Raw genomic sequence first — 72,089 nt, 5'->3', positions numbered from 1 at the left:
AAGCTATCTCACGACCATGAGACGATGCAAAACAGACGTCAAGAAAATGCAGTTTTGAGTTGAAAGGCTCCATTGCGAGGCTGTAAACTGTAATGCGGCTGGGAAATTGGGTGCTTCAGAAAATCGAAGTAGCACACTGGAAGATGAGTTCTGTAAACGCACGGGATGTAAAAGCAAAGAGCAAGGAGTGGGGCAGAAAGCGAGCAGACCCAAGATGTGTGTGACACTGAGAGCCAGGGGTAGCGTTTGGGTTGGCTGCAGTGGCTTCAGAGTCTGACCTGAGGGATCATCCTACGAGTCAGGTCAGTCCTGCGCTGCTTGCATTCCAATAGGGGCTCACCACTGCACCTCAGGCCAACACAAGCCTACTGGCTGCAGGTCCCTGCCCACTCTCATAGGCAGCCTCCTCTCCATTTTCCAAACTTTCTTGTCTCACAGGCTGCTCTCTGTTCTTTTAGGCCAGGTTCTTCATCTCAAGGTGATTGGTAATGGCCCTACTAGCTTCAGGTCTCAGCATAAGTGCAACTCGAACCTCAGGAGTGCTCTGTTCTCCCTGTTCGCAAAGCTCATGCCGTTTTGAACACCTGTAATTCACTGCGCAGTTTTTACCACAAGGTAAACTTAGTGTGGACAGGACCATGCCAAGTTCATTCCACTGTTCTGGTCAATACAGAGCACCTACTGTGTGCCAGGGACACAGTAGGTGCTCAATAAGTTAGCCACTCTTGCAAATATTCTCTTACTTGTGTGTCTTCGTGGGTTTTTATTTAATTAAAATATTTATTTATTTTTATTTGCTCTTTATGAGTGGTTTGCCTGCGTGCGTGCCACACGGGTGCCTGGTGTCCATGGAAGCCTTCCCTTTTAATGAAGATTTATTGATTTATTTTGTGCACATGAATGTTTTGCCTGCCTGTGTGTCTGTGCACCAGTGTGTGCAGTGCCCACAGAGACCAGAGAAGGCTTCAAATCCCCTGTAACTGAAACTGGCTAGAGGGTCACCAGTAAGTGGAAGATGACCTTGAAGGGTCCTCTGAAGGAGCAGCCAGTGCTGCTAATCTCTGAGCCATCACTTCAGCCCTATTTAATTTTCATTATTATATGTGTGTATGGTGATTATGTGAGTGCAGGCATCTGTGCACCAGTTTGCCGAGAACACCGACAGGAGGTCAGGAGATGACTTGGCAGAGTCAGCCCCCCTTCTACCACTAGGAGACCCTTGGGCATCAATCTCAAGTCCCCAGGCTTGCGTGGCAAGTTCCTGAACCAGTTGAGCCACCCTGCTGGTTCTTCATGGATCTTTTAAAGGAAGGTGGGAGATGTAGTCCCCTACATCTCTGTTAGTACCCCTGCCCCCACCTTCCACAGGCCCTGCCAGATGTGAGTGTTTAATTGCAGTCCTCCTATTGCATAAATGGATTTCTGGAAGTAAGCTAACTGAATTCGAGAAGCCGTGTTGTCCATTTGGAGTTTCTGAGGGATTGATCCAGATGGTCTGAAGAACGAAACAACTTCCAACCTGCTTGGTGTCATCTCAGGGAACGCTCTCCTTCAACATGTGGCAGTGGCTAGCTTTTAATCATGCTGTTTCCACTCCATCATCTAAAACATTACTACTCAAATTGTAGGTGTCTTAGGGAGGCTTATCGATCAAATGACTAGTTAATAGATGTGTTTTCTTATGTAATCATAGGTCAGCACTTCCTAATCTTTATTGACCATCTCTCACAAGAATAAATAATTTAATTATTTAATGATTGAACATCTCTCATCACCAGATGGAGATTTCCTACAGAAGAAGTTCACTCCTGAGCTACGGGAGGGCTTAGCTAACTTGCCAGTGAAGGCGGTGACTGACCTGTGATATTTCAAAATATCTCTGAAATGCAGTTTGAAGTTATATTATCTGTAGCACTCATGTTTTGCGCTACAAATCGTTCCTCTGCCCCACACAGAGCTTATAACAATAAGTGTTTGTTCTGTCGTTGCTTTCATGGTGTTGGGATGTAGATCAATTGCACTGCTGCTGCTGGTGCCGGCCAGCTCAGCTGGGTCCTTTTGTTCAGGGTCTTTCAAAGACCATGGTAATTTCAAAACCAGGCTAATGTACATAAAACAAATATATTAAGCACAGGTATAGAAAAAAATGGGCAAACTGATCAGCTGGACAAAATAAGGACCTAAGATAGGACCCAGAGGCAGGTAGGAGGCTGCACATGGGCGTTTGATATGTGGGAGAGGTGTGTTTGAAACTTGTGGCGTGACGACTACTCACTGAAGTAGGATTATATTTATTATATTTCCTACTGCACACCATGTACAAAGACCATCACTAAACTTATGTGTGTGTGTGTGTGTGTGTGTGTGTGTGTATACAATAAGACCTTACAAAAAAACATCTAAGTTGAAATCTTTTTTTAAATCTCTAGTTAGGAAAAGTTTTTTTTAACATGAAGAAAAACATAGGACTTAAATGAATATGAAATTATTTCATTTGCTCACACCACACACACACACACACATATGCTTGTACACAGAAGTATTTGTCTGTGTAGGTACATGTAGGGGCTGGAGGTTGGCACTGGGGTACAATTCCTCAATTGCTTCTTCACTGTATTGTTTGAATCATGGCTTTGCTCACCCTAGAGTTTACTATTTCCGCTAACTAGCTGGCCTGTGAGATCCTGGAGTTTTCCTGTCTCTGTCCCTCAGCAGTGGGGTCGCGGGCATGAGCCACCACAGCTGGCTCTTGTGTGGGTGCTAGGAATCCAAACGCAGGTCCTCCGAGTACACAGCGCACACTTTATTCACCAAATCTCTCCCCAGCCCTCTACGTTCCTCACTACAACATGAGAAAACAAATTATAAAGTTAAAGGCATGTAGCAAAGTTACTTTAAAAAGTAGGGTGTGTGTGTGTGTGTGCGCACGCTCCGATAACTGACCCAAAATGGAAATATAGTTTAAAAATTTTATGACAACAGGGAAAATTATGACAAAGGGAGAAATGATGAGCAAGGACATGAAAAGATTCTTGGCTTTGTTAGTAACTGGGGAAATGAGCTTCAAAGTGAGACACCATCACTAGCTTGATTGAATCAATGAAGATGACGTGCCGAAAGACTCCAGTGTCCAAAAACATGAAGATCAGAGCCTTTTACATAATGGGCGCAGGAAAAAATAATTTGGACAGTTACTTCAGAGGTAAATTTGTTATGGTATTGAAATGCTGTGTTTCCTAGAAAAATCTTCTTTTGCACAAAGGCAACAAGAACACTCATCAGAAAAAGTGATGTAAATTAAAGCAGTCAATTTAAAGCAAAAGTTTTTTTCTTTTAATCCCAGAGATCTATTGTATCTGAGCATATCAACTGCTGCATGGTAATTATTAGAATATTACATTGTAGAGAAGAGAATATGTATTTTTTAAAACATCAATGATACATTTATGAACTATACCATACAGTGTGAGTAAAAACAAAACAAAACAAAACAAAACAAAACAAAAACCAAATTTTTCCATATTTTCAGATTCTGGCAGGAATGGTCCTCTTTGAGATTCCAGGATAATAATAGATTGATATTCTTAGATGTTTCAAAACTATGATTATTTAAACAATCTTCTAGCAATCTTCACATTCCATTATTTGGATAGCTAACCTTCAGGCTTAAAGAAAAAAAAATGCATTAAATTGAGCATTGCTTACAAAAAACGACCGCCTATAGAAATCAATATTCAACCAAGAAAAAAACCATAACTTAAATTTCAGGTCTCCCAGTAAGGTAGCAGTTTTTCATGTATCACATGTGGGCATTGCCCATTAAGGATTTACTTTGCATTGAAAATGTGTGATATCTTTAGAGAGCAGACTTACGGGAAGCACACTATGTCTGGGCTATGTGTGGGCTCATTAGTGTAGGGAGTGAATCCTCAGCGAATGTGTATTGCTTGACATGGTATGGCCATGTCAAGCCCTGAAATGTCTCAGATCCGTAGCAGTGGCAAAGTATTCCTCCCTGGGGTGAGACTCAGAGGGATGGCAAAGTCTTCCTCATGTGCAGAGGCTGACAGTGTGTGCAGAAAACGTCCACTGTAACTTTCTTCCCCTAGATGCTTAAGAAGGTTGCTCTCCTACACGGTCTGTGCCTTCTGTGATTAGGTAAACCTGCCTCCTGTTCAGCTGTGTGCAATATCCCTGCTTCCCGCTCCAATTATTGCATATAATATACAGAGCTTCTGGGGGTACCGTGGTTACTCCATCAGATACTCCAGGCCACCCAACCTCAGCTTTTCCGCTTGGTTGTCTTTTCTTCATTCTCTCAGTGCCCCAGCAATCCCCAGACCTGTGCAGAAAGCCCCGGGATGCCCTTTATCTTAGGGAACAACTACCTGGACTCTGCACTTCCCAGAGCAGACAGGAACGTGGACGCTGACGGAGGGGAGGTTTCTCTCTGGGAGGTTGCTGACCAGGTCCCTGAAGCTAATCCAGGTCCTCAGCTCTGATTCCCAGGTCTTCCTCTGTGGCCTTGCATGTACCTGATGTCAGGACTTTGCTCCAAGCTGGCACCAACTCTAATTTTGTTGTTGGGCTTTGTTCTTTAAGAACTAATTATAGGTACTAACATTAATATTTCTTCTCTTATTTTCTAATTCTCACACTGACTCTTCTTAGGATATAGGATTCAGAAATATGGTGTAAATTTTTCTGAGAAACACACACAGATGGAAATCCTGGCTGGAGACAGCATCGAAAGTGACGGGCAGTATGAAGGCACCTGTATAAATCTCTAAAGTGTGAAAAGAAGTCCATCCTGTCTTCAGCCTCAGTCTGTCCACCTCATTTTGTGTGGTTTTGTATATAGGGCAGTGGTCGTGGTCTCTGGGTCAGCATTGCCAGCAGCTGCCTAGGAGCTGGTTAGAATGACTGTCTCTGTTATCTCATCTCAAGCTTATCAATCACCATTGAGGAAGAGCTCAGCAGGGTCTGGCTTTACTAGCTCTCTGAGGCATCTGGTAGGAGCAGTTTGAAGACCATAGTTCTATAAATCGAAGTTAGAGACCTCAAGAGAACCAAATTTGGACTGTAACTATACCTGTACAAAGATTCAACCCAAAGCAAACGGCAGGGTTTCAGCCAGGGGACTGTCACTATGAGCCTGTTGTGATTCCAAGATTCCTTAAGATTTACAATTCTGTCAGAGGTTTAATGGGAATAGGGCGGAAGAGGGAGGGAGTGTGGGAATGGGAAGATACAAGCAAGGGGATAACAATCGGCATGTAATCTAAATAAATTATAATAAATTTAAAGAATTCAAAGCATTTAATTGGAGCTGGCTTACAATTTCAGAGGTTTGGTCTGTTGTTACCTTCGTGGGAAGCATGGCGTCTTCCACACTGATATGGTGCTGGAGAAGGAGCTGAGAGTTGCACATTTGATCGACAGGGAGCAAAAGGGGACTGTGTGCCAATCTGGGCACAGCTTGAGCATAGAAGACCTCAAAGCCTGCCCCTGCAGAGACACACTTCCTCCAACAAGGCCACAACTCCTAACAGTGCCACTCCCTATGGGCCAAGCATTCAAACACATGAGTTTATAGGGGGCCACACCTATTCAAACCACTACAGGCCTATATAGGCTCATGGGGAGTGGAATTATTGGAAAGGATTAAGATGTGAGTCCTTGCTGGAGAAAGTGTGTGAGTGGGGGGTGGGCTTTGAGGTTTCAGAAGTCCAAGCCAGACCCTGTGGCTCACTCTTTCTTCCCGATGGTTGCCTATCCAAATGTAGCTTCTTCTCAAGCACACTGTTTGCCTGTGTCCTGCCATGCTACCCACCATGAGCATGATGGACTTAGGCCTCTGAAACTTATGAAAACAAACAGAGTTCCAATTCTGCTCCCAAATGCCAGAGATTAAGTCATTCTGAACACATCTTCACGTCAAATGAGTCCCTGTGTCGTCACTGATAGAAATCAAATGGGAGCCCCGAAGATGGCTCACCGGAACCATCTTGTCCACCAGAGTGGACAAGAGGGCAAGAATCTATGATCCGCACTCTCCTATTAAAAGGAAGAAATCAAAAAAATTTTTCCTTTCCCCCCTTTACCTTTATGTAAGAGATACAGTTTAAGTATTTCTCAGGCTTCTCTTGTGTAGAGTGAAACACTTCATTTCATCATCTCAACGATTTCAGAAAATTGTAGACAAATTCCTTATTGTCCTGAATCCTATACTTAAATTTGTTCATGTTCCAGTGGATGCCACAACCCTTATGTATATATTGTTTGGGAATGTTTTTTTTTCCTGTGATAAGATCCATGGATCTGAGTCACCACATTAACTGCTGCCAGGCCTGGGATTAACAGTATCATAGCAGCATATTTATTAAATGGCCATCTATTACCACTTTACATTTCTAGAACTTTTTAATCATCTTAGAAACATCAAACAAACAGTAATAATGGCTCACTATTCTCTCCTAAGCCTGGAGACCTCTATTTTTCTTGTCCCCACAAATCTGTATACTCTTATGAAATGGAGACACATGGTGTCTGTCCTTTGTGTCTGATGCATCTCACTCTGCATGTTTTCAAAATCCATGCATGCTGTGGCAAGACTGAGTAATATTTCATTCTATGCATCACCACATTACTTATCTGTTGAGAGATGATCCGTCTCACTGCTCCTCTTCAGTTATTCAGAATAGTACTGCTGTGAACCTGTTCTAGGCATCTTCCTGGGCCTCTTTTCAATAATTTGGGCGAAGCTATATCTAATAGTGGAACTGGTGAGTTGAAGAGGAGTTTTACTTAACTATTTGAGGAACTGACAGGTAACATTTCTTAGAACCTTCTTCATTTCTACCAGTACCATACGGGCATCCAGCTGGGAATACATTTTATGTACTCATCTCACATGATTTTTCCCCCAAGATAACAAAATATGTAAAGATTGGTTTTTACTTACAGGTGAAGAGCAGTGGTTAAATGGAAAACAAAAGTAAAAGGCATTAAAAGGGAAGATTTCTTGCTTCTTCCTGTTTGGTGAACTTTCCAGGAATATGCAAGTGCTGCTGGCACAAACTCCTTTGTCAGTAGGTAACGTGAAAATTGAATTTGCTGTTGGTGATAAAGTTCGTGCCTGTTTTCTTTGGGGGGACATTGATTTGAGATTATAGTCTACCGTAACCTGGTAATTTCAGTAACGCAAATGCAACAAAATGTTACTTTAAAATAGAGCATAAATTCAATCAGGGGGCCAAGGCAATTACGGGAGCACACTCCATTCGAATGTCCTTCTGGGGCCCTGTGGCAGCTGCAGCCAGTATTGAACAGGGGGGAGCAGCAGCTGCTTACACATGCCCTAGCAAGGCGAGGCTTTGGAACTCCATCATAGAATCCCTCCTGGGCAAAAGAGGGGTCAAAATTGCTGGTGAGGGAGGAAAGCTAAGGGCTGCAAGTAAACTTAATCTTCAAGAACAACTCAAGGTACTAAGCCTGAGCCTTGCTGCTGACGCACATCTAACTCTGGGCTCTGCCTTATAGCAAGAAAGGTGATTTAGGCAGAGAAGAGTAGAAATAAGCCTGTGCTTCCCAGGCTCACACACAGCCCAGACAGGCACTATTTACTAACTCAGCATTCATTTAGAATACGCTTGACGCTTGGCCATGCTGAAGACATAGCCCTAACAATGTACCTCTGGGTTACAAGTCTGTCAGTTCTTAGAAGCATGCACCTGATCAGTTCAGAACTCTGGGTGGATACTAGACATAAAGTTTCCTGAGAGCTGATTACTTGTAGCTTATGGCTTTGTCAATTAAAAAAAAACCTTTCACTGCAAACTGTATAGTTCCTAACTAGGAATATGAGAATTGAAGGCCTTGGTGTGGTTTCAGGACTGGGCAGTTAGTAGGTGGGTCGCCATTGCCTGGAACTCTGGTGACCTCATGCCTTGCCAAGAGCACAGAGCAGGCAGAACAAGAGTCAACTCACTAATTCAACAAATTGTATCTATGGTCTCATCTGGCCATACCCAGTGGCCCAGGAGTGTGACTTTTGGTCATTACACTCAGCTGTATATGTGGTTGTCATGTGAAAAAGCCAAACAAAACAGACACAAAATCAGTTTGTTGTCTGGTAAGAAATGGGGGCTTCAAAGCAAGGAGGAAGACCCCAATCCCCATGGGGTAAAAAACAGAAAGGTCAATTTAGTTTATTAAAGAGCTGATCCTTTTAGGTTCAGGATATAATATACTTCCTTAAATGCCATCTAATAGGAAATCAGAAACAGCCCCAAAGCACACTATTCCCTCTGGAGAAATTGACACAAAATTAGCAGTAGCAGACCTGCCAGAGGCCTGCCAGGCAAATACCATTTCGTTTCTCAGAGTCAGATTTGGAGCCTGGTGCATGGAGGTGCTGGTAGGTATATCTTTACCTCTATCTACCGATATATATGTATGTGTGTATTTATACAGATGCAAGGGCAAATAAGTTGTAATTTGAAGTAATATAGTAGATTCATGGTGTTCTATAAAAAGCACAAAGAAATATATTTCCCCATAGACAACACATCAGTAAACATATATGAACCAGATACTGACTTTGTGGCTTATCGCCATGAGGCTAGATTAACTAAGAAGGTCCATGAAAGAACAGTGAATGAGCTGATGCAAAGATGAGGATCCCAGGGCTATGATGTGGTAAGAGAAGGCCCCCAGCCAAAAGTGTACTCAAAGAGAGCAGACACTCTCAGTTACGAGGTGTTCCTGAAGAGGGAGAATGGTAGCTCTTCAGCTTAGGGCCTGCTTCGCAGTGAAAAAGCAGGCAGCCGGGGTCATGTGCACCATTGGTGTGTGCCAATGAGGATGCACACATGCACACATGTGCACAATGCAGTCTTCATATGAAATGGACTCAATCCACGTGTATCTGGGTCATCACATGTGAAGTAACCTGAGTACGCACTGGCCAGGGAAACCATGGGACCACACAGTAGGCTCGCAACAAGGCTCGCTGAGAGGATCAGCATGGCCACTGAGGGATCTCCACACAGAATGGAGCTTGCTTATCCTTCATACCATTAGCAAAAAGGTGAAGGGTTTAAGACGCTGAAGCTAAACGGGCAGTGTGCTTAGAAGTCCTGGAGCTGAAATGATGTTAACTGTGTCTGCACGGGTCACGGAGGACTAACTTTGGGCAAGCTCAGCCCTGTGCAAACCTTAGGATTGAGCCCGTGGATTCTCTGCTACCAAAAGAACCTAAGGAGAGTCGAGTGTAGTCAGCTATGAACTGAGTTAAGAAAGCCCTGGAAAACCAAAAAAAAAAAAAAAAAAAAAAAAAGCCGGGCGTGGTGGCACACGCCTTTAATCCCAGCACTCGGGAGGCAGAGGCAGGCGGATCGCTGTGAGTTCGAGGCCAGCCTGGTCTACAAAGTGAGTCCAGGACAACCAAGGCTACACAGAGAAACCCTGTCTCAAAAAAAAAAAAAAAAAAAAAAAAAAAAAAAAAAGAAAGCCCTGGAAACAGTGTCAAGGCAGATGCTAAGTGGGGGAATTGTGGACACAGGAGACAAGACCTGAGGAGCCACACAGTCCAGTGAGGTGGTCTAGCATCATGCCAGTGTGAGACCCAGAAATGGTATTGGTTTGGGAGAGGTTTACGGATTATACATTTGTCTAAATATGAAGTAAAAAAAAAAAAAAAAACAAAGGAGCTAAGAAGCAAGGATGAGTTGAGAACTGCTGGTGAGCGGTGGGCCAGAGAAGGGACACTTTCCATGTGAGCACTGGACATAAGAGCTGAGAGTGACATACTGTACACTACAACGTTGAAAGACCATGTACACACCCACGTGGGAAGGTCTGTGGGAGCGTTAGTGAGATGCTCATGAGTTATACGGACATAGGTTAGGACCCCTGCAGCGATTCTTTTGGTTGTTATTCCATGTGGAAAGTGAGTTTGTGTCCTCAAGCTGGTCGAGTCCCGTTTTCCCTGCATCTGAAGGCAGAAGGCTAAAGCAGTGCCCTTGGCATGAGAACGGAGAGCAGAAGAGTCAGATCCCCTGCGACCTATGACTCACTCCTCGGGATTCGGATCAGGTTCCTCGTGAGTACTGAGGGTTCATGCTGGGTATTTGGAGGCGACAGAGAAAGGAACCAGAGTGCTTACCACTCTTTAAAGACATGGTTAGCAAATTCACAAAATGAAGCTGACTGTTCGCCCTCCCTGGAAACTGGCCTCTCAGGCTAAGCCCCACTTCTCCTAGTGAAGGAACGTCTGACTGTCTTTAACGTAAACAGGTTGTTTGCTTCCTTGGTGAGGTGTTCTTCCCAGAGAAATCTGTTGTTTGGTGTATACAGGTTGATTTGGTGGAATGATATTTGTGTGCGGTGTTATGTAAATAGACTTATAGCCCGTCTTTCTGATACTAGCATAGGTTATAATTAGGATTATGTGCCCGCAACGAGGAGTGTGTGTGTGTGTGTGTGTGTGTGTGTGTGTGTGTGTGTGTGTGTGTTCGCACACATGTGCATGTGGAGGGGCCAGGGGGTGGGAAGAAGCATAAATGAACCCATGCTAAAGTTCTTGATGTAAAGAAAGTCGCCAATTCACAAAGGAATTTGATTATCCATTATACACACACAGTGAGCGAGCGTGCTCCTCGCCATCTGTCATCGGTTTCATTTACATCACCAGCACCTGGCCTGTTTATCTGCTACATTCGTTTCTTCACCCAATTCTTACGCTGCTTTAATAAAATACAGAAATGTTATTGTTAAAAACCAATTAATTTACAATCCTCCACAGAGATAGTATTACTTATAATTCAATTTGCCTTCTAATGATCTGCTTTCTTGCAAAATGACTTAATTCTTGTGTCAAAGATTAGTTATCAGATATTACCCCGCTGTACCAGCCGTGCACTGCTGAGGTGGCAGAGCAGCTTGGGACGTCTCTGGCCATTAATCAGAAGTCGGAGTCTTTGCTTGTTTAACTCTTCAAGAACTTGGTCACAGGTTTACTGCCCTTACCTTCCTTCGTTGAATATTCCCTTAATTCTGTTAGGTTTCTTTTGTCTTTAATTAAAAATGTATATGTACATATATAAATTGCCATTGTCCCTGGTTCTGTGGATCTGTATACATTTTTATTTGGCTGTTTCATACACATCTGACTTTCCTGCCCGGCTAGTTTGTGAATGAAGTGTGCAAAGATCCCTACTTTGTAAACTCTGCTCTTTAGCTGAAAACTTGGTTGGATTTCCCATGCAACAGAGCGGGGAGGGCGGCTGTTGGTTCCTTTATTCTTGCAGATCCTCTGCACCCATCACGGAGGCAGGCGTGCTTAAGAGAGGCCGTCTGGCAGCCCTCAGCCACTTGTCCACACATTTCACAAATGCAATTGCTAAACATATGGCTATAGCCAGCATATTCTAGAAACATCAGCTTGGGCTAGAGGTATCTGGGAGTAAATTTATTCTTACAGATTGAAAATCCTTAAATGCCTTTAAAATACTTTTTTTTCCAGCAAAACATTCTTAAGCTGCTCATGTCTTTACTTTTTCGTACCTTCTGATATAAGCCAGAATGGAGTATGAGAACTCCTATTTCCTTTGTCAATTAAATTTTTCTTATACATAATACAGGCTACACATTAATGCAGCATTGGGAAACATATATTTAAAACGTCATACTCCACAGACAGAGAGTATAAACTATAAGCATTTATGTTTATAAAATATTTTCAATCTTGGCTATAAAGACACAAACATGTCCTAGATATAGAAGATAGTTGCCATGAAAAAAAAAAAAGGAAACTGAGGATAAAGACAGAGGATCAGTTTTTACCTTGGTAGGATATTTCCTTCAACTTGCAATGTCTCAATTAGCTGAGCCTGAAGAGGCCAGAGAACTCAATAGAATGGGCAGAAAGCAGAGCTGCGTTTGCCTGTGGTGGGGGATTCTTTTTGCTAATGAGCTAAGACTCCACTCTTCTGTGTTTAGAGAACCTGGTTTTTAAGCTGTTCATTTGCTCGCTGGGCTCCTACTTGGCTTTAGTTTGATGAAGTACGCTGGCTGCTGCCAGCTCTGAGCCACTGCTGGGTTAAAGCTACAGGGGGTGACTGAGGTGGTGGCAGGTTCATTCCGACTTGTCTGGATTGCACCACATTCAAAACACGAAATGCTCATTATTTATACAAAGCCGGAGGACCCAGCTCTGTAACAGGGAGAGCCGGCAACCTGTTTTTTTTTTTTTTGTTTGTTTGTTTGTTTTTTGTTTTTTTGTTTTTTTTTTGGTACATGATACCAAGGGAAATTGGCCTAGCACCTCACAGTCCACTTATGTACCATGTTTTCTACAAGTGTTCAGACCCACTGGTGAATTCTAGGAGATGATCTTATCTCTCATTGGAATCTTGCTCTCAAAACCTCAGCAAACTACAGGGATTATTCTCAGCCTCTCGTCCTGTCCTGCTCATGTACACTCCATGCCTTTCTGCTAGTGAAACCAAACCCAAAAGATCAATCTGAATTACACTGGGTTGTCTTAAAACTTGGGAGGATTCAATATTAGGTCCAATGAAGCAAAAAAGTTAAATTATTACGGAACAACTGGTCTTGGAAATCAGTTTCCGGCTTTCAATAGCTCAGCTCAATATGACTTAAAGTTCTTTTGGGATAATAAATAGTAATTCACATTTCTGAATGATTGCTCTATATGCAAACCAGGTATGGGATCTAAGTAAAAATTATGTCTCCCTCCAACGAATAATCTCCCAGTAAGTCCTGGTTTCCAAAGTTGATTCCTCAGATTCAGACAATGCATCATCAACTGCAGAAGCAGGAGTAGGGCTAAACGAGCTGCAATCTAATATGGAAATGTGGTCCTGGCCCTAGTCCTGTGTCATTCTTCTCAATGGGCTCACCTGCACCCATCCCTCCTAGGAGAAAATTTCAAACAGAGTTAGCTCCTTAAACCTTCTAATTAAAATGAGAACTCCCCAGGCTTCCATGACTCAGCCTCAGAAAAAGATTATTAGGAATTTAATGGGGGAAAATATAGCATCCCAGACCATCTGTGACCCAGGGCTCTGTGCGAATTTAAAGAAAACTGGAGGGAGGCAGCACACACTCCAACGCACGCTCGAGGAGTGCTTTGTAGGGGCTGCAATAAATCAACATAGTTAGAGTACAGCCTTTTTCAGATTTAATTACTGTTACATAATTATTAGCAAAGCATTCTCCTCTGAAACTGTAAAACTCATTACATCAAAAATCCCCAAGCTCCTGATGGAATTTATGAACTAGCTCCTTCCTTCCTAGCTCTGGGAAAACCCGTGGAATGGAGTCCAGATTTGTCTCCAGCTTTTTAAAAGCAGAGGGGGGATTCCTCCCCCCCCACCCCGCCTGCCTGGTTTGTGCCATTTAAATGGGTTTCTGAATTGAGTTTTTTATAGATTACTCTCTTAGACATTTATGTACATTCTCACCTAAGTAGCTGTTCAAGCGATTGCGTTCCACTGCCAGGTAGAAGGCACTGAGCAAGGGAACTTCCAAGCATGCTGACAAGAAGTTGGCAAATTTTCAAGTGAATCTGGGATAAATGGTTTTTAGGTGTCTATGTTTCCTTTTTGAGTGTTCAGAGCAGGTAGCAGACAGGGCCTGCCTTGGAAAGACAGATGCCAACACGGCAGGGATGTGTGGCTGTTTGTTCACGGGACCTTCAGATTACTATGTGTCATGATGGCATTCCATGGAACTGGCCATGGTGGGTTTTGTAATAATCGAGGCTTTTCCTGCCTCTAAATAGCCAGCTGTTAAACACTTTCCAGGGCAGTCATGGTACTGTGTTCACCGATGCCATAGTGCAAGTGTCACTCGTGTTGACTATGCAGCTCTAGCAGGCATGCCAGAATAAATCTCCTTCAAGAATGCATATAAGCATTAAACGTCAACAAAACAAAACAAACAAAACACAACACTCAGGCTTCTTTAAAGTCTGTCTTTGGCTGTGGTGCTTGTTCTTGGAAGTGGGCTCCTATGGAGTTGGGACTGCTTGAGAAGGCAGGTGACAGCACCCAGCTTGAGCCGCTCACTCCTGTGCGCAGGGGCCCGGCAGCTCTCTGGGATCCTTGCCCCTTACCTGCAGAGAAAAGGCAGCTGCTGGAAAAAGCTTTGCTCCCACACTTAGAATATCCAGCCAGATGTTTGCTGTTGTATTTGGATGTTCTCCTGGGATTAGCTCATCAGAGTGAGAGGAAGATAAAGGCAGCTGAGGCTTGACAGTCAGCTGCCTTGTACCTGCTCCCCGCTGTATCTGCATGCCTACTTAGCGACTTCTTGCCAGTCCCAGACAGCCTCGCTTCCTCTCTGGGGATCCCCTAGTCCATGCTCCTGCAGGGTCCTTCCACCAGCCTTCCTGCTTGTAACTACCAGCACTGCCAAACTAAATGACCCCTTACTCAGAGCACATGCTGCATTCTCCGCACCTCTGTTCTTGATAAGTGAAGGTGTCTGGTGGCATTGACGGTCTCTGAGGGTCTGGCTTGCTGTTTAGTATGAGCCTTGTGAACTCCAGATTGCCCATTGGTCTTTCTGTCTCCTCTTCTAGGAATCTGTCTTTGCCAACACTCTCACCACTTGTTTTGTTTTTAAGGTTGCCTGCTCCTTCTTTTTATATTCACGAAATGTCATAGCTGCTGAGACGGCTTAGTGAATAATGTATGGAAAGTCATCTTTTGTCTCCACTGTTAACTCTATGATTTCTGGATATTGTGTCTCTTTCATGCAGAGGTTTTTCTGGCATAATTGGTAGCTCTTTCTAGGGGGCCTCTAGAGTTGAGTATTGTATGTAAGTAATACTGTGAAAAAGAATGAAATTTCCTGGCTTCCAAGGAACTCTTAATCTGTCTTGCGCCTAGCGGCTGAGGAAAAGTGGGGGGTGAGACTGGAGGCCACAATTTCTTTTCAAGACTAAGGTGACTTTCTCCTGCCTACAAAGACCAATTTCTTGGTGACCAGAGGTGAATGTGTGCTTCTACTGCTCCTTTCTGTTTGTTAAGCCTCTCTCTGAGGTTAGAGCTGTAAAATTGCTTTACTCTATGTATGTCAGCTCCTGGGGCACAGGGGTGATAGAACTGCCATAACTTATTTTTTGCTTATTTAGTTCATTACCTAACTGGCCTTTGTTGCTGGCCCTGGATGGACCTCTGCTTTGGGGTTGGAAGCCAGTGCCATTTGGATAGGTCCTCACGGGAGATGGCGGCCCCTCCCTTCCTTGGGAAAGCTGCAGTTTAACACTGTGGGTTTTTTTTTTTTCTTTCTGTCACAGATGTAGGAACTTTCCCTGTTCTCATTTGCTACAGTTCCCACATTTCTTCTGTGGTTATGAGTTTCATCTTCTGTCCTCTCCACGAATGTTCATGGGATCTAGGAAGAGAGCGCTGACAACACAGTTTCAGCAACTTCAACCCAGAAGTGTCTCTGTAGCCTTTATTTATAGCACGTATATGAATGTAACTTAGCAAAAAGAGAGTTGAACTATGTAGCACAGAAAACATTTTCAGTTCAGTGGTCTGAGAGTATACAGTTGATGAGACAGTATTAGTCATTTGAAATACTAGGAGTTTGTGATCAGAAAACTAACACTGACCTGCTTGTCATTCCACACTTTCTAACTTGAAACCAAAGAAAATTCTAGTTTATGTAAGCTTATTATAGGGTTTGAGACACATCAGAAAGACCTAATTCTTACTTCTCTCTTAAATTTTTAAAAACTTCTAGACAGTCACTTTTATTCTTTTATTTCTTGTATTTTACTAATCTATGATGCCTTATGGTGCTAATAGTCTTCTTCCTACTTTCCTTTCTTTTCTTCCTTCATTTTTATTTATTATTATTTTTTTAGAAACCTTAGTGTCATAAGCATATTTTTATCTACATGGTAGTTGACTGTAAGGCTGAAATCAGCTTAGCATCTTGAGCAGCTTGCAGCAATCCAGTGTCCCTTTCTAAAACGTGGTCATTGCAGGTCCAAGTTAGGGGCTCATCCCTACAAGAGGTTAATTCTCCTTTAGTCAATGCTGCCCGTGGTTCTGGGAGACCCTATAATGACTTTCCACTTCCACATTAGCATGTCTACTGATTGCTATTGTTCTGGGAGATGGTCTCTCCAGGCTAGTTTTTAAGTGAAACACTGTATAGTAAAGACGAAGAGAAAAGATTCTAATCTTCAACAGAATTCTGTTAGGACAGGAAATTCTAAACTATTACTGTAAATAATCAGCTATGGAACTGAGAGTCTCTGCTGTGATCAGTCTATTTCAGTTTGATTGCCATGACAATTAACCACTTGGAGAGTTACTCTGGTTTTGTAGTTCGTTTTTGATGTTTTGTCAGATGAATGGAAGAAGTTCAGTTTAACTCTCCAATTCTAAGATCTGACTGAGAGAATAAACACATGCTTTAAATTGGTCAGTGTGGCAACACAGAGAGATCCTAGAGGCTTGCAGATGAGGCCAGTCTTTGCTACACTCATCGCTAATTTGATATCCTGCTTGCCACGATCTCCCATCAGTGTAACACTGTGTGAATTGTCAGTGTCTCAGCCACAGTGTGACCAGGCTAGAGACAAAGTAATTTGTTCAGCCAAATCTATTTGGTTCCCATCTGACTCAGGGTTTATAGGAACTCATCTTGGCTTGATCCAACTTCGTTTTATCACAGTCTGCAGAGAAGGTGTTTGATTAACGGTGACAAGTAACATGACTCCAGCCCTGATTCTGGCCCAGGTGTTACTGTCAGTATTTTAGGTTATTAGCTCATTTCATCCCTCATATGACTCTAATGAGACAGAGGCAGCTACTTCGAGTTACATAAATGTGAGGAAACTGAGGACCAGCGAGAATAGAGCTGCTGTGTCAAGGGGGCGAGGTTTCATCCACTTAGCGTGCATCTCAGCCTATGTTTTTATCATCCTTGCTTCAAAGATACAGCCATGTCAGGCATAGCAGTGCACCCCTTTACTCTCAGTAGTCATTAGGCAGAGACTGGCAGAGCTCTATGATTTCCAGGTCAGCCTGGTCCACATAGTGAGTACCAAGTCACCCAGAGCTCCATAGTGAGTTCTTGTCTCTAAAAATATTTTTAAGTAAATAAAAATGTAACTCTATTGAGAATTTTAGGAATTAACTGTTGCCATGCAAAAATGCAGAGTTAGTCAAAATAGCAAATAAATTTCATCTTTATCATGAGTTGAAGGATATGTATACCCAAATATGCATTGAACTTATTCAACTTGGGAAGAAACTCCACAAGTCTTTTAGAGATATGTTGCTCATTTACTTTTAGTCTGTGATGCCTGTTGCCTGCTGACTTTTCTTAGTTTGAATACATTGGCTTTTATTCAATGTTTCTGTTCCAGCTTTAACATTATCTTCCTCTATCCTTTTCAAGTCTGGTGTGTCTATACCTGCTTGGACCTTAACTCACCCCCAAGGCTTGGGATCCCATGACTTTGTTTTTTTTATTTTTTTAATTTTTATTTTTTTATTTCTTATTTTTTTCTCCTTTATTAATTTATTCTTGTTACATCTCAATGGTTATCCTATCCCTTGTATCCTCCCATTCTTCCTCCCTCCCATTTTCCCCTTATTCCCCTCCCCTATGACTGTTCCTGAGGGGGATTACCTCCCCCTGTATATGTTCATAGGGTATCAAGTCTCTTCTTGGTAACCTGCTGTCCTTCCTCTGAGTGCCACCAGGTCTCCCCCTCCAGAGGACATGGTCAAAGGTGAGGCACCAGAGTATGTGAGGAAGTCATATCCCACTCTCCACTCTACTGTGGAGAGTGTTCTGTCCATTGGCTAGATCTGGGTAGGGGTTTAAGGTTTACTGCCTGTATTGTCCTTGGCTGGTGCCTTAGTTTGAGCGGGACCCCTGAGCCCAAATCTGCCTATCATAATGTTCTACTTGTAGGCTTCTAGGACCCTCTGGATCCTTCTACTTTGCCATTCTCCCATGCTTCTCTCATCTAGAGTCCCACTAGAATGTGGGACCCCATGCCTTTGAGCCGAGCAACTATTTCAACCTGTATCTAGATGCAGCCCTGGGTTTGTGGACTCTGAAGCCTGTGCTATTATTCCAAGAAAAAAAATGAAAACTGTACAATCATACCCCAAGTGAGCATATACTTAAGGCAGAAAAGGAAACCCAGTGCATTACAGATGCTTTAAGAGCTAGAAAATACTACACATTTTATGAAGTCAGAAATGTGTATATATAATATTTAATAAATGGTGGATGATGTTAAGATATCCCTTCTTTAAGTCTGTTTTGATGAATCATGCATCATTCGCTTTAACAGAAAAAGAAGTAGGTTTTTCTTCTACCTTAGTTGATCAAAATGTTGCTTTTATTTAATGGCTCATAATTTTTATCTGCATTTTCTGTGTGTGTACAAATAAATTTAATGATTAACAAAGAAGATATTGTTCACATATGTTCAAATCAAGATTTGACAATTTTACATTTGTTATTGCCAATTTGAAAATATCTTTGCAAATGGCAATTGAAATAAATTTTTCCTTTTAGCTTTATTGACTGTGATATATCATCACAGGGTGAAAATGGATGCTGCATTGAGGCACGGATGGGACAAAAGTGTCACTTACAATGACACAAGGGATCTTTGGAAGGATTTTCCACTGGCAAGCTTGTGGCTTCTTGGCTTTCTTCCAGCACCACACATATCAGATGCTGTAGGACACATTCCTGGTGTGACCTGACCTCTGGTGCTGTGGCTTTACATCGTTACTCAACAGAATGTGCGGAAGATTTCCAGGGATGCCAAATTGAAAATCTAAACACCATTATCTGTATTGTATAACATGCAGAGAGCATGGGCTGTAAAGCAACCATAGCGACGAGTGGCAGCCACCCACATGAACACATCAGAGTTAATGCAAACTAAATGTATACCCTAGCTACGTTTTCTTAGTCAGGCTCTTAAAAGATCAAAAATGTTCAGCGAAGAGAGCTGAAGGGACATTGGCCATAGTAGCCAGGATCCCCAGGTCCTCGTGCCCATTGGTCAGAAAGTACGTGGGCATGTTATAACCGCTTTAGTAGGATGAGTCAGTAGGACAGACAGGAAGAGGCTTGGGCAGGTAACTACATGGACTGCTCGCAATGGTCAGTGCACAGTGGGCGGAAAAAAAAAACACCAGAATTCACCACTTGCTTCAGTCTTGCTGCTCAGTAAAGATCTCAGAGCAAAGTTGCCACCAGACAATCAGGGCGAGCACCCAAAATGCTCATGAGTGCAGAGCCAAATGTTAGAATGTTAGACTCCAGTGAACAGAGACCATTCCTGGGAGAGGAAACTAATGTACCTGGGAGGAGAGGAGCAGTAGGATGGAGCAAAGGGTGTTGCCACCACCTGTGTCCTATTTCACTCAAAGAGAAGTGAGTGGGGCACATACAGCATATGACACCTTCTTAGTATCCATCGCTGTTGTCCAGTGACTGCTGCCAATCATCCTCTTAATTTAGTACAAGTACTGTGACCTGCAGAATCCTGGGCCAAAAGATCTGAAAGCCCCACATTTTAAAATATATTTTATTAATTTATTCATATTACATCTCAATTGTTATCCCATCCCTTGTATCCTCCCATTCCTCCCTCCCTCCCATTTTCCCCTTACTTCCCTCCCCTATGGCTGTGACTGAGGGGGATTACCTCCCCCTGTATATGCTCATAGGGTATCAAGTCTCTTCTTGGTAGCCTGCTGTCTTCCCTCTGAGTGTCACCAGGTCTCCCCATCATGGACAAATGGATTGAACTAGAAATGATCATAATGAGTGAGTTAACCCAGAAGCAGAAAGAGTCAAATGGTATATGTTCACTTATATCTGGACACTAGCCCAAGGGGCATGTCCCATGAAAGTCTTCACTTACTAGGAAGGTGGGACAGAGGGGAAGACTTTCTATTGGGACTCTAGGTGAGAGAAGCAAGGGAGAGTGGGGAAATAGAAGGATCCAGAGGGTCCTAGAAACTTACAAGTAGAACATTATGATGGGCAGATCTGGGCTCAGGGGTCCTGCTCAAACTATGGCACCAGCCAAGGACAATACTTGCAGTAAACTTCGAACCCCTACCCAGATCTAGCCAATGGACAGAAAGTCCACATTTTTAAATTCCAAGAATTCGACCGAGCCGCCAGGCGGTGGTGGAGCATGCCTTTAATCCCAGCACTCGGGAGGCAGAGGCAGGCAGATCGCTATGCGTTTGAGGTCAGTCTGGTCTACAGAATGAGTCCAGGACAGTCAAGGATACACAGAGAAACCCTGTCTCCGAAAAAAAAAAAACAACACAAAAACCTCAACCGAATATCAGGGTTTTAGGAAAACTCAGAGCAGCCATCCTTGCAGATGACGAATGGAGCTGTCTTGGGGGTCTTGTTGCCTGTGCGCATTGTTCAGTTCTCTATAGCCAGCCGTGCAGCCCCTTGTTTCAGCGTGAGAAGGCCAGGGCTTGACACTCTGCTCAGCTCTGATTCATGTGGCTTTCTGGCTTCAGGTTGCCTAGGATGACTGGGAAGGGGAGACGGGAGCTTCACCAGGACTTTGGAGTGTGGTTCCCTGGTAACTATGGTTGCCCCTCCCTCCTTAATCCCCTGTACAGTCATCTGCCTTTCCAAGCTCAGTTTTCCTTCCATCCATAAGTAGCTGGGGAGTCCTCACTAGTCATGTCAACAGTCACTGAGTTTACCACCTGGCCTCTGGTCGAGCTTTACCTTCAGTGATTTCTTAAATAGAGGATTTTATAAATTTATTAAATATATCTTTAATTTAATAAAATACACGAAAAGTGACCTCATTTCCTTCTGAAGTCTCCTGGAGAAAATGATATATTTGAAATACAGCTACATTATTCATGCCACGTAGTGCTCTCCCACACTGCATGTTAGGTTCCACATGGTGCCTCAAGTGCTCGGCGTTTAGGAAACAAATAAGACACTGGTATTTGAAACTGATACAGAACCCAAAGAAAACTCACCCTTATCTTCTGTGACAGGAAGATTGGTAAAGACATGGCACATTCTGGGCATACAAATAGATTTGGCTCAGCACTCACTGTGCACCCGCTACGCTGAGAATATTCTAGTGGCTACTACAAGGACTAATAGAAAACATGTGCCTTCACATGGATCATTCCAGGACTTGAAAGAGTTGTAGGAGTAAGTAAACACAGAGTAAGCACCCAGCAAATCAAGATGTGGGGCATTTGTTCACACTAGAGACATATTTGTAGAGGCGGGTCCAGATATTTGCTCCTCTTTCATCTCTTATACAGTTTATTCCCAGCTCCTATAATATACCACACAAACATGATAGTGATTCAGGCCTGTTACCGGGCAAGACTTTAATCCATAGCCTGGCTCTGTCTCCAAAGGGATATTTACAACACTGACAAACATCGATGTACTCAGGTTTGTAGTAAAATGTTCAGTGAAATCGAGCTGATACTTAAAATTAGAAAGAAACTGTAACGGTGTGCTCTTTGTAGGAAAGGCAGCACTTCATTAAAATAACCAAACTAGACATGAACCTGTGATATTTTTAATAGTGAAAATCAGAAAAGGGATATTTGTTGGATGTGGAGACCTCGGGATGAGATCCATAGAGATCTAGTGGACCTCACAAGTCTGTCTTGCAGCCTGATATAAAAGTAAGGTTTAAATAAAAGATAAGAGATGTGCCTAACCAAAGAGCGCAGCAGAGGTGTGGTCCCTGCCCACCACTGTCCCAGCTCCAAGTCTGTCTTGCAAGGTCAATGACAAGCTGTCAATGTTTCACCAGGGACAAGCTCGATCTCTGGCTGTCTGTTCTCCTCTGGTGTCCGCAGGGCTCTGGCTTCATTTTCTTCCATCAGGAGGTTCCTGGAAGAATGATAATTTCTTCTAATAGAGAGCTGGGGGTCAGGAAGTGGGTGGCACATGTGACTTTTCAGGACATCTCCTGCCTGCTTAGGTAGGCCGGTTATGTCTCCCAGTCTTTGTTTTAACTGCACAATCTTGAGGTATAATAAGCATGTGTGTGAAATAAAGATAAACAGACTACAAATAAAAGTCAAGGATAGAATATACTCAGTGTCAGGTAGCTGTGCTTTTATCTTTATAAACTCTCAGCATTTAGGTTACTTTTAGAAGGGCTGGCACAAGAGAGTCTGTATTGCTAATGGTTTGAGACAGGGTCTTGTCCTGAAAGCTAAACTTACAATCCTCCTGCTTCAGCTCTCCAAGTCGCAGGATGACAGGAAAGTGTCACCATGTGAGGTGCGATTTCATCTCATGTCTTACAATCTGCCCCCGTCTATGAACAGTATTCGCTGAAGACACTGTTTTTTAAAGCATCAGGTGGTTTGTTTTCTACTGTCCCCTGTTGCTGAGATCAGATCTGTCCTGGCTCATCTTATTTGATCCCATGTTGCAAAGGGAAGGAGGCGTAGTTAATGCCAGTAAACCCTTGAGGCCCCAGTTGAAGCAACTAAGAGAGAGAGAGGGAATGGCTCATAGATCAGACACACCTGAAGTTCATTTTGCTTGCCCTGTGGGTAATGTCCCACATCTGAAAACCATTGCTCAGGTTCTGTTGTCGGAGCAGTACTTCTGCTAAGAGACAGCGAATAGTCACACGGCTTTATACAAACACAACTATCAGGAACACTTCTGCAGAACGCTAACAGATAAGAAGCAAGTATTTGGCTCTGAGTTAGTTCCACTTTTGTTAGTGGTGGTTTCATTAAGCTGTACAACAACTATTACCTGTTAATCTAGACATTCTGAGTAATTCTTGGGAAGGTCTGTGAGACGACCTGGTGAAGGGCTTGGCTGTACATGACATGTAGAAAGGAGGCCAAGAAGGTTGATGAGGGAGGACAGAACACAGGCTAAAGGACACACGAGTTATGAAAAAGGATACAAGCCTGTTTTTTTTTTCTAGTTTCAACTGTGCCATGTTCTTCTTTCTTTCTTTCTTTCTTTCTTTTTTTTGTGGTGTATAAGGGTATAGAAGTAGAATTGTAGACGAGATTGAGAGTGTAAAACCCTAAGTGAAGCCCCTGAGCTTCAGAATGAACATTTCAACTGTCACTGGGATTCAGAGTCTGGGGCTGGACAGTGCCTGTGTGAGTGACAACCTTAATCTAGTGGTGTGATGTTTTTATCTGTGAGTCCATTACAACAAAGTGGTTATATTTAATAATAAAAAGTCTGGCTATAATTTCAAACCTGCCACTTGCTAACAGTGCATGCTTGTAAGCCACCTAATTTCTCTGTGTCCCCACATCTGAGCAGACAATTACACTTATTACCACAATATGTCAAAAAGTTACTGAGATGGTTTACATAAAATGACACTTGAAGGTATTGCTCCAGCTTGGGGCCTACAGCGCAGTGAAGAGTACTTGCCTAGCGTGGCCAGGGTGCCATGCCCAGCACTGAGAAAAACCTCGTTGTGACTTTAAGCATGTGTACCTTTCTGGCCCATTGAGACCACTTCCTCATGTCCTTCTCTGGTAAAAACCATGGTTTGAATCAATAACTTGGACCTTATGAGGCTGAGAAGCTTCTGTAAGGCAGAAGACACTGTCAATAGAAGAAAGCAACAGTCCATAGACTGGGAAAAGAACTTCACCAACCCTACATCTGACAAAGGTCTAATACCCAAGTTGTGTGGAGAGCAGAGACTGACTCTGATATGGACTCTGGTGCCCCATATTTGACCACCTGCCCTTGGTGGGGAGGCCTGGTGGCACTCAGAGAAAGAATAAGCAGGCTACCAAGGTGAGACTTGATAGCCTATGACCATTTATTGGGGGAGGAGGTCCCCCTCGGGCACAGACTTGGGGCAGGGGAATAGGGGGAAAACGGGAGGGAGGGAGGAATGGGAAGATACAAGGGATGGGATACAAGGGATTGAGATGTAATCTGAATACATTAATTAAATAAAAAATTTCATCAGAAGAAAAAAATCATGGTTGGCTGCAAACCAGGGCAAAAGTTGACATCCCTGAAATCTCAGTTCCTTATGCATATGGTATATGTGTATGGCATCTCTGTGCTCTCATGTGATGTATGTACATGTTCTGTATGTGTATGTAGGTGTGTGTACATATCATGTATGTGTATGTAAGTGTGTGTGTATATGTGGTGTGAGCGTGTGTGTATTTGTGTGTGTGTGTGTGTGTCTATGTCTGTGTGTCTGTGTGCATGTGTTCTCTTTCTTCTTCACTCAATCAAGGGAAAACAGTGAGAAAAGGAAGGGGACAGAAAACCAGGACACACAGCGGAGTCTTGGTACATGTTGGAGGCTGGGTGCTTGTGGGTTTCCTGATCAGTTAATCTCTAAGCCTGAAGATTTACAGCATGTGCTTGCTCATTACAGTAAAAATATGTCAAACAAACCTTTATCTGCAGAGTTCAGAAAATTCTCCCTATTCTGCTTGGATCAAACTCTGACTTGATGTGCTGGCTATTCTGTAAATGAGCCGAAGGAGTGACCGGAAACCAGAAAATGAAGCCATATGGAACTTACTGTGCACATTAAATTGTGTATAGCAGTGTTAACAGCATCTTGATTTGTGGCTGCAAGTAATAAATAAATTACATTAATTTTGTAGCTGTGAGCTAATTTCACAGAATTACTTTTTAATAACCAGCATCATGTTCACTGGTAAGATTTAAATACATTTAGGAACAAATTTGTAGACTTTTAGGTAATTCGAGATTATCATTTTGAAAGCTTAAGGGTTCATTTCTTAGTTCCCCCAATACCATGTTTTTAGGGAGGAAATTCTTTGGATTAGACAGTTGAAAACAATGGATGTGCCTTCTCAGAGGCGGTCCCCACCCTACAACGGCCAGGTGGGAATAGACCTGCTTAAAGAAATGTTTTTGCCTTTATTTTATAGGTGATTTGTCTTTATTATGTAACTTGCCATTTCCTCTCCCCTGGTAGGTGGAAGCTAATTGTGCTTTAATGCCAGTGGAAGCCTAGAATATTGTGATTGGCCCTGTTAAGTGAGGCACTTCAGCCTGGAGTGATGCGTGAGGTCTGCAGGCAGCACTTGGAAACAGCTTTCACTCTACTACTGTGGCCTCTGACCTACTTTCTGTGTCCCAGTTTCCTCCTGGTGGAGACAATGACTGTATGCCCCTAAATGAGGACACACATGCAAAGTGCTAACACGTGCTGTCAACTATGGATATGGCCTGTCTCTCCAGGCTTCCTGTGCTGGGAGCGTGGTCCTCACCCATGTGTGGGGTGAGAAGTGGGAACGTAAGAGGTGGAGCCTAATGAGAGCCCGTTTGGTCTGCTGGAAGCATTTAACTAACGTCATTACAGACTGTGCTCTCCTAGTCTTCCCGGGTTCCTCTTTTGCCATGTGATTGTCCCTTATTGTCAACGTCCTCCCTCCAAAAATGCTGTCTGACACTGCTGAGGCTGAATAAAACTGGCTTTCAGTCTCCAAGATGGCGATCTGAAGAACTTCTTTTCTTTGTAAGAAGGCTGCCTCCTATATTCTATTGTGGAATTAGAGACAGAAGAACAGTGCATCCAGCCTTCCCCGGGGAAGCCTCGCTATGAACCTCTGAGGTCAATATCTGAGTGTGGAGCACAGCTTGGCCTTCCATGGACACAGAGTTTGGGCAAATTACTTCTCTTCTCTGAGACTCAGTCTTTGACTGCAAAATGAACATTTTACATCAAGCTTGTTTTCTCCGCATTGTTGAGGGCAGGTCAAGGTTACAAGAGATGCCATGTGACAGTGCTGAGGGTCCTCAGTAGTTTCAGCAACTACTCAGTGTTCACGTGTCTTTCTGAGAAGCGGCCTCCCTACTGCCATTTAGGGTGGAAAGGGTGGCCGTAAGTCAAGTGGCCTATCTTCCATCTTGTTAGTCTGAGTGCCAAAAGAGATCTCTGAAAACAGAGTAAAGTGGTAAAAAAAAATTGGATTTAAGAAATAATATAGTGTTTACATATGACTTTGAAATATACTAATTATTTTCAGTATACAGAAATCAAAGGCTTCCCAGAAGATTAAAGTATTTCACACTTAATAAGAGTTTTTGAGGGAGGCTCTATGTACTACTCTGCTTTATATTAAATATAATAAAACACCCGATGCAGTCTGCGTATATAGAAAAGAAGCTAGCAAGGTGTAGTGGCACTTGCCTGCAATCCTGGCACTTGGAAAGTAGAGACAGAAGAACCAGCAGTCTAAAGCCAGACTCATCTATAATACTGAATTCCAGCCTGGGTTATGTAAGACCTTGTCTACACACACACACACACACACACACACACACACACACACACACACACACACACACCAAAACTAATAAACGAGTCCTTGGCTCACAGTTTAAAAGGCTGAACGCTTGAGATTAGGTGGCTTCATTGGTGCTGTCCCTTGTCTTAATCCATATTATAGATTTCGTACAGGATATTCAAGACTGGGTAATTTATGAAGAAGAGAAATATTTTTAGCTCATAGATTTGGCCATTGGAAGCCCAAGACTTGGCGACTGCAGCTGGAAAGGGCCTCTTATGCTGTATGGCAACATGATAGAAAGGGCGAGGGGGCAGATCGGAAAGGAGCAACACGAGTCACAGGCCCGGCTTCACAGCACTCCTGTCAGAGCCTCATTACTCCCTTTTAAAGGCACCACCTCCCATCACCTCCCCCATTTTCAGTGTAAGCTCTGTGGAGGACATGACATATTTAAATTCTAACGTCACTTAAGGTACCTCTATCTCCAAAAATATTTACACTAAGATTTTTAATAGTAGCAAAATTACAGTTATGAAGTAGCAACAAAAACAATTTTATGGTTAGGGGGTCACCGTAACATGAGGAATTGCTTTAGGAAGGTTGAGAACCACTGTGCTAGATTTTTTTTTTTTGATATGACATTAGGACACAAGGACTGGAGCTGTATATACTTAATGAGTTTTACAGTTACACAAGAGATTAGAATTATAAAAGTTCAATGGTGTAAATCCTGTTTTCTAAGGCTAAGAGAGTATGGTGACACTCCCAAAGGCAAGTTATTTTCACAGTGACAAGTGCGCAGCCCTTATTGCTAGCCTGTGGTCTTGCCTGTAAAGCATTTCCAAGAAGGGGGCGGCATTGAATGCACCCAAGCGCATAATGCCCACATTTCTCCTTCTCAGATGAGGAGCTATGGTGCCAGCTCATGATCTACCACGAACTTCCTGGCTTCTCAGGTTGTGAGATAAACATAAAACATGACTGTAAAAGAGCCTCATGACTAATTTACTTCCTCAGATGTTAAAGAAGTCATAGGTGTTTTTTTTTTCAGAAGTTGAATTTTATAATGTACATATTTCAAAATTGAACCGAAAAAAGGGCAACGTGGCTGAGGACCATAGCTCTGTGGTGACAGATCTGGAGCCTGCAGCATGTGCCTCTGTGCCTTGTCTATATCACCAACTACTCAAAGGCTAGAAAGAGCACCCGTGGGGTATCACTGTCCCACACTCTGTATACTCCTTGAGCACTGATGATCTACAAAGGCTGGGGTGTCATGTGGGGACTTCCTTCTCATCACAGATGTCAGTAGGTAACTGGATCTCCTCTTTTTCATGTCAGATTCCTTATAAATTGGGATAGGGTGTTGCAGATCTTCTTCCACTGTGCTGGACTTCACCTCCGGTCACCCCATGACTGTGTCCATTGCTTAGTACTGTAGCTGCATCTAGAATGTTCCCCATAAACCTGCATGTAAAAGACATGATCCCTAATTCATGATACTTAGAAAGTGGTGAGAACTTTAAAAGATTGATTAATACTGGGGCATTTTAGGTCATAAGGGGGTGATTTGCCCTTGAATAGGATTGTGGGTCCCAGTCTCTTCCTCTTTCTCTTTTTAATTTCTAAGTATAAAATGAACAGGGATGTACTTCTATCACCACAGGCCAAAGAAGCAGGACCAATTGGAAATTGGCTAAAAGCTCCAAAGCTGTGAGCCAAAATAACATTTCTTTTTATCTCATGCGTTTAGTGCAGTAAAGGAAGCTGGTTAAGACCTTTGGTAGTGAAATGTCTGTGGTACTGGCCCTCCATGCAAATGCATGGGCTGTGTAATTAAGACAATGATTCTTTGTGTGAGGTGGACCCTGAGAACTGGTATTCTCGGAACAGATCTCCAAGTGAACGTGCTGCTCAGAAATCTTGGGCAACCTGGTGAATCCAATTTTGGATCAGTTTCCCACAAGCATCAGTAAAAGTCTTCAAACTAAACTAGTTTTCCCTATTCCTTGTACTTCGGGGTAAGGGTGTTGGACTTTCTCAAACACAGCCCTGACTGATCAAAACTCTAGAAAGAAAACAGAAATGAAGTCCCTGGACACAGCATGTGACAGGTTCTTACTGCACAGCATTAGGAGACAATTCAAGTCATCCTACCTTTCTGAAGTGATGGAGTCTAATTGAAGGCACAGCTTGGAAGAAGGCTACAGGCTCTACAGAGCATCAGCTCTCTGCTCTCTTGTTGTCTGTCAGTCTTCCCTCACACACGGCTTTCAGATGAGGTGTCATTATTTCCATATATATATCTGTGCTATTAAAATATACCATTAATGTCCACTGGACTACATTTGTTTCACATCCTGCTACCCCAGGACAAACCTGCATTTTGAACAATTTATTTACAGAGTTCACATCTATCTAACAGAAACATCTTGTTCTAGCTCAATGAAAGCTGTAACTACTTTTCTCAATGGCTTGCATTATTGAACCAGGACACCAGCTGATGAATGTTCATCAATGATATCATTTAATCTTTACAAAATCCTGGAGGCATGTGTGTCAATATTCTTATTTCAAAGATGGAGAATCTGGGCCTTATTGTGGTTGTTCCGTGTGAGGTTTTACTGAAGGTGAAAGGTCAGCAATTATTTGCATTATCCCACAATAGAACAAGAGTTTGCATCCTCAATCACAGTCAGTCAGGATTTTATAGTGCTCGGTAGAGATACAGAGGGGAGAAAGCATTGACCTTGCTCCTTAGGACTGAACAATGCAGCCAGATTTGATTTGTATGTTCAAAAGCAGCGCATGATCCAGATAAGATTTGAAATGTCATATGATTTGGGCAGTTGAGCCTACACTGATAGGGCTGTGTGTCACGAAAAACAAGATGCCATTTCAGCCAGAAGTTGTGAGGTTCTTTGTGGAAGATGCCCTGGGAAGCACATGTGACTTTTGAGAGCTTGGAGAAGAAAAGGCAGAGCTTCCCCCAACAGCTGGAGTTAGACAGACAGATGTGACAAGGAGGCTCAAACCAGAGCCTCGTTCTTTACAAAGGCAGAGGCAAGGGTTGGGCATCTTGGCTCCTGGAGGTCTGCAGCACTTTCGTCATGATTAGGAAGAGTTGGTGCGTATACCAGGCTCCTAAGATACTGTCTGAATAAAGTGCCTTGTTGCTTTAACAAAGAGTATGCTAGACATGCTGTCACATGCCTGTGATGCATCAAGTAGCCTGAGGCAGGGGCAGTGCTTTTCTGAGGGGACCTGTCAGCTCTGTGCTCTTTCCCGTCTTCAGTCTTCACCTGTGTCTTTTGCAATATGTCATAGTGAACCAGTGAACACAGGCATTTCCCTAACTCCTATAAACTTTTGCTCTCCCAGGTTATCTGAGATGGAGGATGGGTTCTTGCTCTAGAGATGACTGGTCAGAAACACTAGTGGAATAATCTCGGACTGTGACTGGCATCAGGGAAGGCAAGCAGCCCTGGGAACTGTGCCTGCAGTTGCAGAGTCTACAGATATCTTAGTGTGAGAACCAAATGTGGTTAAGGGACACTCAGCTGGTGCCTGCAGCAGAACTGCCTGCTTGCTTGCTCCCGAGGATAAATCCTTACACCTTCTGTTCTGATGGCTATGTGAGGGAGGGTGAAAAATAAACCCAGACCTTTTGCTCTGCTCTGTACCTGTGGGAAAGTGGCACAAAATTTCTGGTCCTCGGTTTCTAATAATATGGAAGTCATCATCACCTCATCATGATGCTTCTAGAACAAAATGAGTCTATGAAAATTCTTTATTAACTCTAAACTGTGGATGCTCAGATGTTTTCAGTTTTTAATGTGGAAGATATAGACTGAATGAAAGAACTAAAATGAATTTGAGGCCATGAGAGGTGTTGCTGCAAGAGTTTGGTGTATTGGGGAATTTTAGGAAAGTTAATTGGGCACCAAATTTCCTCTTGGGAAACAGAGGAGGAAAAAAGAATGGAGCAGGGTAACTAACTTGGAGACCAGTATATTGGTCCAGGTGAGATAAGCCTGGATCCTGAGATCAAGGGAAGACCAGAAAGAGAAGGAAATAAGAAAAAAATATTCACTATTATTTCTCTCATATGTAGTTCACTGTTCATAGGGAAAAACTGAACTTTGCTGTTAATTGGGTTTCTCTGTCGGGGGAGAGGATACCCTGTGCACAGGGAAAGTGTAAGGCACAGTGAGGCCAACTGAGAGTGGGCCTGTGAAGAATCAAGCTGTGGTACTGAGCAGTGGAGTAGGCAATAGCTTTGAACCTTTTCTATCCCAGCCTCCTTTGGAGGCTGAGTGTCTTAGATTTAGAAGGGTGATGGTTAAAACAAAACTAGTCAGCCAACCAACTAACTAACTAACTAAATAAATGTAAAAAAAAAAAACAACTAGTTGCTAGAGCCTGAACACTACTTGTTCTCCAAAGTAAGAATATTTACTTCCTTAAATAAAGTACAGGGACAGGCAATAAAAGAGACAGAGAAAGCAGGTTCATGGGAAGGCATCAATGCCCAGAAGGTGGTGTCAGTTCCACGTAGGTTGATACACACCAAATCAACCTCACGATGTTTTACTAGAGGAAATGTCAACATGCTCAATGTGAGTGCAAGATGAATGGCAGTTGGCACATTTTTCCCTTCATGCCTTGAAAAATGCATAAGAGGCTCTGGGTCATGTATTTAAAGATGACACTTACCTAGGACCCACAGGCTGGGAGATCCTGGGAGCCCATGTGGTAACAGAAATATATGCGGTCCAAAAGGGTCAAAAGAGAAAGGTGATTTTGAAGGTGGGTGGCAGTATGAGGTCCCAGAGAGGGGAGCATGGAATTGACTAGGTTCATATCAGAGGTAAAGGCATGGCTAGGTGCCTCTCCAGCCTTACGTTCTTCCATCTTACTGACAGGACCTGATTTTCTTTCAGGTCGAAATATACACTGCAAAAAAGAATAAATAGCTCCTATTTTATGTTAAGTCTAACAGACAAGATCCAAATAGACTTTTTGTTGTTGTTGTTTTGTTTTTTATTTTAACCTGAGACTTTCATAAATATTTACAAATGGGAGTGTGTGACCATTTGGATGTGTATCCTTTAGCCATTTTCTTTCCTTCGTAATTGTAACGAGGAAGCACTGGCTAGATCCAGCCACGAAGAAAAGATGTCTAGTCTGTTTGGAAGACAGCAGCTACGAAGAGATCAGAGGGAAGGGGTTATCTTTTCTGTTGGGTGGTGGCAGGACACAGCACCTCAGGCAAAGAGCAAGGATGCCATTCAAACCTAGCTTACGCCAGGCTTCTTGATTCCTGAACTGTACACCCTTTAGAGCCCACTGTCCTCTCCTTTTCACTGAAGCGGGGCCCCTTTCAAAGCTGTTTTGCTGTGCATACCATCCCTGGCAATCAACTTGCAGGATTTCTCAGCACTGTGAACTGATGAAGAAAACTGACTTAGGGCCCAGGGCAACGCATAATGACAGAGGCTGGGTCTAGTGCCGGGTTCAGAAGAGGCATCTAAGTATTTACTAAGCATGGGATCCTTTTAACCCATCCTGGCCATACATGGCACAACAGCATGGTTACGTTTATCAGGGACGCAGGGAGCATGCACCCACAGGACAGGCGTGTCCCAGGTTCTAGAAGATGCCTCCCGTTCTCTGGGGTCTGTTTATGAAATCCCGGCTTACTAGCTGGAGTTACTTGTGAGACAGTTACTTGTGAGTTAGCTCTGAGATAAGCTTGCCCAGAGCACCGGATTCTTCCTCATTCCGCCAGCTGCTTCTCCTCTTCCCTCTCACACTTGCCAGAAGGAAGACGGAAGACCTATCTCCTGTTGCAGTCTCTGCTTCCAACAAGAATCTGTGACCTTGGAAAGAGTGCGGGGTTTACATGCTTGTCTGAGCCAACAAGACTCTGAGCAAGCGCAGTGTTCTTCCGGTCAGGCCACTGGGTACCCTCTAGCAAAGGATACAAGACCAGAAACCACACCTAATGTGTCAGAGAAGAAATGATATTGGAGGGTGAGGCAGATATTCCATTTCCAGACGCCGTCTCACTTTTTTGTTGTTTACTTAGATGCGGTGAGCAGAGACCGGGTTCCTAACGTCTGAGGCCCCCCTCGCCCCGGGGGAAAAAAAAAGAGTCCAGTACAGCTAGACCCAGTCCCAGGGAGAGCAGGTTTTGTATGCATATGGGAGGAAGTGGGCACAAGTCTTCCCCGTGCCCAGGCAGCCAGAGCAGACAGAAGGCTCTCTACCTTGGGCAAACTTCTCTCCACTCCAGCAGGGCACTATCCCTCTTTTACCTCGCCTTTCTTTCCCCCTGCCCCGTGGGAATGGAGTGAACAGGTGCTCACACACCGGCTTGGAGGGGCCGTTCATCACCCGCGAGTCCCTGCGCCAGCAGCTGCTCAGCCTCTTTCCTCCTTGCATGCTGCAGCGGCTGCACTCACCAAAGGATCCCTGCTTCTAGCAGGGGGAGGGGGTGCCAGGGACAGGGCTAGGAGGCCTTCTGGAGATTGGGGTGTGAACCTATAGTCTGCACACTTTGAATCCTGCCAGCTGCGGGGCAGGAGGAGGACAAGGTCAGCTCTGGGCAGCACCTGGCAGCTCATGTCCCTCTTGCAGCAGACTGACAGGTGGAGATGCACTCCCTTCCCACCTCGTCAAGTGGATGGGGTACAGGAGGAGTCCACTGGCCAGCCTGCGGTGCCCACTAGATGGGTGCGGGCCCCAGGCTGCAGGGCGCCCACTGCGGGCAGAACTCAGGCAACGCAGCCTGAGCCCTGGAGGCCACCTAGGCAGCAGGAGGTCACCTGCATTAGCTGGGCCTGAGCTGGCTCTTGTGGTGTCCGCGGGGTTTCTGTGCTGCAGCAGTTTTGTCCTCCCCAGGTCCCGCAGATGTTTATTTCCCGCTTCCTGGGAAGCAGACCTGTCCCAGAAGGCATCTAAGACGAGGTTACCACCTCCTTGTTTTTTTACTTCAGGAGCGGCTCAGCCCTGTTTTAAGAAGCTAGCTCTCCAGGCATATTAAACTAAGTTCTTCTGCTTGCGGTTTTGTTAGGAAACTTTTAATCACACAAAATTTAGATTCTAATCGTCCAGGCGTTTAACAGGACCAGAAAAAAAGCTTCCGTTCTTAACACGGGCTCTGGGGTCTGCTGGAAAACTGCCACCGAATTTAGGCTGGAGTTGAAGGTTAGCAGGATTTACCATTGTTTCCCCGGGGTGTTTAACCTTGACAGGGTGCCTTTTTATTTCTCTCTCATTTAAGATACATTTCAAAAGAAAATTCTGGAAAACGCTTTGGAGATCTGTTTTGTGTTTTAAAGAAATTTGTTTGAGCCCTTACCATTTAGACCAGAAATATTTCTGATATGGGGAGGAGGGAGCATTGGAGATTGAAAATAGCTGTGTGCCAGGAAATAATAAGTATCATGCAAAAATACCATGCTAATAGATATCCTTTGTAAGTGGAAATATCTATGTTTAATTGCTTTTAAACTGCAGGATGGAAAACACAATTATACACTGTAACAAACCTGTACAGAAAAATCCTGAACAATACAAAACAAGTGCTAATATTTTTTTCTTCACTGAATTAATTGTCCCCAAATTATAATACTGATAGCCTCCCCCAAATACTGTGTTTCCTCCTCTGTAAATGCTTCAAGAGGAATAGTTGCTACCAACTGAGTACATTTAGTTTTGTCTTTAATAAACAGAAAATTGCATAGCTTTTAATATTGTTGTACATCCTCAAATGCATTTTTTAAAAATCTCATGGTTAGCTCTTGATATTTTAAAAACTAAATTTTCAGAGATACATATATGAGTCCTAGTAATTATAAACACATTTTTACTCATCTGATTTTTATAACATGCATCTTCATAATTACTGTACAACTTAAATAGACATTGAGATACGCTGTGTGCATGTCTTTATTCAGCAATACTTAGACACCTTGTTCAAACAAATTAAGTGAATTTAAAAGAAACTAAAGCAAGAAAGAGAAATCCTGCCAATAGAGAGAGAGAGAGAGAGAGAGAGAGAGTCACAGTGTGATACAGACAAAAGGGAAGGAAAAGGAGTTCTCGTATGAAAAGAGATTTATTATGACATAGAAAAATTTCACAATCATCGAAACACACTTCAGAAACTAGTAAACACCTTAGATAGAGTTGTGCCAATTACTCAGCCCGCAAGCATCTGCTTTGTCTTAATTAGGGTTGGAGGTGAATGACCACTGTTTATTTTCATTTTCCTCATTAATTATGAAAAACTGCATTTAATTCATCTTGCATAGTGAGAGATTGGCTGCGCAGATGTAAGTCGTAAGGGAAGTGGCTGTCGGTGGGCAACCTGAACATGGCACCCTGCCCAAGGGGACCCCTGGGTGGCACTGCACAGTAATGCATGCCATAATTGTAATTTTTGCCATAGTCCAAGGTTTCTTCTTGCTTCAGGGAAAATATCCCATTATAGTTAATTGGGGGAGGACTTAAGGGACCTTCAAACTGAGGGCTGGCACACTCAGGGGAAGTACTTTCATAGAAGGATTCATATGCACTGCAGTAATTGTAGGGTTTCATGGACTTGGAATTATCAAGAGTCCCATGCCCTGGGGGAGTGGCCAGCTCAGGGCTGTGATAGGGTGGGAAGAATGTGGAGTAGGGTGACCTTGTGTGGTGTGCAGCCTCCCCACCCTGACCCATCAGGAAACTCCTGGCGTTGAGCTGTAAGCAGCCTGCCACCAAGTTTGTAGTTGGCTGGGAAAGACCTTTGCATAAGTTTTGGACGAACGTGAGCAGATCTGGTCTCTTGCCAATCCTCAGAATTTCAGAAAGTGCCCAGATGTAATTTTTGGCCAGCCGTAAAGTTTCTATTTTGGACAGTTTTTGGGTTTTAGAGTAACAGGGGACCACTTTTCTCAAATTGTCCAGAGCGTCATTGAGGCCGTGCATCCGGTTCCTCTCACGCGCGTTGGCTTCCTGTCTCCTGAACTTGACCCTTTCCAGTCGTAGTTTGGTGGTCTTTTTTTTCCTGAGACCCCTCCTTCTGGGCAAGCCATTTTCATCTTCTTCTTCTCTGTCTTCCTCCTCCTCCTCTTTCTCTGTTTCTTCTCCAGGGGCCCTTTTGATGCTCTTTCCTCGAAGGACAACTTGTTTTGGAAAGCTCTCTGGTTTCTTAATTTGTTTCTGGTCCTCACATTGTCTAGCAAACTTTCTGCACATCTGGGATTCAGGCATTACAACAGACTCGTCAAACGGTAGTGTTAACATGGTTCTTTAACCTTAAATTACCTGGAAAAAATGCCAGTACAATATTTAAAGTGTTTTCATTTTTAGAGCTAATATACCTCAAATATATTTGATGACTCAATCATAGACTCTGAGAGCACATGAAAAAGACTGAGTCCAGGATTCATATTTACATTAAATTTAAAAAAATTGAGCTTGTGCAGATTAACAGTCATAAAGACATTACAGCAGCGTCTATTTATACAGGCAATTTATAATTATCAAAAGAAAATATAAAAGGCAATACTTATTAGAGACCATCACATTTCCTATTTCTCTTGGATTTTAAACTGGATTTTTTAGCACACATGGAGTGGAGTTAAAGCAAATAAAAGCATGATATAATAATGCAGACTTTCATTAATTCTAATTCCCCTGAGAACAAAATAGAAGAGAAACCTTTTTTATTTTTTATTTTTTTATTTTTTGTAACGAAAAGTACTCTCTCTCCTTAAGCTGACAAATTTGGAGTTTTTTTTTTTTCTTTTAGAAAAAAAAATTAATCCCCAACTTTATTATTTGTTAACCTCAAACTGGGAATTTGATAGGTGGCTGCAGAACACACAAATTTAAAGAAAAGATGAATCAGATCAAATTTAAAATTGATTTTTCCTTATGAGTAAAGAACTATGTTAAAGAGTGTTGTTTTCCCAGCTTCAAGGAAAAGGGGATTAGTCTAATTTGAAAATAAAACTATAAACAGATGAAAAAAACCCCACAAACATTACTGGCATTTTTTTAATCAAAGCAAATGTTGCCACCGCTTTAACACGTAGGAATTCCCCCAATGTAATTGTCTGTTTACTGCTGTTCCGCTCCTAGTGTTTTTGTTCTAAGAGCCACGGAAGTCTCCCTCTAGCTAATATCGGACAGGAACGGTCCAAGAATTCTGCCTGCAATTGTGCACGTGTGTTCAGAATCCCAAATGAAAGAGGAAAATAATTTGTGTTTAAAATGCATTTTTGGGTTTTGTTGGGTGAAACAACAAATATTTTCATCTAGTCTTCAACCAAATAGGCATATTAAAACAGAGATTTTTAATTTAACAATCTCCAGTCCCTCACTACACACACACACACACACACACACACACACACACACACACTATCCACACATTTACAGTGTTACATAATAGCAGTGAAAGTATGTGATAATTATATCATAAGAATGAAATATGATAAGAACTTATAGATGGCAAAGAACATAGAAATACTCTAAGACAGTGATACTGTATCTTTAAATACTTGCATGCAAAACCCAGCATCAATTGAGTATATCTTTATTTATATTACCTTAGGTTTTAATTTCATTCAATAATCAGTTTTCATTTTGGATCTTCCAAATCTTTTCAGGCTGAGTGTCGCATCGTCTCCTGGAGCCTCTAGATCTGTGTGTATCTGCACTATCTCATTGATCTCTAAAAAGTGACATTGATGCCAACTGCCAGAGCTGGTACCCATGCCATCTGCTAGTGACGTCACAGGGCAGAGAGAGCCATGTGATCCTCTCTTGGGACCTTCATTCTGCACTGATCATCTGGCATCCCTGTAAGTGGGTACCAGCATTCATGCATCAACACAGGAGGTTAGACTGATAGGGAGGAAAAAAAAATCTGCACCAGCCTTTCACATACAGTAGGTGCGTTTCTCTTGTAGCTGCTCGGGGTCTCACTGGCAAGCTGTAGAAAGAGCTGTGTTAGTGATGGGTTTCCGCCCTGCCGGTGGGATAACTGTGAGGCAGTTGTTAATATTCCATTCGTTTGCAAGGTGGGCTTTTGTGTTTGTGTGAGAGGTCTCTGTTGTTTGTGGGGGTTGTTGTTTTGTAAAGATCACCAGCTCCTCCTCAGTGCATCTGGGTACCAGGGAAGGAGAGCCTTGTAAGGGAGCTAGAAGCCGGGCTTGGGTGCTGAGTGAAACCAAGATTAAGGTCGACAAATGGGTCAGCAAAGGCCTCCTCGTTTCCCTGTTCTGCTTTAAGGCGTGTCACTTACGGGTGTGTATCTGTGTGGTTCTTCTACTCCAGATTTCTTTGCTTCTCAGGATGTCAGAATAAAAGATCAGTTTCTCCATCTGGGGTCTGTGAAAGACGTCTTCAAATGCTCCCTTACACTTGCTGCTGTCTTTTCCGCAACTTTTCAGGGAGAATATACGCAGGCAGAACCCGACCCAGACCAATTGCTGAGCTACAGTAAGTCTTTGGTTAGACTGGAAGCTACATGTTTGTGCCTACCGCTGCGCCACAAGCTCCATTCAGTCAACTCCCCGACCTCCCTGTGTTAGCCTGCTTTTGCCTTCTCGCTTCAGACACAATAAACAGAAAAACCATCACTTGCGTTTGCAGCTTTTTCTCTCCTTGACATGCTGTGGAACGTTTCCTTTTTAATTAAAGGCTTAGCTTTCTTACTTTTTGGAGCTTTCAATATTTTTTCCCCCTCTGTCCTACCAATTTCATCCTTGCAACTTTGTTTCCTCTAGACCCGCATTCACTTAAATTTCTTAGCGTTTTAACATCAGTGTCCTGTTTTTGTTTTTTGTTTTTGTTTTTGTTTCCTTATCAGGTATATTTCTCCTCCTCCATTCCCCTTTCCTGATGCCTTTTTAACGAAGCAGGACAAGAGGCAGCTAAGCAGGTCTGGCAAAGCTCTACCTCTAACAAAACAGGATGCAAAGCTGGAGGCCAGTCCTGCTGTCCTCCTTCCTTCTCTCCTCCTCTGAGATGCCTCCTTCCTGAATGACAGATGATTTTTGGAAGGTCTGTGAAAGGCAAGAAAGAGAACGAACTTTTGAAAAATAAATAAATAAATAAACAAATAAACACAAGCCTTATTGTTTGACAGCTGCATAATCTCCGGCTCTAAAGTGAAAGAGCATGCTTTTGGTCTTAGTGTAATCCCTGGCAGTCTGGCACCGTTGAGTCTGTTAGCACTTCCCTTTTAAATCCCACCTTTGAACGGTTTAGAATTCTGCCGCTTTCATACACTTTGCATCCAAATTGGCACCGAGGGCCTTACCCAGGTTCGATTGTGCTCCTGTTGCCCCCTGACTCATTTCTACCTCCTTTAAAAAGTTTGACTGACATTTCCTGAATGGTTTTTAGAAAAGATGGAGGGTTGACAAAAAAAAGAAAGAGGCTAGGTTAAAAGTGCATAGTTTGTCTCTCTTACAGAGTGAGTAAAAAAAAAAGTGTAAGTTTAAAACAATAGTAAACTATTAATTTATAGGTTAAAGCAGGTGGGGCTGGTAAAACTTGTCACATTAGTCATTTTAGAATTTGCACCTGAATATATCTTTACCAGTGTTAAATATATTTCATGTAGCTTTTGGTTCAAAATCTAAACGTAATTTTGTATCAACACAAAGAACTTCAATAGAAAGGCCAGATGAAGAAGTTAGTTGTCCTCCTGTGTCATTTAATTTCTAACTGTGAAGGAGGGAAAACATCAGAGTCCTGAGCTACAAAGTAGGCAGAGCTGCCTTGAATCTCCCATGTTGTACCTGATCTAAGTCCCCAGGAGCTACACTGTATTATATGCGTCACAGACACAGAAGTCGAAAGCCAGGAACAGGATGATTTGATGTGTCTCTAGCAAGTGATCACCAATGGAGCACATGGGGAAGTCTCATCTTATATTTTATCTTTACGTGGGCATTTAAAAAAGAGAAAAGATTAATGTAACTTTGGCGGCTGTTCTATTCCTGCTGGTAACATGAAAGAAAAGAAACCCTTTGGTGGTGGTGAGGCCGGAGGACAAAGAGGATTCAAGTATTGTGATTGCCTACTATTATTTTAAACATGCAGGTTTTCTTTATTCTTAAAATGAAAAAAAAAAAGGTGGGGCGAGGATTAGTAATTGTCAGGGGAAGATTTAACAAGAATTCAGTGTGTTTATACAATAACTTTTCAAGAAATGTCCTCATGCATTTCCTAGAGTAGTTCCAGGTACGCAAATGTCTGCGGTGTCTGTATCTCTCTCCAGAGTGGCTCTTCTGATCTCTGCTAAGAAAGCATCTTAGCACCAAGGCTCCAGCCAGAGTTCCTCACAGATGCTCAGGGCCTTGGCCAGGACATTGTACCTTTCTAGCATGTTTCCTCTCACTCCACGGTTTTCCCTTCAAACCGAACTTTCCCTGTCTAAGCTGACTCCATTCTAATTTAGCTGCTATGATTCTGTTGTTGGCAGTTCTGCTGTTGTTTCTGTGGTCATGAAATTGTACAGTGTTTTTTGAAGTGCCAGAGCCTGTCAGTTTAGCATTTCTTGCTTTCAGTGATTAGGTGCTTACATATCGATTACAGAAATTAGCTGCAGACTTAGCTTGCACGAGGATGAGGGCCCCAAGTTCAAAAATGCAAAAATGAAGGCTCAGGTGCTGCTGTTTTCTATGCTTCCATGGCAAAGAGCAACAGGGCGGAATCTGTAGCAGCAAAACCTCAGAACACAGTGCTCCTTTTGTGGATGTGGGGGATTCCTAGGAGCTGTATTTTTTTTCTTTTTTCTTTTTCTTTTTGGATTGTTTTGTTTTGTTTTTCTTTCTGGCTATTAGGCAAGCACACCAGGAAGTCAGTCTTGGGGGGTCCTGTGAGCAAGCTCAGTGTAGGCTCACTGAGTTTTAACTCTTTGACTCCCATGGGCCTGACATAGTTTTGGAAAACAGCCCTGAGATTAAGGAAAGTCGTTTCAACGATGAAGCAAGTCAGAAAGCATCCTCGCTCCTCCTGATCCTTTTAAGGGTTTAAAATAAACTGAACATAGGTGTGGCAATGTGTTGTTCACACCCTCATAAAGATTACTTCATGATCAGGCCTTTACCCTCCCCGCGGTGAAGGCTGAACTGCAGGGCACGCAGCCTACTAGTCTCACACGAGCCTACACCTGTCAGTCTTCTGCTCCCAGCTCTGTGCACAGCAGTGCTGTGCTCTTCCTTCCGGAAGTGCACTTAATCATTTCCCCTACGGAATGTGTTCTTCATTTATTCATCAAATAGATGCATTAGGGTCCTTTCCTATCTATGGACCAGAAGCTTCTATGAATATAAGAAAATCGGCATGAGTTGGCTTATTGGTTTTAATCCAGCCTGAAGGAAAGAACCAATGCTTTGTTAATATTTTGATGTTACGACAAGAAAACGTGTAATTTCCTTTGACTTTAAAAATAAACTGCTTTGTTAAGCTTGATTTGTGCTTTTCAGTGATACTGTACTAGGTATTTTTGTTATATTTCAGCATATGTAATGTAATGGTTATTTAATGTATCTCTCTCTCTCTCTCTGTGTGTGTGTGTACATTGCAGGCTAACATACATATACAAGCAAGAACATGTGTTTTTTTAAAAATCTGTCTGAGTTTGGGTTACTTCCGTTTATTTTAAGCTTTTAAAACTACTGATATTCCTGGAGATTCCGCTGAATAAAAGTTCCATTGTGTGCATTATCACATTTTTATTTTTTATTTTTTATTGGCTTTTCGAGACAGGGTTTCTCTGTGTAGCCTTGGCTGTACTGAACTTGCTTTATAGACCAGGCTGTCCTCGAACTCACAGCAATCTGCCTGCCTCTGCCTCCCGAGTGCTGGGATTAAAGGTATGTGCCACCACTGCCCGGCTGCATCATGACATTTTTATATGTATTCATCTGCTGATGGGCAACTAGTTGATGCCATGTCCTTTCTAACCATACTTCTGATCATCACATCTTCTGTCAAGATTGACTGACACAGTGGAGAGAGTACAGGGCTGCCTCGAATAAGGATGCCTGGATGATGTTCAAGAGGCCCTCCCTGATACTTCCTGCAGTGGAGTGTGACTGTGCATACATGAGGACAGATGCAGTTCTCCCACATCTCCTCCTAGGAGGGCAATTCCTGCAACTCACAAACCTTGTAGCCACTCTCAGCCCTGCTCTCTAGTAGTTAGGCACCATACATTTGTTTATTCAATGCCTTACCTCCTCTATAAATGCTTAGAAAATAACTATTTTGGAGTAATTCTTGCTTCTTTCCCAAGGCATCTTCCCTGAACTGTCTCTCTGACTGCCCATAGTCGGTGTTCAACCCAGTCCCAGAGGTACCCAGTGTACACAGACACCAAACTGTGTCTGTACTCTAACCCTCCAGTGACTCCCCTGTGTTGACTAGTTTCTACTCAACTTGGCACAAGCTCAAGCTCATCTTGGAAGACAGAACCTTAACTGAGAAAATGTCCCCATCAGATTGGTCTGTATGAAACTCCGTGGGGGCATTTTCATCATCGGTGACTGATGGGGGAATGAGTCCCATAGGGATTAAGACATGGTAAGTGAAGTCTCTGTTTAGTTCTGAGCCCCATTTCTCAATTGGGTTATTTGGTTTGGTGGTGTTTAATTTCTTGTGTTCTTTATATATTCTGGATATTAGACCTTTCTTAGATGTAGGGTTGGTGAAGATCTTTTCCCAACTTGTAGGCTGTCGCTTCGTTCTGTTGACAGTGTCTCCTGCCTTACAGAAGATTCTCAGCCTCATGAGGTTGCATTTATTAATTGTTGACCTTAAGGCCTAGGCTGTTGGTGTTCTTTTCAGGAAGTTGTCTCCTGTGCCAATGTGTTCCAGGCTTTTCCCCACTTTTTCTTCTAACTGATTTAGTGTCTCTGGTTTTATGTTGAGGTCTTTAATCCCTTGGCCTTGAGTTTTGTGCATGGTGACAAATATGGGTCTAATTGCATTTTTCTACATGTAGATATCCAGTTAGACAAACAGAGGAATATCAAATGGCTGATAAACACTTAAAGAAATGCTCAACGTCTTTAGTCATCAGAGAAATGCAAATCAAAATGGCTCTGAGATTCCATCTTACACCCATCAGAATGGCTAAGATCAAAAATTCAAGTGACACCACATGCTGGCGAGAATGTGGAGAAAGAGGGACACTCTTCATTGCTGGTGGGAATGCAAACTAGTACAACCACTTTGGAAATCTATGGCACTATCTCAGAAAACTGGGAATAGGGCTTCCTCAAGACCCAGCTATTCCACTCCTTGGAATATACCCAGAAGAAGCCCCAGCACACAGCAGGGACATATGCTCTACCATGTTCATAGCGGCCTTATTCATAATAGCCAGAACATGGAAATAGCCTAAGTGTCCCTCAGTAGAAGAATGGATAAGGAAATTGTAGTACATTTACACTATGGAATACTACTCAGCTATTAAAAACAAAGAATTCTCGAAATTTGTGGGCAAATGGATTGAACTAGAAATGATCATAATGAGTGAGTTAACCCAGAAGCAGAGTCAAATAGTATATACTCACTTATATCTGGACACTAGCCCAAGGTGCATGTCCCATGAAAGTCTTCACTTATCAGGAAAATGGAAGAGCGGGGAGGACATCCTATTGGGACTCTAGGTGAGTGAAGCATGGGAGAATGGGGGAATAAAAAGATCCAGGGGGTCCTAGAAACCTACAAGAAGAACATTATGATGGGCAGATTTGGGCCCAGGGGTCGGGTCCTGCTCAAACTATGGCACCAGCCAAGGACAATACGTGCAATAAACATTGAACCCTGACCCAGATCTAGCAAATGGATAGGACATTATCCACAGTTGAGTGGAGAGTGGGGACTGACTTTCACATGAACTCTGGTGCCCCATATTTGACCACATCCCCTGGATGGGGAGGCCTGGTGATACTCAGAGGAAAGATAGCAGGCTACCAAGAAGAGACTTGATACCCTATGAGCATACACAGGGGAAGGAGGTCCCCCTCAGTCACAATCATAGGGGAGAGGAGTAAGGGGAAAATGAGAGGGAGGGAGGAATGGGAGGATACAAGGGATTGGATAACTATTGAGATTTAAAATAAATGAATTGATTTTAAAAAGTGTAAAAAAAAAATAAATAATAAAACATTAAAAAAAGAAGTGGTTAGTTACACGAAGAAGATCCAAACTAGTTTACAGCTAGGAGTTTATTTGTGAAATATAGTCAACACGCACTGAGTAAAGCCATGGGTTGCAATTATGCGTTAGTGACGAGCATTCAGAGGCACATAGCAAGGTCCAGGCTGTGTTGCTGGGGAGCTGGTAGTCTCCATAGAGAGACAGATAACAGAGATGCATGACATTTCCCCACTGGACAGGTGGTAAACACGCATGGAATTTCCTCACCGGAGTGTACAGCACATTTAGGGAAGATCCGATCAGTTAAGTGATCTGTAGTGCTGTCGGCATCCTTCCTGTAGCCCGGAGGAAGGACAGGACAGAGGACAGAGCCTATGTATTCTCCCAGTCTTCTAGGAACACCAGCATCTCTATAACATGAGCTGGGCTCTGATCATAAAAGACTTTGTAGGTCACAGTGATGCTTTCAGAATGCAATCTAATGGAAGTCATTAGAAGGCATAGCTCAATTTGACACATGTTTTCTCCACTAAGTCTCACTTTACCCCTTTATACCTCTTATACCTCTCCCAATAACTCACGAAGCCTACTACAGAAAATGCTCAGGCATAACTGTTTTATTTCCTTACTATGGTGCCTACGTCACAGAAGGTTTACTGAATCCAGTGGTGTGCTTTTCTCTCTCTTGTTATAGAGCCTCTTTCCTGAACTTAAGATAGGTTAGTGATTATTTTCTTTACCTATAGAATTTACAAAGAATGGACAGAGCAAAACAAGGAGGACTTATGGCCTAATTCAGGCCTCGGAGACGAAGAAAAGTGGAGACACAAGGCATTTGAGTAAAAAAAAAAAAAATCAAGAGAGTTTACTAACAGAATATAGGTGTGAATTGACATGGGGAAGTTGTGTATAACTGGTGGGTGATGGTAACACGAGGATAACAGAATCACAAGCAGAGTGCCCAGTGTCAGAATGAGTGCGCCACAAGCACAAGTTCATCCTGTCACATGGTCTGTGCGACTCACCTCATAGGAAAGGGAATGAAACTATGGCTCAAAGACCTACTGCATTTGATCAGTGATGCTCAGGTTTGAAGTGAGAAAGTCATAGGTCAGACGTAGATATCTCTGCGCAGCACAGATTCCGTTTTCCTGACTGTGGCACTTCACCAAGGTAATAATGAGATAAGCAAGCCTGGCATGATGGTGCACTTGGGAACTGGGGGCAGAATTGTTCATGGCTAGTATGAGCTACCCAGAAAGGTGGTATCCCAGTCCAATCCAAACGAAACCACAGCACCTTAGATAAAATAGAAAAACTTAACCTTGAATCTATGTGCAAAGTCCACGAGGAACGCCCCTATTAGCACAGATAGTGAGTGGACGTTACTGCTCCGTGTTGTCTTTCACATTTGTGTGCACAGGTGTTGGGACATGAAATCATCCGGCAGTGCTGACAGTTATCAAGACACCAAAGCCTGGCTGCTGAGAGGAGTGGAGCTTGAGTTGTTCATTTATCTCTTCCTTCCTCTTCAATCCCATTGAAATAACAAGGAACTCAACCTGGGTGCTTAAAAATAAAAGAGGTGAATTTAGTGCACTATTTCAGATTACATAGCCCTAGCCCTGGCCAGGCCCTTATGGTGGGTGGCATCACAGTGGCAAGAATACATCTGAGAGGGAGAGATCATAATGACAGATGGGAAGCCAAGAGCAAAACTCAAGATACAGGCTTCCTATCACAGCGACTTGTTATCTAAAGAAGTAGCTCAGGATCCAGAAGGCTCACGTGAGCCTTCATCTCACATGAGGTGAGGGCTATACCCACAATGGCCTACCACCAGGCCCCGAGTTCTTAATGGGCCTACCACTGTAACACGCAAAAGCCCAAATCATTATTTATCTTTTACTATTTTGAACTGCTGGTTGGTTTGCTCTGTTTTGTTAGCAAATCTCATCTAATTACAATATATTCTTCATTTGTGTTTTAAAATAGCAACACTAACCCACTGTTATTATAACATATGTGGCAAGTTGTTGTTCCTGGGGTGGTGATAAATTTGAAGTGATCCATTCACATCCTTGTGGGTTGGAATTAATCTTCCTCTTCTGATTTCCCACTTTCCTTTATGCTTCTGTTATTGTGTTTAGCATAATTTGCTTTGTAGTAACTGTTTGTGAATGCATCTGTCACCCCTACTGTCCTGGATTTCTGTTTGGTTGTTTCACTTTGTTTTGTTGTGAGTACATGGCACAACACATGAAATTGCATACTAGGGATTCAATATATATTAATAGTAGAGTCAAGTTGACCAGTTATAGTTACAGCGTATTTGGCTGCAGACTACCTTAGAGCAATGAGGCCCATCTGTCAATCAAAGCTGTGATATTTGCTTCATTAACACTGAGACTGAGCAATGAGATAAGTCAGTGACAAAGAGCTTCATGTCCTACATCCCATTAAATTAGACCGTAGATTATGTAATTCTTTCAACTTTAAATGCTACTGTGGAAAACAAGAGTTATAGCTAATCACAGTAAAGACCCATGATTCTACCCACTTGGCTTCTGAAATTTGAACCCAGCCCTGTTTTATGTTGTTGTTGTTTTGTTTTGTTTTTTTTGTCAATCTAAAAATTCTACTCCATTACTAATTATTCTCTTAAAAAGCTGGAGCAACTTTTCACTGAGCAGTTTGTGTCTCATTTGGCCACCGGTACTGGTAGAAGATCCAGTCTAAGATAGTGACCGACACATGGCTTCAGACTCTCTTATTAGCCAGTGTTGTTTCCTGGAAGAAATGCATCATTATCTTTTCAACTCAAAGTTTAAGCACTCCCCAGGCTGGCTTCTCTGTTACTGGCGAAATGTTGAGTTTGGTATGTTGCAAATGAAAATTGCTTGTCTTTGGTCGCTCTCTGTTTGGAGGTAGACATAGTGGGCGAAGGAGAATGCTGTCCCTCACCCCTACCCCACCCTCCAGTCCTCACCACGTTGGTAACTGAGCTGCTCAGAGGCACGTCTATTTAGTGGCATAACAGAATGAGAGGCAAATGATGTTAATAACAGTCCTGTTTTCCACCCGCCCCCTTCTAGACTATTCTCCTTCTAGACATCTCTCCCACAAACAATCCATGCTGAGAGGCTGTTGAAAAGCTCAGTAAGTGAGGTGAAGTAGAAAAATGAGTGTCACACATTCGAAGATCAAGCAGGTCATTTGCAAAGGATGTTATAATCCAGCTGTCCTGATAGCACGGCTGGGATGGCCAATAAGTAGAACTTGATCTCTTTAGTGCTCTGTGGGCTTTGGGGCATTTAGATTCATGAAGAAGTATTTATTTTCTTTATATTTCCCCTTGTGCTACTGGAGTCTTGAGCATAGCAAATAGTCTCCCATGCACCAAGGTGTACCAGACAAGCCTTGAACTTGGGATGGTCCTACCCTACCTCAGCCTTTTGAGCATCTGGGACTCCAGGCTTGTGTCACATGACTCAGCTCTCACAGACATGTTTCCAAAACAGCAGAATGATAATGGGCCAAAGTGTCTAAAGTGTCCCTAGGCATTTGTGGAGCTGATTTTAGTGAAAGCACCCAGCAGCCCAGGGGAAGTTCTGACTGATAAACATTGCAGCACCGTTTTCTCCACACTAGGACAGGCAGACAGAAAAGGATATTCTAAAGGGTTCCTATACAACCTCGGGTGTGTCATTTGTAACTCTTTCCCTGGAGACTAGAGACCTAGCTCTTATTTTTCTATGTAACTTTGAGATACAACTACATAAAGAGTGAAAGCTAAATAAACCAAAGGATGTTTCTTGTAAAGCTGAATTCCCTGGGGAGTCCACAATTAGAACTTATGTGGGCCTTATACATAGCTTTCATGATCCCCTTCTTAAATAAAAAATAATAATTATATTTTATGTTTATGTTGACATAAAAGTTTAATTCAGGCTGGGCGTGGTGGCGTACACCTTTAATCCCAGCACTCGGGAGGCAGAGGCAGGTGGATCGCTGAGTTCAAGGCCAGCCTGGTCTACAAAGGGAGTCCAGGACAGCCAAGGCTAACACAGAAAGACCCTGTCTCGAAAAACCAAAAAAAAAAAAAAAGTATAATTCAGGTTGGGCTATGCTCATTTAAAGAAAAGGTTGGGAGGAGAACCTGGGCATGTACTGTTCCTGTTGGACAAGTGTGGATTGTCACCTGTCCCTGGAGATAGGGTGTGGTCAGCAGCACATTTAAACTATATGTATTTGAGAATCACACTAGCCTCTGAGAGACTTGGACTTAATTTTAGATATACCTTTCTCCTCCACATCTAGCTTCCTCTAATGCCCTCACTCCAATTTTAGATGCACATAGTTGGAGATGATGGCAGGATGGATAAGCAGTTAACACAGACAGATTCAGCAAATGAAAATGCAGAGCACCAAGCTAGATTTGAAGTTTAGAATTAACAATACATGGTGCAAGCCTATAGTAAAAGTACATGTTACTTACCTGAAATCCCATTTTGACTCAGCAGCTTTGCCTGGCAACACCGTGCTTCTGTTATTCTTGGAACCCAGACTGCTTTTCACCATAAGATATACTTTCTAATGAAGCTTCTGTGCATCAGTAGAGTATCTCCAAAGAATGCTCTGCAATTGTCAATGAAACGTATGGGCAGGTGTGTCCAATGCCCACAATCTTGGATTCTTCCATTTGCTGGTGCTTCATGCTTCTCCAGAGCTATGGACTTTAGAAGCTGCTTCTGAGTTTCCAATGGGGCAGGAAGTCTTGATGGAACACACTCATGGCCACCATTAATCACTCTGTTTTCCTTTATGATAAATGTAATGAGCACTTTGACTCCACCTCATGGTTTCTTTTACTCTCTTCTCTTCTGTGCTTATACACGAGGCTTTCCACTATTCCCTTTTATCTCAGCATATTCACCATCTACTCTCTAACTGGGGTCAGCTTAGCCAGGGCTGGAGTTTTCAGTGTCAGATTCCCTTACAGGAAATCACTTTTCTATTCCATGCAGGTCACAGGGCAGTGCCAGGGTCAGCTACGTAAATACAGACCCAGAACAAATAAAGATGCATTGTCTCTTGTTCACAGGGATTAAAACTTTCAAAATGGCCAGAGCAGAGCATTAATTCAAGCTCAAGAGGCCATTCTAATGCACGGATGACATATACTAGCAGCCTGCACTACTGCAGTGCTGTCTTCAGGGCCGAGAAGCCAGGGAGTCTTCACTTGGAAAACCTTAGAGGAAACACCAAGGCTGTTCATGGGGATTACTATAAACCAAGAGGCCATAAGAGGTCATCGGATCAGACCTAGATGTCACAGGGAAATTTTTATATATCTTTCATGGATATTTGCTTAATTTTGATTTTTTTTTTATCTTGCTTTTTGTGTTTCCTATCAATCTTAGCAACACCACACACTGGGTGTCCTAAAAAAGAAATTTATTTCTCATAATCTCTAGACAATACAGGCGGTAAACCTTAAACCCCTACCCAGATCTAGACAATGGACAGAACACTCTCCACAGTAGAGTGGAGAGTGGGATATGACTTTCTCACATACTCTGGTGCCTCACCTTTGACCATGTCCCCTGGAGGGGGAGACCTGGTGGCACTCAGAGGAAGGACAGCAGGTTACCAAGAAGAGACTTGATACCCTATGAACATATACAGGGGGAGGTAATCCCCCTCAGGAACAGTCATAGGGGAGGTGAATAAGGGGAAAATGGGAGGGAGGGAAGAATGGGAGGATACAAGGGATGGGATAACCACTGAGATGTAACAAGAATAAATTAATAAAGGAAAAAAAAAAGAAAGTCAAAGGTCAGGTACAGGCAGACTTGATCCCAGTGAAGCCTCGTCTTCTCCCTGATGGGCAGATATCTATGTGCCTTCTCCCTCATCCTCATAGGGCTTTTCATCTCATCCTGTGTAGGTAGAGAAGCAGAGGGGAGAGAAGAGAGAAGAGACAAGCAAGAAGAGAGCAGAGAGTTAACCTCCTATAAGGCTGCCAAGAAGGTCCTTAGATGATTACCTCATCTATTCTCAATCACTCACCAGAGGCACCATTTCCACCAAGCATTGGGAAAAGGGTGGAGCCTCAGAACAGGCTCTTTGAGAGGACACAAACATCCATAATGGGTACCCCTTACATTTTGCAAATGTTGTGGATGCTCCACTCACCTCTTTCATGTTCTGGCCCAATGGCAGATGACCATTTTTACTGTTATTACTGACTTTAAGAACTATATATTTTAAAAAAGAAGATATTTCCAAAGCTGGGTGCAGTGGCACATGCCTGTAATCACAGCACTCAGGGAGGCAGAGGCAGGTGGATATCCGTGAGTTCAAGGCCAGCCTGGTCTACAAAGTGAGTTTCAGGATAGCCAAGGATACACAGAGAAAACCTGTCTCCAAAAACCAAAAAAACAGAGGTTTTCTTTATGTGCATAACTCAATGTATGTATATATGTGTGCGTGTATGTATATATATATATACACACACATACATATGTGACTATAAATACATAAATAAATCCATAAACTATGTAATTATCTACATACTAATAAATACGACTTGTTGAAAATGGCTGCTAGAAAATCTAGAAATATTATTTAAGAAGAATTCAAATAGAAATGTAAGATGATACACCCTTTTATTTAAAAGTATACCTATGCTTTTCTTTGTCTCTAGGAGAGGAGTTTTTTTTTAAAGGTTTCTTTCCCATTTCTTTGCAATTAGAATTATAAGCAGTTGTGAACTGTTTTGCATGGATCTGGGAACTGAACTCAGATCCTCTGCAGGAGCAGCGAAAGCTCTTAACAGCTAACTCAGTCCAAGAAAGACATTCTTCAAAACATTTTACGAAATATATGGACAAACATATTTTCTCTGATAATTTATATGTTTAATAAATTTTGTTGTTTTGATATTAAAAGTTGACCCATTAATCATACTCGTGTGTGTGTGTGTGTGTGTGTGTGTGTGTGTGTGTGTGTGTGTATCTGTGTGTCTGTGTGTAGGGTGTTTGAGACATGGTTGCCCATATTTTCGTTGAGCTCATTGTAATCCCCTTACATCAGCTAAGTGCTGGGATTACACACATGTGCAACCATATCCAATTTTAATCATGGCCGCTGAGAAGGCTCGTCTTATTTAGCAAATCACAGCTTCAGCTATTTTCTTAAGAATTCTTCTAGACCACAGTTGGCATATTGTTTTGATTCTTTTTCCCTTACTTGTAGTGACCATCTGTTTCTGTGTGCCAAGAATATTTTGGAAAATACTCTTTTCTTTTGCAGATGAGCCTCTTGCAATCTCACTCTACATGCTTCTGATCTCCGGGCCTTGGACAGAGCAAAGGCCACCCAGATGACAGGTTAGACTAAGCCCTCGCTTGACCAGTCAGCAAACTCTGTGCCTTTGATGGAGAAATGAATGATTTAGGGATCATCACTGAACCCACGTAAGCACCCTGCAAGTCAGCCAGCAGCAAAGGTGCTTGTCTTCTGTGGTGCTTGCTGATCTGGAAGCATGACCTGAGCTGGGGCCACTCAGTCTCTCTCTAGGGCAGCTGATTGAAAAGCCTATTATGTATAAGTGAACCAAAGCACAGAGCAGGACAAGTTTCCAATGGCCATGACCAAAGGAAATCTATATGAGCTTCTAGTTAATGGGGTCAAAATATTTATTTAAAAGGAAAGTTCCGACCTAAGCTTCTGACACTTAATCAATAAAAGTCCCCAAGAGCATTGTACACCACAACTTTGGGTCTGGAGACAAGGACAAGCAACATTTCATTGCAAAAGTGGCCTGATATGGTCCTTGAGTCAGACTAAAGACACAGAGGAACTGGGGAGCCTGTATTCCTGCTGTGCTCCCTCCTCCATCTCTGCTTCCCTTCCCTTCTCTGCTGTGTTGTGTAAAATCCCCAGGAGGCCTGGATTTGCCTCGGTGGCAAGAGGAAAGGTTCTTAATTTGTGCCTATTTGCTGTCCATGTCCATACTCTAATGTCACGACAATCATAAGGTAAATTATCCCATTTTATTTATTTATCTGAAACATTTTTAATCTTTATACCTAAAGATTATATATATATATGTATATATATATATATCGTACACACACACACACACACACACACACACACACACACACACACACCATGAGAGGTAATAATGTTCCTGCCAACAACCATAAACTACTTAACACAGTTATCATTGTCAGGCATAGGACACCATTTAAGTTGTTGGCCAGGGTTTAAGAAAATGACAAAATATCCTAAAACTACATCACAGAGGACTTGAAGAAATAGTTCTGGAAGCCTCCTCCCCAAGGACTACCTCTCATAGGACTAGCACAAATAAGAAGGTATTATGCAAAGTGCAAGAGAGAAAAGCTATCAACAATCTTACCCAGCTGTAAAGTCTACCAATTCCCCAGATGACTAACATGACAAAATATCCCCAGCCGTGCAACAGTGGCATTTGTATCTTGGGGTAACCAACAGGTGTCTAATTAGACTTAAGGCCTTACCAATAGGATAGAATTTATACCAGGCACTGTAAACTTGGTCAGCTCCCCAAGACTAGTAAAGTCATGTACCAGAGGAGAATTTGTTGCTGCCAGTTTCCTAAACAAGTGTAACTTCTAACTGTGTTATAGATATTTGTTTTTATACCCACAGGTAAGTATAACTCTCACCCCTCATCAAAGAAATCTGCTTTTTACAGCAGAATGAGATTGTTACAGAAATCCACAATTGGTCAAAATGCAGAGAATGGCGAACCATCAGGTGCCCAACCTTAACTGATACATCCACAATGCAACTATACCTAAGACTCAGGGAACATCAGTGAGGTGGGTGTGGTGTGGTGTGGTGTGGTAGAAGATTCAAAAAGCCAGAGGACCAGGGAATCTGCAGTAAGATAGTATTTTCTATATATGACAGGGAATCTATGCACATGAAATCTCAATAATACGGTTATTTGAACCAGACTGAACAATGATAACATCAGTTGACATGCCATTGAGGACGGGGGTGGGGGGGTGGGGAATATCACAAGGCCTTACCCCTAGATGAAGGGCTACAGGTAAATTAAGGGCCAAGCCAGGGAGAATCTACCTTCTCCATGGGTGATTCTCCTGATAAGTTATCCAAACCTATCAGCCCTGAACACATATACAGACGAGGGACAACAAGTGGACTCAGCAATGGTGTGTGTGTGTGTGTGTGTGTGTGTGTGTGTGTGTGTGTGTGTGTGTATCTGAGTATATCATAAAGAAGTCAGTTCTCTCCTGCTATGTGAGTTATAGAGATCAAATTCAGTCTTGCTAGTCTTGGCAGCAAATGCCTTTATCTAGTGAGTCATCTTGCCAGTCCCTATTTGTTTGCAAAAAGTGTGTGTGAGTGTGTGTGTGTGTGTGTGTGTGTGTGTGTGTGTGCGCGTGCATGCAAATGCATGTGCATGTGGGTGTGTAGATACCCACATATCACAGCATATATGTGGATGTCAGAGAGTAACTTTTGGGAGCTTATCTTCTCCTTCTACCATGTGGATCTTGAGTTTATCATTTTCTGGTTATAAGGCTTAATAACAAGCAGCTTTACCTATTGAACCAACTTGACAGTCCTGGGAAAATTTTAATGGCTATCCATCTCTCTTATATAAAACTACTGTTTAGGGGTTGGGTATTTAGCTCAGATGTAGAGTATTTGCCTAGAAAGCACAAGTTCAGCCCTTTGCTCTGAAAAACAAACAAACAAACAAACAAACAAACAGACAGTCGGAAAAGTCCCCTGAGAAAAAAAAAATTTTTTTAAAACAAAGAATGTATAGAAAACTGAAATTGACAGCACATACTTAAAAACATATACATGCATATTACATTCACGAGTTCTTTAAGACAAGGGAGAGTAAGCTTTCTATTTGTAAAGACATATAAAATCTGTTTAAAAGCTTCACCCATATAATGTTTCTGTGGCTATACCAATGTAAAGACAATCTTAAATAATATATGATTTAGTTTTGCTGGCTACTTTTTATGTCAACTTGACACAAGCTAGAGTCAACTCAATTTCTCAGTGAGGAAATGTCTCCATGAGACTGGGCTGTCGGCAAGCCTGCTGGGCATTTTCTTAATTAGTAATTGGAGGAGGATGAAGCTAATTGTGAGTGCTCCCATCCCTGGGCTGATGGTCCTGGGTTCTATAAGAAACAATATTGAGCAAACCATGAGGAAGGATGCAGTAAGCAGCACCCTTCCATGGCGGCCAGATCAGCTTCTGCCCCCCCATGATCCTGCCATGCTTGAATTCCCACTCTGACTTCCTTTAGTGATGTGGGAGTGGAAGGCAAATAATTTTCCTCCGCAAGTTGTTTTTTGTCTTGGTGTTTTATCACAGCAGTAGTAACCCTAACAAGGAAATTAATATGCAATGGAAATTTATTAGAATTAAACTTTGAGTTTTAATTTTCAAAATCATAAAATATAGTTTTTCTTTTGATACCTTTAGTCACTTTAAAAGATATCATTGTTCGTTCTGTGCACACAAAACCAAGAGTGAATTTTTGCTCTAGCAGAAATTTGTGCAGGCAAGTTTAAAACTTAGGATATACTTTTCCTTACAGATATATAACTTGAATCATATGTATAACTTAAAAATCTGTTACACTTAAAAAACCAAAACCAAAATAGATGAATTCAATTTTAATAGTATTTGACTTGCTCTACAATGACAAATTATTATTATCACATATCGCTTATGAGGCATTTTGCATTATTTGTGTGCAGCCTTCAAAATTTGCAATGTATTTAGCATTATGGCATGTATCTGTGTGAATTTTCACCAGAAATATTCAAATAATGTTTTCAGTTTATAAAGTTTAACTACAAAAATAGACCACAGATGTTAAGCTGTTAAAAAAAAAAAAACCACTAACTTTTCCATTAGGAGATGAAGAGATGGCTCATTGTCTGAGAGCACTTGCCAAAAAGATCTAGCGAATGTATACTGCCCTTTGAAACCTTTGCCTGTGCTCGGTGTTCTGGAAGAACCTTGCAGCCAGCCCTTTTGGTTTTTATGAAAACTTCATTACACAGGAATGACCAATTAAGACATTGGGCATCAGTGATCAAGTCAACCTTAAGCCCCTCTTCCCTTCTAGATGCTGGGAGTCAGCCCGAGAGTCCCAGACCTCTAATACTGCCTTGGTTCTTACCTGCTGCAAGTACCTAGTCATCTTTCTTGGAAATTCCAATAGTTTCAGGAACTGTATGGAAATAAAGAGGGGCGAAAGAGAATATATTTTACAATATCACCACCCACCACTATACTATTCGTTGGGGCCAGGAATATTCTGATCACTGCCACAGTTTAGAATTGTTAGTGGATGTTCATTGAAAAAGCTGCCATGTCTTCAAGAGTTTTAGGTTCTCTATGAGCAATAAACCTGCCTTGGTCCTGTGTCTGGAAGGACATCCTAGCTCTCCTCAGTTCGCTCTGGAAGCTTCAAGGAGAGAGCATGGTGACCAAGAGAAGAAAGGTAAGAGGGACTGTGAGAGGCACGAAGCTGTATATTCTGTAAAGCCTGGTCAGCACTACTGAGGATTTCAAATATACTGACCTCATGGTCAGCAAGCAAGTGGAGGGTGTGAGCAGGTGTTATGTTGCCACTGCCGTGTGGGGAACAGGTTTTGATGGGACTCAAGTACATAGGACCATCATGGGTTCTTCTGAGTGATCATGATGAAGGCAAGACCACCATGTGTGGGTGGTCCAGAGGTTCCAGTTGAAGGAAGCCTTCATCTCAGGGCTATACAAGTTCTGTGGGTTGGAAAGAGGAAGGAGACTTGTCTCATCAGCTGCTGAGACTCCTCTAACAAAACCAAAAGGAACACAAGCTAGCCAAATCAAAAACAGTTTAGTAAGACCAAAGCGTAGGAATGTGTCTATGTCTAATGTAGTGTAGGGGCCTTGAGAAACAAAAACCCAAAGGAAGACAAACCCACATATATTTACAGTGGGATGTTGAAGAGTAGACAGCAATTTGAGGTCATAGAGGGGAATGTTAGAGGTGACAAACTGGGGAGAACTTGGATTCCTCTCTGTGATCCTGTGCCCTCTAGGCTACAGAGACACCTTTCCTGTAGATGAATCCGGAAGCTCTCACTTGAGCATCTTGTGAGCAGCTTCAAGGTGACAGTGCACTGTTAGCCTCCCTTGCTCTCTGTGCCATATTTTGAAGCCTCATGTGCAGAGTCTATGTGTAGCATTGGGCATGAGTGCCTCCTGACATTTTGACCCTGGTAGCTTGAGCCCAAGGAATTCCATCAGAAAGTGGGTAAAGGAACCATAATTAACATATACTTTGAAGAGACCGAGACTTAATGGATAAGAGCAGGTACTAAAGGAAAGAGGAAAGGAATCAAAAGGGGACATGGAAGGCTACCATATTTTTGGGGTTCACTGGAAACCCAGGTTAGCTATTCCGAGTTCATTGGCAAGTCTACCAAAGTACAGAGCTCTCTCAAAACAAGATGATCCTCAATTGAACACATTTTGAAATTGCAGAGTTAGTTGCGTCCAATCCTCTTCATTATAATAAAGGTCATACTTTGTATAAAGCTGTACGGTTCATAGTTTCTCTTTATGGTGAACCAATAGCCTAGGTTTGTCCCTTAAGGCCACATCTCAGAAGTCTCAGCAGGCACAGAGACCAAGAGGAGCATCACTACATTAACTTGATTCCGCCCTGCTGGAAAGTAAAGGCTGCAGGGACCCTTCACCTAGCAAAGCCCAGGCACTGGCCACCCCCTACCCAGATCCAGGAGGGAGGAAGCTTCTCATTGGCTCCCAAGCACCTCTCCTGAGAATGTCCTGGAAATCCAAGCTAGTTCTCATTCCTCCCCCATCCTCTTCACCCCTTCCCTACCCCCCTCTAAATTCCATTTTACAACACACAAAGCAAGATAGCCTTTGTTAAAAAGTTTAATGTTCTTAATTAGTTGAATCGGTTAGGCTAATTAGAATACCAATTAGAACTGGCAGGGCTATCGTTAATTTGAAAGTGCTGTGGTCTAGTGTTAATCGCTATTAAACCTTATAGTTTGTGAAAGATCGAGAGGGGATGGATTCACACAACACTACTTGAAATGAGAAAAGTCTGTGCTCAGAAGGATTGGCTGCCACAGAGTGTTCCAGGAAAGCAGAAACCACAGAGGCCAGGCAGGCCTTCAAGTCTTCAGCCAGACAAGGCATCCTAGCCTCCGTCTTCAAATGATGCTAAAAGGCTGGAGCATGCTTTACTGAAATAGCCAAACTGTATAATTCACCTAATGGACTAGTGATCTGGAATGATACTTTAAAAAAAATCAGTGTTTAAGTTACCAGGTCACTAAAAAAAGTTTGTGCTGTTAGCAGAGCTATGCGTCCCATTGGGTTTCCAACTTCCCAAATAGACACAACAACCTCCCCCAATTAAACCTCTTCTATTTCTGGTCATTGCTTGACTGAAGTAGAAGCAAGAGCCAAGCCCTCAAACAAAGGAACCTCACTTCCTCAAGTTTCCCTTGGCAATGGATGACTAGACGAGTAAGCAAATCCTAATTTGTGTTTTCAGACAAATATAAAAATCAGTCTTTCCTTTTTTCAACAAGCAAATATGGAATGGACAATTATAGCTATTCTTGTGATACGTTTTCAGGAATATGACTTTATTTTCCTCTATTCCGGCGATGAAGACAGAAGGTACTGCCACCCATTATCGTGGCTGGTTTCCTCTCAATATATCTACACTACAGTTCCAGATAAAGCACACAGTTTATAGGAAACAAATATAAAAATATATTTTGTCATGTGTATTATGGCACAGTTAAGAAACAAGGAATCTTTTTAGATCGTGAATTGCTTTACAAAGCGTATAAAAAATGCTCAACTCAATTGCTACCTCAAATACTCTTAGAGGTAAGTGGAGAATAAATTTAAAACAAACAGACAAACCAACAGATATATATAATGCCTGAGTGACTACCAATGCAGTTTCAGTGCAAAAACTCCAGGATGAAAAAGAAGTTTATTACATGGTATTTTCTCTAAATACCTTTTAGAGAAACATGGAGACTTTAATACCCACTGCAGCTACTGGTGTTGCATGTAGTTATGGCTCCAAGTAGCCTCATTAAGCAAGAGCTCACTCTGACCAACTGCCACCTCCAACACAGAATGGTTAGTCCTAGTCTTGGGCATAGAAAAATATTTGCTCTACAAAGAAAGTAGTGGAAGAAACAGTGAAGAAAAAACCTGCTACTTAACCAATCAAAATATACAGACCTTTCCTCTGAGGGGCTTCAAGTGCCGTGCTAAGCCTTTATCCTTGCCTCTATGTTTTTCGGTTTTCACAGTTATTCCCAGTCCCATTTGCCAGCTCCAGATCTCTCAGAACTACTAAAGGGTTACTGTGAGCCATGGCTATTTGTCTAGATCTTACTTTTAAACCTGTGGATGTAGGTAAGTAGTTGATTTTTATAAAATGATAAGGAATTCATATTTTAGTACCTATTGCAGATATAAAGACCCATTTTAAAGAAAAGCACCTGAAGAGGTAAAAACCTCAGACAAACAAATGGGATGCAGATTCCCAGGATGAGTTGATACTAGGGACATCCCATGCATGGATCATTTCAACTTTTCTTCTATTCCTTGAATTTCCCAAGAGCTGTTTTTCCTTTTCTTGTAGTCAGATCTTTAGGTAAAGTTATGTATATATATATATATATATATATATATATATATATATATATATATACACACACACACACACACACACACACACACACACACACACACACATATATATATATATAAATCTCTTCGTCCACTCTTCCATGCAAGGATTGAGCACAGATTATTCATTTTCTAATATGTACTGAATAGTATGCTAGATTTCGGGATACAATGATGTGCTAGCTATGTTCAAAAGAAGTTCTCAGTCTAAAAAATGAGGTGAAAGTCTAAAGAAATTATACTCTTACCTCCTTTGATGGATAAATGATGGAACAAAGAATTTGTTGCTGTGTAGCCCGAGTCAAGAGGTAAAGTCACAGCAAGGTTTGGAGGACAGCTAAATATGTGAGTTAGACAGTTCTGCATTACCAAGATGAAATACAAGAAGCAAGCCAACTTTATAAAGGAAAGATGTTGACTTGGTATAAACAGCATGGTGCTGGTTCTCAGGAGGGCCTCCTTCCCCTGGATTGCATCCCTTCAAGGCAGATGACAATGACGAGATGTGTGTGAGGCGAGCAGTCACTTCACAAAGCTGAAAGCCAGAAAGCAATGGAGATATTGGGCTCCTGCACAAGAACTGGCTCTCAGGAGAGCACAGGGGACTCACAATGGGCACCCTTATCCTTCCGAGGGCAGCTCCCTCAGTAGCCTAAAGATTGCCCATTGTGCTCTGTTCTCTTAAAGGTCTGGTCACCTCTCAGGCTTCCAAGACATGACTGGTTTAGACATACTTAAAATACAGCTCACCAGTCTGGAATTGATCCTTTCTCAAATGTGCAGTGCAGGGCCCCAGGCTTGGAGTAGAGGCAAGGGATGGCGAGTGCCATTTGATGTTATCTGAGCTTGAAAATACAGTACAAGAGCAGCTTATGTTTATTTTATCTCTAAAATCTCCCCAGATCCTAAGGGCAAGAGTTGGCCCACAACATAGTTAACTAAAAGGTATTGAAAGTGATGTTATAGATTAACAAGCACCAGGCATTTTTTTCCATCTGCATATAACCTGTAACATTGAGTGAAGATGATTCAGCTCAAATTTTTTCTCTTACCAGATTTTTTTTTTAACATGCAACTTTCAAGGAATGTATACATGTTTAATTTCAATTTGGGAAAAATGCAAAATGAACAAATGAAATTAGTTTTAATAGGAATTTAAATGTAAAATGGCCAGTATTATTATTTTTAAAGGCATTCATAGTAGACCAGCCTCCCTTCTACCTAAGTGTACATCCTAAATAGATTTTCCCATTGTTTCCCAGCCTCCCTGAACATTTTGGAGCAAATCCATTCTTTTACTATGGCTGTTTAATGGCTGTTATTCGATGTCTGTGTGTCTGGCTGTCAATGTGTTATATTTCTGGATTATTCTCCCTGTGTCATTCTGCAGACATGGATTTAGTCAGTCTATCAGAGGTGAGAGATTTGAGTCAGTCATCAGCTGGAGGAACAAAGAGGCAGCCATCAGAAGCTCGGAAGGGAAGGTAGTCTACTCTCTAAGTCCCCTGAGGGTCCTCATCAACACTGGAGAACTGTTTTGACAGAACCACTGAATTGAGTGCAAAAGTCAAATTCCAGGGACATCAAAACGGGACAGACTTTCTGCTCACTCACAAACAACAGAGACCCCTCTGCTTTGACGGACAAGGAAAAGCCATTCTCAGGGGTCCAGTGGCTTCCAGGGTTGGCAGGAATAGCTTGCTGTAGGCAAAAGGGCAAGGAACATTGAGTAGCAGAAATGGAAGCAAATAATTTATTATTTTTTTTAAATTGCGGACTCTGATGTCTGGCCCCGGATATTTGAGCATATTCTCCATTCTTCTAACAAAAGAAACACACATGCTTATTCCACCCTTTTCCGCCTCATCTGGCAGCCGCTTTCTGGTCCAGCAGACACTAACATCTAATGAGTCAAACTTCTCATTTTCAGACTAATCAGTCGGCTGCGCTAATTGCAAATGCAAATATGCAAATTTATATTAATTAATTACTCTGCTAATTAGTTCTGCGGTCTTTTTTGGGTAATAAATCATTGTGCAGTGGAAGGGAAACAAGTCCTGTCCCATTTCACTCCACATAAAAATTTAATGTACTCATGGAAGAAATATATATATATATATGTATATATATGTATATGTAAAAATAAACCATGAGCTGCTCACTCTACCTCCACTGAGGAGTCCCCTACAGAAAGGTGCCATTGTGAGAGGGCTTTCATGTCTTCAGCAAATGCCATCACTAAGGTGCCTGTTAGCAGTTTAATTATCACATTATGAGCTTCAGAAAAAGCCAGTTTGCTGTGCTGCAGGCTGTGACATGGAGCTCGGCAGTTCACCCACTTTGCAGCAAAAACACTTCTGAATGAAATGGGAATGGAGAAAGGAACCACCTCTCTTTGCTGAAACACTATAGCTTGGGAATAAAGGTTTTTGAGGTTTTGTTATTATTGTGTTAAGCTCAGCTTGTCTCCTTGCCTGTGTACGCTTTTGTCATCAGGCTTGAGGACACGCTGAAGGGCTGCTGTAGAGGGAGGGGTCACAGAGGCTAGAGGCAAGGAAGAGCTGTGGAAACAAGAGACAACTTCCACGATGGCTAGGAGTGACACACTCACAGACTTGCTAATGTCAGGCATTTTTATTGGAGATTCGTTTGCGTTTTCAGTTCCTCTTGTGGGGCATAGAGTAACAGAAGACACAGTCTCTCCCACTAGACTGAATCCTAAGGGCAAAAGGCTATGTCTGCTTTATCTCTGGCTCCCATTTCCTTGCCCAGGTGGATCACCAGTGAGTGCTTGCTGAATGAAGAAGTGGCAGTAACCATCACAAGCTAGTGACCGTGACGCTCACTGACACTCACCTGCAACAATACTACCTTCCTTATGGGATAGGTGCCAAGGTTAGGAGCAGAGAGAATGGCAATTCTTAGTAAATTTTCATGTGTTTCTTGCCCCCTTTTCTTCCTTCTCAATAAGAAATTCCATTTTAATTAGCCATGTATTTTCCTTTCCAGTGTGCCTAAGAGTTGATGTATGAGGAATAAAATAGCAGGATGGCACGTGCCTGCCGTCCCAGCACTTGAGAGGCACATGCAGGAAGACTGTGAGCCTGAGGCCAGCCTGTGCTATATCGCAATACCCTATTTCAACTTAAAAGAAGGAAAAAACTGATGTAATTAGGGTTAGACACTCTGCATTCAAGCCCTAGCTTGTCAACGTCCTGATTCTATGATATTGGATACTTCTTCTGCAAAACCAGGAGTTAGGAGCTTGCCAAGAGAGTGCGCTGGGCATGGGGTTCAACTCAAGCTCAATAAGCTCAATGCCCATCTCCATCCATGTGTTCTCCACCGGCAGTTAGGTATTTTGTTTATTTATGTATAAAAAGTTTAAGGAGATCAGTGATAGTGGAGAAGAGGACAAGAGATGGCAATAGAGGGTAAATGTGATCAAAATATAATATGTAAATGTATGAAAAAATAATGAAACTGATTCTATGTATAAATTAATGTATGCTAAAAGATTAGAAGTTCTTACCTTTTATTTTTTTTTCTCAAAAGTTGAAATATAGGACACAAGTCCCAGCAGATGATTTATGACCCCACTTTACCCACCGTGATCACAAGTATAGCACGCCACGCTGTTGTTCTGACTTTAACCTCATGGCTCAGGACAGAGCTACTGTGGAGTTGTTATGCCTTCCTGTTTTCCATTGCGTATGTGCATGGACTGTGGCAGCTCACTTGGATCAAGCCCCCAAATGGTGACCATGTAGGTTGCTACATCCAGTTTTACAAATAACACTGGAGCTCACACACTGCTACTTAAAGCATTCTGCCCATGGGGAGGCAAACCTGTAAGAACAGGTATCTGGAAACAGTGCGCTGCACTGACTGGCCCATGTTTTACCTTTTGAGCCTCTGAGAAACACCCCTGGGAGAGGAGGTACCAATCCATATGCCTAGTAGGCAGTGTCCCTGGCCTGCAGCTCCCTAGCTCTCTTTTCCTGGTGAGCACTTATCTAGAGAGAGGGGTGGGCCATGCTCTCTTCCTTAGAGGATAATGGTGAGATAGTTGACAAGAGTCCGGAGTATGGTCCTGTGCTGCGGACCTCAGTATCATTCCTATTCTTTCCATTTCTCTGCCCGCTGAGATTGTTTTGAAGGTGACAGCAAATCTCGGTTGTGTAAGACCTTGGAAGAGATGCTGTGTGTATTTGTTATCCCATGGGCTTTTCTTATTGTAGGAAGCAGAATTGGCCACCCAATTATTTGTGAGCAATTAAGAAGCGGAAACAGAGGGAGCATTTTCTCTAGCCTTTCTCTCCTCACTTAAAGGCAGGATATACCCTGTCACAGAGAACCCACCCCGCCCCCAAGTGGCACAGGGGCACCTTCAAGCTCCCGGTGTTCTTTTGGGGTGTGCACATATCTGTGCCTTGCTGCAGTGCTCCACGTTTGAGAGTCTGATACCACGTTCCTTCCTGTTGTCATTTCCACAGGGGAACCATTGCTACAGATGCATATGAAGTGCCTTCCATTTTTTTCTCCTCTTTTCTACCTGTCCTTTGTTGCAGAGGTCTGTCCAACTAGGAGTCCATGATGGTTTAGTAGACATTACTTTGTCTTTCTAGCACCACCACAGCTGACTCAAGGACCAAGGTTTTTTGTTGTTGTTGTTGTTGTTTTGTTTTGTTTTTGTTTTGTTTTTATTTTTGGCTTATTTTAGGATTTCTCAGAGGCTTTTGGTGGGCTACTGAGATTTGCCAACCTCTGATTCAAAAATTGCAGTTAACAGTAAGAACTAAACATTAAGTCCATTCTCCCTGGAAACCATCATATGTGCATGATGAGAAACGTACGTGACAGGAATAAGGGGACATCAAGGGGACACCACAGGACCCTGGGCTGTGGCTGGCTGGATCCTGAGGCACAAAAGCTGAAGGCATAGCAACGCCAGGCATCGACATGGTTTCAAAGGCCCATGCCTGTGTTGGTTCAGCCTGGTGGCATGATGTACTCGTCGTTCCCTCTGGATTATTCTAAACTCCCTAACTGAGCCACAAAGCTCCCTCTTGCCTTCCCCTGGCCCATTGGTGTAGGATCTGACTCCAGGGTTCTTCTTCCATATCCCCCATTTCTCCTCACACCTTTTTCTGTGTTCAGTCTTTCTCCCAGGTTCCAGATGCCACTGGCCTATCTGGCAGCTAGTCATCTTATTACCATATTCCTTACTCATTAATATTTGACTCCTTTGTGTGTGTCTGTGTTCATGCTCACGTGCACAGATGCACACTGGGGATTAAAAACGAAGGGGTTAAGCACTTCCAGGCGAGTGTTCTACCACTAAGCTACATTCCCAGATTGCCTTTTGTGACAGGGTCGCACTGTGTAGCTGAACCTGGCTTTAACCTCACCTTTCTCCTGTTTTAAACTGTTAAGTACCAGGATGATGGTACCATACACAGTTTACATTTTATATCTCAACTAATATGATTTAAAAATTATATTGTTTGAGATAAAAATGAGCATCTTTCAGGACTATCAAGCCTTGTGACAGAAAACTAACATTTCTTCATCAGAAGTCTTCAGTTTCTTGCCCATGAATACCTTGGGGACAGTCCCTGAGGCCCCCTCTGTAGCTTCATGTGCATGGGAGATTTCCTCTCTGTCCACCATACTAGATATATGGCTATGCCCTGTGGAGACCAGAGGGAGAGCTAGGCTGATATTATTTGATGTGAGAGCAGAGGAGGTTGAATGCCTCCATTCACACGGGCCAATCCAAGTGAGCAGTGATGCTGACGCTGGAAGTAAATCCTGAGAAAAGGAACCTTCCAAATTCGACCTAAACCAGAAGCTAACGGTTCCGTTCAGATATGGCAGAGTCTCAACAGCGCGTGTTAAACATCAGTGTTCTCTGTCAGTGTCTTCTCCCAGAGAACTGCTCCAGCCTGCTCTCTCCCAGCTGTTATGCATTTCACTCATGTTTGCATAGAAGATGCTTGCAATGGATCATTTTTCCTGCTCTCTGGTTCACCTAGGACACTGCTGACCTTCGCTTTTGGTTTTGCCTCATCTTCCTTGACAATCAAGTAGATAAAGGTGACACTAACAAGGCTGATTATTCATCTAAAAATGGCCAAGTGACTAATCCTAAGATGTGGTGTCTCCTGCAAATGACCTGGACATAAGAAAAGTGTTGACTTTACAGGGAAAGCAAATTAAGATAGGGGTTCGTGTAAGTCATTCAATTTATATTAATTTTTAACATGCAGGAAACAAAATCCCCATGCTCATCAAATTTGTGCATTTCAACATACCAATTATGCATTAGTAAAACTTAAAAGAGAAAAATTACCCTTAATCTTATAATTCAAAGATACGACAATTGTGTTAATCAGCTCTCAGTCACTGCGGGGAAATACCTGAGAGAATCAGCTGAGAGGAAGGGAAAGCTTACTCTGGCTTGCGTTTTCAGGGCCACCATTCTATGGGTTCTCAGCCTGGCTGCTTTGGTCATGTTGTGGCACAATTCTTACTGGCAGAAGCATGTGGCAAGCAAGGACAGTTTCTCTTATGGTATCCAAGAGAGACAAGAAGAGGTCAAGGATGAAATTGCTGTTATTAATTACTTATTTTTCCCAGAATTGTTTACAGTTATGTTTTCATTACATTCACCCCCCAACTATGATCCTATGAGATCAATCCTTTACCTACCCACTAAACTTTGTGTTCTCTTTTATTTTTTTTTTCACCAATTAAATCCAGTTTGTGCTGCCCTTATATTCTTGGAAGTGTGGCCTTTGATTGGCATGTGATTAACTCACCAGGAGCAACACCCTTAAAGAAACTTGATTCTCCCTCTCCCAGAAGCTACCAATTACAAATAGGTCTTTGTGGAGGGGTGGGACTTCCTGCATGCTGGGATTTGGTCTTGCTTGACCTTGCACGGGGCTTGTCCTATGCTGTCACAATCTCTGTGTGTTCATATGTGCATCTGCCAGCTGTGTCCAAAGGAGATAGTTTCTTTGCACCCATTCACCACCTTTTGCTCTGACAACAGTTTCCTCCCTTCTGCAGTCATCCTTAGGCCTTGGGAAAGAGAGGGTGACATAGATGTTCCAGTTAGGGTTGAGCATTTTACAGTCTCATATCTGAACCCTGGCCATGTGCTAATCAGCATCTATTGCAAATAGAAGAGTCTTAGATGAGGACTGAGAGACGCATTGATGTGTATGTATAACAAAAAGTCAGGAGGATTTGGTTTAATATTATGTTCATTTAGTGAAATAATAGTAATAGGATCATCTCAAAGGTTTGGACCTGTCTAACCACAAGTTTATTAACTCTACAATGGGGCCAGGCATGAGGTTCAGTTTGTGGTATGAGACATCTAGTTGGAAAGTGGCTGGTTACTTCCATGATGTTTATCTCACGATTGCCAGCCTAGATCTTACTGTAACTGGCAGAGTTCATAGTTTGGTAACACTAATGATTACGTTCCTCCTCCAGTAGCATGCACAGTACCTTCAGCACTGTGAAAGCTATCTATTAACAGTGAAAATTTCAGGTAAGTATGAGCTTGATTTCTCCCTGGTCTATGACCCAGGTACATGGTATCTACAGCAATTGGGTCTTATCATAAATGTCTGTAGAGTAAACAAAAGCATTGGAAATACTGCATGGAGCTTTTTATTTGCATAGATGATTATCTACCTATAGAGTAAGATATAGTATATTTTGGGTGTATGCCCGAGTGGTATAGCTGAATCATGGTACAGCTGGTAGATGTATACAGTTTTTTGAGGAATCGGTACATTGATTTTCATAGGACATCCGACCAGTGATGTCCCTCTTTCCCCACATCCACACAATTTGTTATTTGTTATTTTGGTCTTAGCCATGTGACTAGGGTGAGATGAAATCCCAAAGTAGTTTTAATTTTCATTTATTTCCCTCATGGTTAAGAGTGGTGAACATTAAAAAAAAATTACATTTTTTTCATTCAATATATTTGATCACATTCTCTTCCCACCATCAACTCCTCCCAGATCCTTCCTACCTCCTACCACCCAATTCATATTATTTCTTTCTCTTTCAAAAAATTTTCAAACTACAAAAGGAAAAAGAAGAAGAAGAAGAAGAAGAAGAAGAAGAAGAAGAAGAAGAAGAAGAAGAAGAAGAGGAAGAGGAAGAGGAAGAAGAAGAAAATTAAAGCAGACCAAGTGGAAAAAAAAAACAGTAAGACAAAATATACTGAAACAAAGCAAAATTACAAGTTCTTATATACAAACACACACAGAAACATGGAGTCCATTTTGGGTTGGTCAACTAATCTGGGTCAGCTCTGGAATGTGGTTGTTATAGCCACTGACATTCCATTGTTTAAAAAAGTGATTTTTCCTTTCCCAGAAGCTATCAATTGCAAGTAGTTTCTTTGATAAGTTAGGACTTGGTGTCTACTCCCTATCTCAGGACTGGCATTTGTTTTGCTAGGATCTGTGCAAGTGTTGTATGTGTGATCACAGTCTCTGCAAGCTCATATCTGTATCAGTTGTGTTGTGTCTAGGAGACACTATTTTCTTGGAGTCTTTCTGTCTCCTCTTCTGCATAGATTCTTGAGTCTTGAGGGGATGGGTTTGATGGAGATATCGTATCTCGGATGGAGTACTCCAAAAACTCTCACTCTCTCCACATTACCTAGTTATGGATCTCATCTTAATTCACATCTACTGAAAAAAGACAATTTTCTGATGAGGGTTGAGCAATGCTCTGATGCAATTTGTCACTAGGAGTCATTTTATTACTGTGTTCCTTCAACAGAGTAGTAGAAGTAGGTTTTCCCTTAGGTGTATCTCTTCTCCTGTTCTTGGCCACTTTAACACTGTCTGTTATGGGTTCTTTCTCATGGAACAGGCCTTCAATCCAGCCAACAAGTAGTAGGTTACTCCCACAACATTTGTGCCACTATTATATGAACATGTGTCGCAGGAAGCTCTCTGTTTTATGTTGCAGGGTTTGTAGTTTGTGATATTGAGGCTTAATTTTCTTTGCTTTTGTAATAGAAAGTACCTTCCATCACCATGAATGCCACTCAATAGGAACAAAGTGTCAAATGGGCACCAGCTAGACTTCTCTGTGTTCAATGAAATAAGTACATTGTGCCTTCAGATATAGGGCCTTGATATCAGATTATGTAAACAATAATTTCAGAAATGGCTGACGTTTGGGATAAAAATTGGGACCTCTTTGGCTAATGGGTCAACAAGATGTGAAACATTTCTGGCTTTGGAGGTTTTATTTGTTGGCATAAGATGTATACTTGGGGTATTGTCTCCACCATTATATGGTGATTCCACTTAAGTTCCTTTCATATATTGCATTTATATTGAAAGCTTTTGAATAGTAGATTAACACACGTTTTTTTTTTTCAAGAAGCCTGTAGTGTTGGTTGTCCCAAAATGTTTCTCAGATATTTGTATTTATTCTTTTGAGAACTCTCTGATTCCTTACCCCATTTTAATTTGGATTATTTGTTTTCTTTGGGTTTAAATTTTGCTGTTGTTTTAGTTCTTCATACAATCTAGATATTAACCCTTGTCAGATCTATATGTGATAAAGATTATTTTTATTCCATTTAGCAAGCTACTTCTTCACTTGAACTATGATATACAGAAGTTGGTTTTTTTGTTGTTGTTGTTGTTTCATGAGCTTATTAGTTTCCAGTTTATTTGTTGTTGATCTTAATGCATGCACTTCAATGTATTGTTCAGTAAGTCCTTTCCTCTGTCAACGAGTTCAAGAATATTGTCTACTTTTTTCTCTGTTGAGTTGCAGGGTATCTGGTGATGTTGAGGTTCTTGATGCATGTGGAGCTGAGTTTTGTGCAGAGTGAGAGATAAGGATCTAGCTTCATTCTTCCACAAGTAGTTATCTTTTGTGACCAGCAGCATTTGTTGAAGATACTATCTTTTCTTCAGTGCTTATTTTTTACTTCTTTTTAGAAAATTAGGTGGCTGTAGAAATGTGAGTATGTGTGTGAGTCCTCAATTCTACTTCATTGATCTGTGAGTCTGTTTCTACACTAGTGTATTATTTTTATTATTATTATATTTTTGCAGTATAAGTTGCAATCTGCAACAGTGATAGCTCCAGAAGACTTTTTTTATTATTCGTGGTTATTTTGACTATAATTGGTTATTTGTGTTTGCATATGAAATGTAAGACTTTTCTTCAGTTCTTTAAAGAACTGCATTGGAGTTTTGATAAGGATGGAATTGAATAAGTGGACTGTTTTGGTAGGACGGCCATTTTCACAATATTAATCATACCAATACATTAGTATGTAGTGGTCTTTTTACCATCTTGAATCTTTTTCAGCTTCTTTCACTGTCTTAAAGTTGTCAGTGTGTAAGGTCTTCATTTCCTTGGCTAGATTTATTTTGAGATCCTTTGAGGCTATTTGATTTCCTGATTTCTTTCTGTATCTGTTTGCCAATTGTATATAGGAAGGCTACTGATTTGTGTGTGCTGCTTTGCTGACTGTGTTTAGCAGCTGTAGGAATTTTCTGGTGGAGTCTTTGGGGTATTATATAGATAGAATTATATCATCTGCAGGTAAGAATTTTTTTTTTACTCATTCCTCTTCTATTTGAATCTCCTTTATTCCTTCACTTGTCTTATTGCTTTAGCTAAGACTTTTGGTGGTAGAGATCACACTTGTCCTGTTCCTTATTTTCATGAAAAGTTTCCTAAGTTTTTCTCCATTTATCAAGGTATTGGCTATGGCTTGCTGTATGTTACTTTTAGTATTTTCAGATATGCCCTGTTTCCTTGTGTATTCATGAAGGGATGTTGGATTTTTGTCAAAGGCCTATTTTGGGCTTCTGCCCTTTAGCCTTTTTTTTTTTTTGGTGGTGGTGGATAATATTTATTACTTTATGTATACAGACAGAACCACCCATGAATCTCTAAGATGAAATCCACTTGATCTTCATTGGTAATCTTTATGAAATGTTCTTGAATTCTGTTTGTACTAATTTTATTGATAAATGTATGCCCATATTCATTAGATATGTTGTTCAGTCATTTTCTATTTGGTAGGTTTTTATATGAATTTGGTGTCAGGGTGATATTGGCTTTATAAAAAGAAATTGGTAACATTTCTTCATTTTCTATTTTACTGAATAATTGAAGAGTATTGTTAGTCCTGTTCCTGGTATTTTTTACTTGGAAGATTTTAAAATATTGGTTATATCTCATTGAATAAATGTGGTTCTATTTTATTTATTTATTCATTATAATTTATTCACATTACTTCCAATGGTTATTTTCCCCTTCCCACTCTCCCTACCTCTCCTGCCCTATTCCTCCTCTATTCCTCTGACAGAAGTGTGTTGGGGAGGCCCTCTCCCACCATCTGACCACAGCCTCTCAGGTCTCATCAGAATAGCTTGCTTCCCCTTCTTCTTTGTGCCAGAAAGGCCAACCCACCAAGGGAAAGTGATTAAATCACAGGCACCAGAGTTCATGTCAGAGGCAGTTCCTGCTAACCACCCCCTCAATTGTGGAGAATGAGCTGCCCATCAAATACATCTGACCAGAAGGTCTAGGTTCTCTGCATGTGTTGCCCTAGCTTGTGCATAATTTTGTGCTGGCCTCCTGGGTCCATATCCACAGGACTTGATGGTCTCCTTGTGGAGCTCCTGACCTCACCGGGTCTTTCCATTCTCCTACTCTTTCATAATACTTTCAGTACTCTGCCCAGAGTCTAGCTGTGAGTTCCAGAATCGGCCCTGATGCCCCTATTGGGTGGAGTCTCTTAAACGACATATATATTGGGCTAATACCCACTTATAACTGAGTATATACCATGCATGTCTTGCTGAGTATGAATTACCTCACTCAGGATGATCTTTTCTAGTTCCATCAATTTGCCTGAAAATTTCAAGATTTTCTTGTTTTTAATAGCTGAACAGTATTTCATTGTGTAAATCTACCATAATTTCTGTATCCATTCTTCTGTTGAGGGACACCTAGGATGTTTTCAGATTTGGGCTACTACAAATAAAGCTGCTATGAACATAGTTGAGCAAATGTCTTTGTTGTATGGTGCAGCATCTTTTGGGTATATATATGCAGGAGTGGTATAGCTGTGTCTGAGGTAGAGCTCTTCCCTGTTTTCTGAGAAAACACGAGATTGATTTCCAAAGCGGTTGTACAAGTTTGCACTCCCATCAGCAATGGAAGAATGTTCCCCTTTCTCCACATCCTCACCAATATGTGCTGTCATTTGAGTTTTTGCTTTTAGCCATCCTGATGGGTATAATTTGGAATCTCAGAATCATTTTGATTTGTATTTCCCTGATGACTAGGAACATTGACCATTTCTTTAAGTGCTTTTTGGCCATTTGGTATACCTCCATTTATAATTCTCTGTTTAGCTCTGTACCCCATGTTTTAGTTGGATTATTTGGTTTAGTGGTGTTTAATTTCTTGAGTTCTTTATGTTTTGGATATTAGTCCTCTGTTGGATGTAGAGTTGATAAAGATCTTTTCCCAGTCTGTAGGTTGCCCTTTTGTTCTGTTGACAGTGTCCTTTGTTTTACAGAAGCCTTTCAGTTTCATGAGGTCCCATTTAGTAATTATTGAGCTTAAAGCCTGAGCAGTAGGTGTTCTGTTCAAGAAGTTGTCTCTTGCACAAATGAGATCAAGGCTCTTACCCACTTTTTCTTCTAACAGATTTGGTGTGTCTGGTTTTATGTTGAGGTCTTTAATCAACTTTAGTTTTTATGTAGAGTGATAAATATGGATCTATTTGCATTTTTCTACATGTAGCCATCCAGTTAGAACAGCACCATTTGTTAAAGAGGCTATTTTTTCCACTGTATGGTTTTTGTTTCTTTGTCAAAAATCAAGTGTCCATAAGTGTGGGTTTATTTCTGGGTCTTCTATTTGATTCCATTGATCAACCAGCCTATTTCTATGTCAGTACAATACCATTTTTATTACTGTTGCTCTATAATACAGCTTGAGATCAGGGATGGAGATTCCTCTGGAAGATCTTTTATTGTCCTTGATTGTTTTCGTTATCCTGGGTTTTTCATTGTTCCATATGAAGCTGAGAATTGATCTTTCAAGGTCTATAAAGAATTGTGTAGGTATGTTGTTAGGGATTACACTGAGGTTGTAGATTGCTTTTTGTATGATGGCCATTTTTACTGTGCTGAGCCTCCCAATCCATGAGCATATGAGATCTTTCCATTTTCTGATTTCTTCTTAGATTTCTTTCTTCAGAGACTTGAAGTTTTTTTCATACAAATCTTTCACTTGCTTGGTTTAGAGTCACACCAAGATATTTTATATTATTTGTGGGTATTGTGATGGGTGTAGTTTCTCTCATTTTTTTTCAACCTGTTTGTCATTTGTATACTAGAAGGCTACTGATTTTTTTTTCTTTTTTGTTTTTAGGCTACTGATTTTTAAAAATTAATCTTGTATACAGACACTTTGTTGAAGGTGTTTATCAGCTGTAGGAGTTCTCTGGTGGAATTTTGTGGGGTCATTTATGTATACTGTCATAGCATCTGTAAATAGTGATACTTTGACTTCTTCCTTTCTGATGTGGATCCCTTGATGTCATTTTATTGTCTTATTGCTCTAGCTAGAACTTTAAGTACTATATTGAAGAGATATGTAGGGAGATGGCAGCCTTTTCTAGTCCCTGGTTTTAGTGGAATTGCTTTGAGTTCTCTCCATTTAATGTGA

General features: G+C 42.0%; 1 protein-coding gene and 1 long non-coding RNA gene across 2 annotated transcripts; one reads left to right on the top strand and one right to left on the bottom strand.

Moving 5' to 3' along the window:
• Positions 1 to 33,816: 33,816 nt before the first annotated feature.
• On the bottom strand, positions 33,817 to 37,090 carry NEUROD6 (neuronal differentiation 6). Its single transcript, XM_084786816.1, has 2 exons — positions 36,947 to 37,090; positions 33,817 to 35,657 (listed from the first exon to the last, which is right to left on the bottom strand). Exon 2 carries the CDS (start codon positions 35,634 to 35,636, stop codon positions 34,623 to 34,625), a length of 1,014 nt encoding a protein of 337 aa, XP_084642942.1. The 5' UTR covers positions 35,637 to 35,657; positions 36,947 to 37,090; the 3' UTR covers positions 33,817 to 34,622.
• Positions 37,091 to 37,190: 100 nt separating this feature from the next.
• On the top strand, positions 37,191 to 41,081 carry LOC311600307. Its single transcript, XR_014780208.1, has 3 exons — positions 37,191 to 37,292; positions 37,694 to 37,841; positions 40,942 to 41,081. It is a non-coding gene; the product is annotated as an uncharacterized lncRNA (long non-coding RNA).
• The last annotated feature ends 31,008 nt before the right edge of the window (positions 41,082 to 72,089 follow it).

This window comes from Acomys minous (assembly GCF_964271855.1).
Source record: "Acomys minous genome assembly, chromosome: 6".
NCBI classification, from domain to species: Eukaryota; Metazoa; Chordata; class Mammalia; order Rodentia; family Muridae; genus Acomys; species Acomys minous.
The sequence above is the reverse complement of the archived record's forward strand: the minus strand, read 5'-3'. Positions and strand labels throughout refer to the sequence as shown.

Bases quoted from the DNA above. Each gene is read 5' to 3' on its own strand.
- NEUROD6 (XM_084786816.1), bottom strand. From the start codon at position 35,636: ATGTTAACACTACCGTTTGACGAGTCTGTTGTAATGCCTGAATCCCAG.